Here is a 56,229-nt window from a genome sequence, read left to right as displayed (position 1 = left end):
ATATTCTTGTTGACTACTCCTGGGTTTCTCTTTCATCCTGAAGCATGACTCTCCCCTCACCTTACCAAGGGGCTTGAAAGGCCGTTGGGAAATACAGAAAGAAAACCCCACTGGGTTCCTGCCTTCTCTCCACAGCGACTTCTCGATCCCCAAGCCCCCTCTCACTTCTCAGACCACGGTGGGTGAATGAAGGGGGCATTCTTGGGTTGAGCTTGGTAGCACACCGTAATGACAGAGGCGAGAGTATCATGAGTTCAAGACCAGCCTAGACTGGGTGACCAGGCCGTCTTTTTTAAAAAAAATTAATAATAATTTTTTTAAAAGTATTTATTGGTTGGTGCTGGAGACTGCGCAGGATTAAAGAGAGGGTCGGAAAGTGGGGGTTGGGTGGCGCGCGGGGCCAGGAGAGGGCGCCAGAGGCCCTGGAGCTGGAGTCTGGCGGTTGGGCGCCTCCAGGCGGGTGCTGGGAACAAGTTGGGGAGCATAGAGCAGTGTGGTCTCTCCAACCCAGGAGGCCATTTCCCAGCAGCGGCTCTCCTCATCTGCCTGGATGAGCTCTGAGCAGCTGATTGTCTCCTGCCGTCCAGGGGGTTCCGTCCGGGCTGAGGTGGAGACTGCAGCCCCACATCTCAGCGCGCCCCACTTCCCAAGCCTCAGTTCCGGTTAGGCTCGCTCCCCACCCCGCCTCCTCGCCTTCCCCTCCTCCGCTGTCCAAGATTGGCCGGGAAACCCACCAATGGAGAGCTCGGGGAGGCGGGCCTAGGACGCGGGCTGGAGGAAGAAAAGCGAATTTCAAGTTGGCCGCTGCGTGGGCCCCGAGTGGGGGTGGGACGGCAGGTAAGGCTTTGACTTGGTGACTCTGACCCGGTTTGGTCCGCTGCTTCCCGAATGGTCTTCCGTGGCCGACAACAAGATAGACAACGCTTTCTGTCAGCCTGTCGGGCCATCCCCCTTCTGGATCCCTGCCCTTTCTCCCGGGCTCCCATTGCTGTGTTGACTGTACGTCAGGGAGAGGCAGGGCTTGCTGTCGTGTCTGGGACAGATATTAAAGCAGAAGGCGAGGAAGGCTCATTCTTGTAGTTCAGACTCTGTTATGGTACCAGCGTCTCCCGCATCTGTTACCATTAGCCCCCTGTCAAGAGCCTGACAGACTCCTGTTAGCTATCAAGTCAGCCTAAAACGCTACCTACCCACCGCCTTCCTGGACTGCCTTTCTTAAGAAGAATTAATTGATCCCCAGCCTGACACTACCTTATTAGCACTATTGGAATCTCTTTGATTTTAATTACAACATTATTTGTTTGTAGACGTGCGCGCACGGAGGTCAGAGGACAATGTGAGCGAGTCAGTTTTCCTGGCCATTTGGCAGCAAGAGCATTTAACCATTTCGGTGCGGCTCACGCTCTCCCTCCATCCCTCCCATCCTTTTTATTGGCAGACTCCTGCTATGTGCTAGGATTACAGGTTCTCTTTTGAAGTTTCTATTCTTTTGAACGGAAGGTTTGGTGGGACAGATTGTGGTACTTAATACGTTGTGCTCAATAAGCGTTAATTGAATGGAATTGATTTGTGGGAACCAGTGCTCTTGTCAAGGAGGACGAATTTAAACTCCTAATATAATTAGGGAACAATAGAAGACAACGTAGTATATAATTAAGGGCCTTTAAATTGGTGGTTTCTCGCATTAATGTTTTATAATTACTCTCAGACCAGAGAAGGCAAACAGCGAAGGGAACGAGAAGGCTTTCTGACTCACAAGGTCTCAAGTGTGGAAGGTCTGTAGACTCGTAAAGTCATTTGTTGAAACAACAGCTACTTCCGGCGCACCTACAGCATGCCAGACATAATGCTAGACAATGAGGATCATGGTGACCCCTCGGCTAAAATCTGTTCAATAAATGGTTATTTAGTGACTGTGAAAAAAATTTCTTTGATAATACTCTAAAATGTTTTTTATAACTATTTTATTTTATTCTTAGATTTATTTATTATGTATACAGTGTTCTGCCCATATCCCTGCAGGCCAGAAGAAGGCACCAGATCTCATTAGGGATGGTTGTAAGCCACCGTGTGGTTGCTGGGAATTGAACTCAGGACCACTAGAAGAGCAGCCAGTGCTCTTAACCGCTGAGCCATCTCTCCAGCCCCTCTAAAATGTTTTTTTTAAAATCATCTATTATTAGATCACTTATGTCATTGCAAACTTTGTTGTTTTAAACAAGGTCTTACTGTCTAGCCCAGGCTGGCTTGGAACTCCCTATATACCTTAGGCTGACCATTTCCTGCCTTAGCCTCTTGTGTGTAGGACTGTAGGTATGTGCACCACCCCCAGTTTATGTCAGAACTGTTACTGCCATAAATGGTTCTTTAACAAGCATCCTGTTACTTTTGTTGCAGACTATGTGATTATTAGGGCAGATTTTATATAGACTTTTCTGTCCCTCCAGCCAGTTCCCAAATAACCACACAGAGCTTTATTATTATAAATGCTTGGCTAATAGCTCAGGCTTGTTACCAGCTAACTATTACATTTTAAATTGACCCATATTTCTTATCTATGCTCTTCCACGTGGCTCAGTACTTTTTCTCAGTACAACAAGTTCATCTCCTCTCCACATCTCCTTGAGATCCTGAGACCCTCCTCTTGTTCTTCGTGCTCTCTGTTTGTCTGCACATCCCTGCCTAACTTCTACCTGTCCAGCTACTGGCCAGTCAGCTTCTTTATAACCTGACCACAGTGGCAGAGATTCACACAGTGTAAAAGAATATTCCACCATTTTAACAGTAGGATTTCTAGATTAAGAATAAAGACATTCAGAACCTTGAGAGATTGTTTAGTCTTTCCATGGACGTTGCTTTTTACTGCTGTGCTAAAACATTATGACCGGAAGCCACTTAGGGAGGAAAGGGTTTATTTGGTTTACGTTTCCCAGTCACAGTCTATCATGAAGGAAGCAAAGGCAGAAACGTAGAGGCAGGAACTGAAGCAGAGGCCATGGAGGGGCGCTGCTGCCTGACTTGCTCTCGATGGCTTGCTCAGCTTCTTTTCTGTACAACCCAAGGCCACCTGCCCAGTGGTGGCACCGCTCGCAATGCCCTGGGCCCTCCCACATTAGTTAAGAAAATGTCCTCACAAACCTGTCCACAGGCCCATCTGATGGAATCATTTTCTCAATTAAGATTCTTTCTTCCCAGATGGTCCTAGCTTGTGGCAATTTGACAAAAAACTAACCAGCATAGCCAAAGTCCATCTGAGGGGAATCTCACCACAGCCTGACTATTATCATTTAAGTTTTTGTTAGTCCCTTTGTTAGGTAGGCAATGGTTTTATTGGGCCAAGGAGATGGCTCAATCCATAAGAACTACTTTCTTTTCTTTCTTTTTTTTTTTTTAAAGATTTATTTATTTTTATTATGTATACAACATTCCTTCCATGTGTGCCTGCAGGCCAGAAGAGGGCACCAGATCTCATTATAGATGGCTGTGAGCCACCATGTGGTTGCTGGGAATTGAACTCAGGATCTCTGGAAGAACAGTCAGTGCTCTTAACCGCTGAGCCATCTCTCCAGCCCCCATAAGAACTACTTTCATCTCAAGCTGGAAACCTAGGTTCATGTCCCTGAACCCATGTAAAAGCAGGACTGCTGTGGTGGCCTGCGGTGCAATACCAGCTCTCCTGTGGTGAGATGGGAGGTAAAGATCAGCAAGTCCTACAGGAGCTCACTGGCCAGCTATGCCAACAAGAAAGATCTTGCCTCTAATGCAAAACAGAGGGTGAAGACCACACCCAAAGTTGACCTCTGACCTCCACACACATCACAGCCCACAGGCACCTTCACACACAGACACATGCACATGCATACATTATTCACACACATGCATACATTGTACACACACACACACAAATATATTTCTTTTAAATCGGGCTAGAGAAACAGCTGAGTGGTTAAGCAGGTATACTGCTCTCACAGAGGACCTAAGTTTATTTCCCAGCACCCATCTGCAATTCCAGCTACCAGGGAATCTGACCCCTTTGGCCTCCATGGGCACAGCACTCACGTGCACATAATTTAAACTAAATATAAATCTTGAAAGAAGGAGACCAGGCATGGTTTTAATTCCAGAACTTGGGAGGCAGAGGCAGGCAGATCTCTGTGGGTGTGGGGCCAGCCTGGCCTACATAGTTCTAGAACAATCATAGAGAAAGCCTGTGTGTAGAGTGAACCTGTCTCAGATTATATCTAGATCTAGATAGATAGATAGATAGATAGATAGATAGATAGATAGATAGATAGATGGATGTAGGTAATTTTAAAGTGGTTTTATTGAGCATTCTATTGTCAATTTTCTGTTCATATTCTTTGCCCAATTTTTTTGTGTTGTTGTTGTTTATTTGTTTTGAGGCAGGGTCTTATTATATAGACCTGGCTGTCCTGGAACTTTTGTAGAACATGCTGGCCTTGAACTCACAGAGATCTACCTGTCTCTGCCTCAAGTGCTAGAATTAAAGGTACTTGACACCCTGTCCAACCCTTCTCTGTTTTTTTTTAATTTGTTTTTGTTTGTTGTTTTTTGAGACAATATCTTATTGTGTAGCCTAGGCTTGCATAGTGTTTGCAATCCCCCTGTCTCAGCTTCTCTTGTGCCGGGATTACAGATAATATGCAACATGCCCATCTTACTTGCGATTTTTCCTCTCTCATACCAGGAGCTTGATTCCGGGCCTTCTGAGCGAGGGCTGTGTCATGGAGGGGCTTGATCCCGGGCCTTCTGAGCGAGGGCTATGTCACGGAGATGCTTGATCCCGGGGCTTCTGAGCGAGGGCTATGTCACGTAGGTGCTTGATCCCGGGGCTTCTGAGCGAGGGCTGTGTCACGGAGGTGCATCTCAAGCTATCATTTCTTTTGGGGGGAATGATTTTTTCCATGTAGATCTCTAAGAGTTCTAACATAGTATTACTTCTTACCGTGTCTACTACAAATACAGAATTAGAGTGCCCCGGGACTGGTCTCTATGTCATCTGCTTTTGGGACCTTGCCTACTCTTGTGGCTTAAACTGTTATCTGTAAGCTGGTGACTCCGCCAGAATATGAACTCCATGTAGGAAGCACCGGGTGCCAGGAGTTTTGTTATTGTTTAGTTTGTTAGTTTGCCCATCTTACTCACTGCCTTATCAGCAGTATCCAGCAACTCAGTGGCACATAGTAGGTGCTGTGGTTTGAGGGTTTGAGTGAGCATGGCCCCCAGACGCTCATAAGTTTTTATGCTGGGTCCCCAGTTAATGGATCTATCTGGGAAGGATTGGGGGGTATGTCACTGGGGATGGGCTTTGAGGTTTCAAAAGGCCCCATTGTTCCTAGTTAGCTTTCTCTGCCTCTGCCTTGTGTTTATGGATGAGATGTAAGCTCTCAGCTACTACTCCTGTGCCATGCCTGCCTGCTGCTGCCATGCCTGCATGCCTGCCGCCATCCCTGTCATGATGGTCACGGGTCACCCTCTGAAAGGGTAAGCTCCCAATAAAGCCTCTTCTATAAGATGCTCGGTCATGGTGTCTCTTCATAGCAACTTAGCAGTAATTAAGACAGTGGGTTTATTTTATTATTATTCTCATTTTGCAAAGAAAAAACAAAGTTTCTGTAGTTAGGAAATGAGAGAACTGGGACTTTTATTTTTTTGGCTTGTTTAGTTGGTTTTGGTATTTTGAGACAGGAACTCATGTTGCCCAAGATGGCCTGGCACTAACTATGTAGCCTAGGATGGCCTTGAACTCCAGGCATCCTGGTTTTACATCTCAGGTACTGGATCCCAGGCATGTGCTCCCACACCCAGCTCTGCCTTCCTTAGACTCCATGTATTTGTTGGTGGTTTGTTGTGTGATGTTCTACTCTTTGGCTTTTTGAGGGGCCCACCACCCAGCTTCCAAATAAATTACACATGGAGGCTTATTCTTAGTTAGGAATGCCTAGCCTTAGCTTGGTTTGCTTCTGGCCAGCTTTTCTTAACTAATCACCCTGTCTACCTTTGCCTTGGGCTTTTACCTTTCTCCTACTTCTGTGTATCTTACTCTCACTCCTGCTCTGCTGCTGCCTGACGGGGTGGGTGGCCCCTGAAGTCCTCCTCTCATTGTTGTCCTGCTCCTCTTTGTCCTCAGTTCTCCTGTTTATCCTCTCTGCCCGCCAGCCCTGCCTCACTATGGCTGTTGGGCTCTTTGTTAGGACCATCAGGTGTTTTAGACAGGCAAAGAATCACAGCTTCAGAGTTAAACTAATGCAGCATTAAAAAAAAAAAAGCAACAGACCTTAAAATAATATTCCCCACCAGTGGTTCTTTTGTATGTTGAACTTTTACCGCAGTCCAGAGGTGTGTGTAACCTGGCCTGAGTGTGGGGTGTGAGAGCTGGCATGCGGGAAAGCACGGTACCCTAATGGGCACGGGGGGGGGGGCGATGTTAATAGGAGCAGATCTGAGCCACGTTGTCCCCAAGAATCCCTTCTTAATGTTTTATTAGTGCATGTTAATTATATAACAATAGGTTCCATTATGACATTTTCATAGATGTAACTCATCTATGTAGAGTGTATTTTGATCGTATCCTCTCTCTCTCTCTCTCTCTCTCTCTCTCTCTCTCTCTCTCACACACACACACACACACACACACACATGCACACACACACACACACACTCAGCTACCCGTTTCTGTCCCTCTGCCATTCCTGCTAACCCCCTTCTTCCCAATTAGGGCCCCTTGTGCTTTTGTGTCTTTTCAATGTGCTGTAGTCAGTTTCATTAGGATTGTTTATGGAGCATAGTAAATTATTTCCTTTCTTTCTTCTTTCTTTATTTCTTTTTTTTTTTCTGAGACAGATCTCACTATGTAGCCTTGGCTGGTTTGAAGATCCCTGCGTAGACCAGGTTGGCCTAAGATCACAGATATTTGCCTGCCTTTGCCTCTCAAGTGCCAGGATTAAAGGCATGCGCCGCCAGACCTGGCTCAGGGAGAGTTTCTTTATAGGAGCTTGAGAACCTTACCAGTGGCTGCACCACCGAAGAAAATGCCTCTCTCTCTCGCATCAGTTACTAAGGTCTTGCAAATTCTCAGGGAGGAGTAGAACCCTTCCTTAAGTGACAGGATGTGAGCAGGCCCAGTCTCGTGTTGATCACTGCTGCTCTAGTGCAAGGGTTCAACAGCCGTGCCCAGAAATCAGTGTTCCACACACTCCAGTCTTCCCTCCCTTCCATAGGGTTCTCTAAGCCTTAGAATGGCTGATACTCGTGTCTTATGTCTTGACAACAGACAGTCCTGTATTCTCTGTTCTTTGACCAGTCTGTAGTATCACCGCTGACCGTAACAAAAGGAAACTCCTCTGAGCAAAACCGGACCCCAGCACTAATCCCTAAGTGGAAAACATAGTAAATTAGGTGTTTAGCAGAGCAGCAGCATAGCGTCCCCACTGGGACCCTGGATCTCCAAGCTGGAAGCTCCTGAGTGGGTATACAGCCCTATTTGCTACATACGTGGATTCATTAGACTCCCAAGCTGAAAGGGGGAGACCTGCTGTCTGGTTTCTGACCACCAGCTTGATGTCTGCATTAAACAGCATTTGCAGTTTTTCCTCTGTATCTTTGGCAATCACTTAATGTGTAAAGTGTGGAAGTGGGGTTAGAATGGTCTAGCCTCCACGTTCATGGCCTTTTCTTAGCTTCCCCTGTCTTGCCGTCAGAACCACTCTCTTCTCCACGGCTGGAGCTGGAACTGTCAAAGGGAAAGAGACCTCAGCCAGCTTGCTCCGTCCTCTTTCTTGAGAGGAGCTAAAGACAGGATGGCTCTCTTGAGTCGGTGGGAAACAGCAATCTTTCCCTTCTATGTTTTCATAGTGGTTAGACGCTCCTAACTTCTCAGATATCCATCTTCTTCCTGCTATAGATTAGTCTTATATATGGTTCTGTAAATAAGATACATAGTTACATTAATTCAATTTTTAAACTTTTACTTCAGTGTGTGTTTGTGTGTGTGCATGTGTGTCTGTGAGAGACAGAGAGAGAATCCCCAAAGTTCTCTGACCTCATCTGTGCTCCCCCCACCTTGTTGAAGCAAGGGTCTCTAACCACTGAGCAGTGTAGTTCAGGCTAACCAGCCTATAAATGTTCACCAATTCTCCTGTCTCTGTTTCCCATCGGTTCTGTGGATCAAACTCAGGGTGTCAGCTTGCATGCCAAGGGCCTTTACCCACTGAGACTCTCCTTGGACCTGTGGTTACAATTTTAAATCAATAATTTTATTTATTGGCTGGTCATGTTGGCACATACCTGTAATCTCAGAACTTGGGAGGGAAAGGCAAGAAGGATCAAGAGTTTAGAAATATCTGTATAGCCCAAGGCAGCCCCAGACTATTCAGCTGCCCTCTTTCCTCAGCCCCCCAAATGCTGGGATTACAGGCTCAGGCCACAGAGCCTACCTAATAATTTTCTCTTATTATTAAAGAAGTATTCATACATGATCGGAAAATGAATACACAAACAGAGAAGAAAAGGAGGAGCAATCCTGAAAGCCGTCAGCTGAACGAAAACAATATTTACAGGGCTAGGGATGGAGTTTAGTGACTGAGTGCTCCCTTGGAATGTGGAGAACCATGCATTCAACTTCCAGAACTTCAACAAAATAAGACAAGGGCTGGAGAGATGGCTCAGTGGTTAAGAGCATTGCCTGCTCTTCCAAAGGTCCTGAGTTCAATTCCCGGCAACCACATGATGGCTCACAACCATCTGTAATGAAGTCTGGTGCCCTCTTCTGGCCTGCAGACATACACACAGACAGAATATTGTATACATAATAAATAAATATTAAAAAAAAAAAACCAAAATAAGACAAAACAAAAAAACAGATTTACAGAGAAACTGGGCAGATAACCCCAGAGTTCCCATATATCCCTGGCACACAGTTTTCCTATTATTAATGTTGTGTATTACTATACTGCATTTGTTACAATTGATGAACTACTATTGGTACATTTCCCTCCCTCTTTCTTTCTTTCTTTCTTTCTTTCTTTCTTTCTTTCTTTCTTTCTTTCTTTCTTTCTTTCTTTCCTGAGACAGACAGGGTTTCTCTGTGTAGCCCCGACTGTCCTGGAACTTTATCTGGGGATCAGGCTGGCCTCAAACTCATAGAGATCTACTTGCTTCTGCCTCTCACATTCTGGGATTAAAGATATGAGCCCCACCTTCCTAGACCTGTATCAAGGAGGGAAGACCTTGGACTTCCCACAGGGCAGGGAATCCTGACTGCTCTTAGGACTGGAGAGGGAGGGGGAGGGAGGAGGAGGGAAATGGGAGGAGGTGGAAATTTTTAATAAGAAAAAAAAAGATATGAGCTCCACCACTGTTGGAGGAGAGAGGGCCTGCTTTTGGTTCCAGCCGCCCAGCTAACTTACACCCAAAATAACCACACAGAAATTGTATTAATTAAAATCACTGCCTGGCCCATTAGCTCCAGCCTCTTATTGGCTAACTCTCACATATTGATTTAACCTATTTCTAATAATCTGTATATCACCATGATGTTGTGGCTTACCGGGAAAGATTCAGCATGTCTGACCTGGCATCTTCATGGTGGCTCTCTGACTCTGTTTTCTTCCTCCCAGAATTCAGTTCTGTCTTTTCTGCCTACCTAAGTTCTGCTCTATCAGGCCAAGCAGTTTCTTTATTAATTAACCAATGAAAGCAGCACACAAACAGAAGGACCTCCCACACCACACCACCTGGCATATTAGATTTCTTCAGATTTTATATAATGGTCTTTTCATGTGTCATGATCCCATCCAGAATACCCTGATACATTTTGTCTCATCCCCTTGGGCTCCTCTGAGCTACAACAGTTTCTCAGTTGTTGTTTTTTTTTTATGATCTTTACAGTTTTGAAGAGAACTGGTTGGCGTGCTGTAGGCTAGCCCTCTGTTGGAAGCTGTTGTTTTTCAATGACTAAAATGAACTTAAGAGCTTTGGGAATGAGGACAAGAAGTAAAAGTAACATTTCAAATCTGGCACATGCACAGAGGAAGCTGAGACAGAGTGCTCAAGGATAGCCTGGGCTACACAATGACACCTTGTCAAGGAAGGATGAAAGGGCCGGAGAGAAAGGGAAGGAGACTCATGGTTTGCAGTCCCCGCACTCCAGAGTAGAGGCAGGCAGATCACAGGTCACAGGTCACTATCATCGTCTGCTACATAGTGAGTTTCAGGCCAACCTGGGCTACCAGAGATCAACAAAGCAAGAAAAGAAACAAATGTCCTTAAGTCATGTTAAGAATATCCATGTGAGTTACTGCGATTGATGTTGATCTTGGTCACCTGCTGGCATAATGCCCACTGGGAAGTTACTCCAGGGCTGGAGAGATGGCTCAGTGGTTAAGAGCACTGGCTGCTCTTCCAGAGGTCCTGTGTTCAATTCCCAGCTACCACATGGTGGCTCACAACCACTTATGATGAAAACTGGTGCCCTCTTCTGGCCTACAGGCAGGATACTGTATAAATAAATTTTTTTTTTTTTTTTTTTTTTTTTTTTTTTTTTTTGGTTTTTCGAGACAGGGTTTCTCTGTGGCTTTGGAGCCTGTCCTGGAACTAGCTCTGTAGACCAGGCTGGCCTCGAACTCACAGAGATCCACCTGCCTCTGCCTCCCGAGTGCTGGGATTAAAGGCGTGCGCCACCATCGCCCGGCTTAAATAAATCTTAAAAAAAAAAAAAAAAAAGTTACTCCATACCCTCCAGTTTGCCACAAGCATATGAGACAGAAGTTCCTATACTACTCACGCTTATGAGTCAGGAATTATGCTCCTGTCCTGTGGCCTGGGATAGCTACATGCTTTAGTTATGTTTTAGCTTGAACTATCTACATAGTTTGTTTAGAATTCTGCATGGGACATTTGTCTTTTCCCAGTCATTTATACCACTATGTACTCATGGACATTTACCTTGTACTTTAGGGTTATAATCTAATATTGATTTATCTTATTGGGGGGCTGAAGAGATGACTCTGTGATTAAGAGCTCTGTCCAAGTCCCAGCACCTCTTCAGGCACCAATGACCATCTGTAATTCCAGTCTTGGGAGAAACAGTGCTCTCTTCTGGCCTTTGTGGGCACTGCACACATATGGCACACATGCATGCTTGTAAAACACATAAAATAAAAAATAAAAATCTCAAAAAATAAAAAAGATATATTTTATTATTATGGGTCTGTGTGTGCACATGAATTCAGGTGCCCATGAAGGCCAAAGGCATTGGATCCCCTGGAGCTGGAGTTGCAGGTTTTTCTGCTGCTGGGAATTAAATTCAAGTTATTCACTCTTAGTGCTGAGACAACTCCATAGCCAAAATTTATTAATTTTTAGTGTTTCAAAATCTTTCAACATGTTTCTTTTTACGTATGTATATGTGCCTACTTGACTGTAGGAGCGCCACGTATGTGAGCGCCACGTATGTGAGCGCCACGTATGTGAGCACCACGTATGTGAGATGACTATGGGGGCTGGAAAAGGGCACTGGTCTCCTGGAACTTGGGAACTGCCTAGGTTAGGTGGGACCCAAACCCAGGTCCTCTGCAAGAGCAGCATATACTTTTAGCCATCAAACCAGCTCTCCAATCCCCCTTTTAAAAATATTTTTAAAAAATGTTTTAATGGGGGCTGGAAAGATGACTCAGCAGTTAAGAGCACTGACTGCTCTTCCAGAGGACCCTGGTTCAATTCCCACCACCCACATGGCAGCTCAGAATTAACTGTAAACTCTTCCAGGGTACCCGACACCCTCATACAGATATACAGGCAGGCAAAACACCAATGCACATAAATAAAAAATTTCAGTGTTTTAAAATTGTGTGTGTGTGTGTGTGTGTGTGTGTGAGAGAGAGAGAGAGAGAGAGAGAGAGAGAGAGAGAGAGAGAGAGAGAGAGAGAGTGCAGGCCCCAATGGAGACCCAGCAAGGGTGTTAGAGTTCCTGGAGCTGAGTTTACAAATGGTTGTGAGCAACCAGACACAAGTACTGGGAACTAAACTCCTTCCTCTGCAAAAATCAGTGCATACTCTCAACCACTGAACAATCTCTCCGGATCCCGATTTGTTTATTTTTGAGACATGATCTTGCTATTCAGTCCCAAGTAGCCTGGAACTCTAGACCAGGCTGGTCTCAAGCTTGCAATCCTCCTGCCTTAGCCTTCCAAGTGTGGGGTTAGGATTACAGGTTTGTGGGATCACTTTTAACTTAATGTTTTATTTATTTTTAATTAATCAAATTTATTCTGTTTCTTTTTTTTTAAAGACAGGGTTTCTTTGCATAGTCCTGGCTGTCCCAGAACTTGGTCTATAGATCAGGCTGGCCCCAAACTCAGAGATTTGCCTCCCAAATGCTGGGATTAAAGGTGTGCACTACCACTGTCCAGCTACCATTGATTTTTTTTTAAGTGTCAACAGAGAAAGGGTTTGGAATATAGCTCAGAGGTAGAGTACCTAGCATGAGAGAGGCTCTGGGTTCGAACCTCAGCACTGAGAAAAAAGTCACCTGCCAGAGGCCATCAGATGTCATGTAGCTCCTTATACTTCTTTATCTCTTTGTTTTTGTCTTTATTAGGTTTTTCTCACTGGATCTCGGAGTATCCAGGCCCCCTCCACCATGGCCACCCGGGGTGGGGGCCGGGGTCGTGGCCGAGGCCAGTTGACCTTCAACATGGAGGCTGTGGGCATTGGGAAGGGCGATGCTTTGCCCCCACCCACTCTGCAGCCTTCTCCACTCTTCCCAGTGAGTGTCTTCCTCCCTTTCCCAAGACTCCCATGTGCCCCTCACCGACTACCTGTGACCACGGAATCCTCCTGGCCCATCATAAGCTGCCCTCATTTTGACCCTGTGTCTCCAGAGTCCCAACCCACAGAAGACGGTTCTAGGCAAATACGTGTTTGTTTTTTCTCTTCATGTTCCCTAGTCCCCAGCTTTCAAAAGATGCTGCATTGGCCTCCCAATCCTCTGGCCCTCTGTTTACTGGGCACAATGGATTTGGATTCAGCTTAGGGGAAAGACCCTTTAAGGAGTTCACTGCGGCCTTCCTGTCCTAGGCTAACCATTGTGTCTCCTCAGCCCCTGGAGTTCCACCCGGTGCCTCTGCCCGCGGGAGAGGAAGGGGAGTACGTTCTGGCACTGAAGCAAGAGCTGCGTGGGGCCATGAGGCAGCTCCCATACTTCATCCGGCCAGCTGTCCCCAAAAGAGGTCAGTGGGAAGGCTGGCATCGTGTTTGGAGACTTCCATAGGCAGTGCCCATGCTCAGCACCATTGGGGACCAGGGAGACTCAGGACGTTTACTATTTAATGGAGAACTTTACTATTTACATTAAAATCCCCCTCTGTGTCTGAAATGTACAACCTTACTCAGATTTGAGTTGAACCCTAAATCTTGGGGCTGGTGGGACATTGAAGCATTAGCATCTTACTTCATATGTATAGGTGGGTGGGGGTGGGGTGCGGGTACAAACTTTAACCCAACTCAAAAGGCTCTTAACTAACTGGAAGGACTCTGAGGCTAGGTCTCTGAACACCCTCCCTATGCCAAGCGTTTCCCCTTCCTTAGGAGAGTAGGAGAGTGGAGAAGGCAGTGCTACCGCTGGCTTGGCATAGCAGATATTTACCCGTGGTGAGGAAGGACAGTATTTTAATATGGGCAACTAATGCTTTTATACTGAGACCTTGAGGGTGGTGGGCTCACAGAGATGGGAGACTTAACCAAGCTAACCCCAGTAGTAAGAAGAAGAGAGAAGACTGACCCCTGGATTTTATCCTGGTGTATACTGCCCAATGAAGACAGAAGAGTCTTTGGACTAAGGGCGGAGTAACAAAAAAAGGCAGGTTGGAAGAGGGACAAGGTCTTCACCAAAGCTGGCACCAATGGGCTCTGGGCTTGGAGTGAGGTGATCAATAATTCCCTAGAACTAAGAGGGGCTGACCCTTAGGGGGAAAAAATTATTCTGTGGATAAAACTCTGACTCATGACCTCTGACCCCTCAGATGTGGAACGCTACTCAGACAAGTATCAGATGTCTGGGCCGATTGACAATGCCATCGATTGGAACCCTGGTAGGTGACTGGCCCTCACTGGATGTCCTCCTTCAGAGGTGCCTCGAACCACCACCTCCCTTTCCTGTGCAGCGTCTAGAAACTAGAATCTTAGGTGTGCTCTCAACACTCTTTGGTTCTACTTGGAAAACCGCTTCACAGTGCCACCTCCCAGAAAAGCTTCAAACCAGCCCCTCCTTCCTGTCCTTGAGAACCCCGCCCTTTAGTACCAATCACCATTCATGGACCCAGGCAGGGTCCTGCTGACTTTCACACTCTCACTGTTCCCAGACTGGCGGCGGCTGCCCCGAGAGCTCAAGATTCGAGTTAGGAAACTACAGAAGGAACGTAAGTGAACCTGGAGAGGATGAGGGTTCATCAGCGGATGCCACAGTAGCCACGCGGGGGCAGCAGAGCCGCATGTTTGCTGCCGGAGGGCGCCCTGGAAAGACGGGTGGAGGAGAGAGGGCTCCGCTGATAATGCCACCTGCCACCAGTCGCTAGAACCCACATGGGGGGAAGAAGAGCCTACTCTAACTTCCGCATGTTGCACACACACATGCACGCACACACAAATAATATAACAAAACATTTTGTAAAAAATAAAAAGCAAAAGCACCAGGGAAATGGCTCAGTCCTTAAAGCATGTACTGCTTCCACTCACACTAGGGGCTCACAGTTGCCTCTAACTCCAGCTGTGGAGGTCCAGTGCCCTCCTCAGGGCTCCATGGGCACACATGTTATACACACTACACACACACACACAAATGTAAAAACTGGAAAGAAAGCTAGTTAGGAGATGTGCTTCCTAAGGGTTCACTTCTTGCTCCTCCAACAGGGACCACCATTGTCCTCCCCAAGAGGCCCCCCAAGAGCACAGAGGAGAAGGAGGAGACAATACAGAAGCTAGAGGTGAGGGGAAGTGTGCTAGGCGGCTGGGCTCCAGGTCCCTCAGTGCCCCGGTCTCCCTGGGTGAGCTGACTGTGAGCTTCTCTTCCTGTTCATTCTCACATGAGACTCTGGAGAAGAAGGAGGAAGAAGTGACTTCAGAGGAAGACGAAGAGAAAGAAGAAGAAGAAGAGAAGGAAGAGGGGGAGGAGGAGGAGTATGACGAGGAAGAGCATGAAGAGGTGAGGGACTTCTGCTCCTCCCTTTCCCCTCACACCCCCTCCTCTCCCCTCCCAAACTCTGGGCTCTCAACTCTTTCTCTCTCTCTCTTTTAAAAGATCTATTTTGTTGTTCGTTTGTTTGTTTTTTATGGTCAAGAAAATTAGGGAGGGCTGGTGAGATGGCCCAGTGGTTAAGAGCACTGACTGCTCCTCCAGAGGACCCGGGTTCAATTCCCAGCACCCACATGGCAGCTAGCAGCTGTCTGTAACTCCAGTTCCAGAGAATCTGACATCGGTATACCAATGCGCATGAAATAAAGTTAAAAAAAAAAAAAAAGAAAATTAGGGAACACTATATGAATTTGCGTGTCATCCTTGAGCAGGGGCCATGCTCATCTTCCCTGTGTCATCCTAATTTTAGTGCATGTGCTGCTGAAACAAGCACATTTGTTTGGGTTTTGTTTGTGAGACAGGGTCTCACTGTGTAAACTAGGCTGGCCTGGAACTCCCCAGAAACCCTTCTGCTTCTGCTTCCCAGTGTTGGGAGTACAGGAGTACACCACCAGACTTATCACGCAAGAGAGTTTTTGATTATTATTTGTGTGTGTGTGTTGTCAAATGTGGGGAGGTCAGAAGACAACTTGTGGGAGCTGGTTCCCTCTTTCTACCGTGTGGGTTCTGGTTATTGAACTGAGGTCCTCCAGCTTGGCAGAAAAGTTCCTTTCCTACGGAGCCATCCCACTGACCCTGGACTCTCACTCTTACACAGGAGATGTTCTCAGGGAGTTGCAGAGCCTATGGCTCCATTTTATCTGCCTCTGGCCTGTTCTCAAAGCACATAACATGGTGGGTGAGAGGGCTCAGAGGGCAAAGGTGCTTGCTGCCAAGCCTGATGACCTGAGTTCAATCCCCGGAATCCACTATGTGAAGGACAGATCTGATTCCTACAAGAGTCCTCTGACCTCCACACGTGTACCAGGGTACACACAGACACATGCACACGCACACACACAAACACACCCATATACACATAGTCACGAACACAAATAAATAAATATAATGTAAAATGTGTGGTATGGGGTTGAAGTGATGGCTCAGTGGTTAAGGGCATTTGCTTCCTTTCCAGAAGACTCAAGCTCCATTCCCGGTACCCACATGGTAGCTCACATCCACCTGTAACTCAAATTCCAGAGCATTTGATGCCATGTTCTGGCATCTGAGGGCTCCAGGCCTGCAAACAGCATACAGACATAGGTGCCAACAAAATACCTATACACTTAAAAAGTAAAATAAACTTTTAACAGCTGGTAGGGTTGTCCCAGACCTGGAAAGGTGTGTCTGGGAGGAAAATAACCCAGAAAAAGATGGGGAAGAAAAACTCCGGTGTCACTGCTGATCTTTGCTTCTCTTTACCTTTCAGGAGACTGATTACATCATGTCCTATTTTGACAATGGAGAGGACTTTGGAGGTGACAGTGATGACAACATGGATGAGGCTATCTACTGAAAACCTGGGCCCGTATATCTTTCTTGGTTTGAGAGAGAGGGTCTAAAATTATTTAGGGTTTTCCCTGTTTTTGCTATTATTGTTTTTGAGACAGGATCTCACATAGCTCAGGCTGGTCTGGAACTCAGTATGTAGCTGAGATTGGCCTTGAACTCTTGATCCTTCTACCTCCACCTCCCAAGTCTTGAGAGTACCGGGGTACACCACCACAGCAGACTTCCTATTATTTACTTTTGGGGGGAGTCACTCAGTCAGAATCCGGGTGACATGTGTGCTCCCTGGGGGTTGTGTGAGCAGCAGTGACAAGGAGCTGGCTTCCTTCCTCCTCACGTCTCTGTGTGGCCCTCACACCTGTGGAAAGGATTGCTATCTGAGTATGAAAGACGGGTTGAAGTGTAACTGGGTTGTTAGAGGGACAGCTGTGTACACACTGCTACTCCATATTTATAAGCCTTAGGGACAAACTTGGGGTAGAAACAGTCAAGAGGAGTAAGGCCTGTTTTGTATTTTTAAATAAAATGTTTGCGTCTGTCTCTTTACCCAGAGTGATGTCTGCCGGGAAAGGGCAGGAGGGAATGCTGAGGGGGATGTCCAGTCAAGCCACCCTCACACACCCCCACTTTCCACCCCACCCCAACTACTGAGGATTGAGTTTACAGCCTTACAAATGTTAAGCAAGTGTTCTCTTTACTAAGCCGTATCCCCAACTCTTATTGTATATTTTTTCTTAAATTTTGAGACAGTGTTTTGATAAGTTGTCTAAGTTAGCCTTGAACTAAATCTCTAGTCCAAACAGCCTCCTGAGCTGCTGGGATCCCAGACTTGTGCCGCTGGTGTCAACCCTGTGTCCCGTGTGACACTAGGACCTTGTCCTACGTCCTTTACCTCTTACCCCTACGGTAGGGCACAATCAGGAATTCATCCGCGTTGTTGGGGGAAGGCACAGGGTCTCCCAGACCAGCTGCCTACCCCAGCCTTTGGCCTCCCCACAGGGACGTGACCCGTATAATTTCAGGCGTGATCACAAGGCTACAGCCCTCTCTTTCTCACACCTGACCTTGATCGTGTCCTTATTTACAAATGATTACAGCTATTTTTGTGCTCAGTCAAGAAAGGCCAGAGAGGAGCGGCGCTGTTTTCAGCTTCGAAGTTCTCTTCCAGGACCTGGAGAGCCCACTTTGAAAGGCATATTTAGGGAACCCTAAATATCCTGTTCTCACTCCCAGAGCCAGTCTGTGGCTTGCAATTTCTCTTTTGGTTCTCGCCTTTGTGGGATTTAGTTAGCCTTCCTCACTCTACTTTGGGGAGAGGTAGGTGGTGTTATCCTCCAGGAAGTAAGGAGGGTGGGGAGGAAGGGATTTAGGCACACTCAGCTCTAAGAGACCTTTCCTCGCCCACACAGCGCTCCCTTGGGTGAGGTCACTTCCCTAGGTTCTGATTGGCTTCCGAGGAAACCTTCCTCGAGCTGATTGGCTGCATGCACTTGCCATGCCGTGGCCACGAGTAAGATGTGTGTCCAGTGTAGAAACTGAGCAGGACCTGCGTAGATATCTGGGGTGCTACCACGGGAGACTCCACTGAGCATTTAAAGTCACAAGATGGAATGGGAGAGAAGTGGCAATGATGTCTCAATTGCTCTTAGGCAGGCCTACTGAACTTCCTACAGCAGCGTGAGCTACAGACCCGAAACCCAAAGTCAAGCATTTCTGACCCCATTGTACATGGAGAAGGGGGAGGGAGGTGCTTAGACTCCGTGGCGGGAAAACACCTTTAAAAGTCTCGTTTAAATGTGGTAGTAAGTGTTAAGATAGAAGCCCGGCCAAGAAAACAGAGAAGGGAACAGGAATAGAAACGAACATTCCAGAGTTATTGAGCAATTTGTGATGATTGATGTTTCCTTTTCTAGCTCTCCGCGTGAAGGGTGGAGCCAGGGGACTTGTCGCTGGGGTTTCCCACAGTTTCCCAGCCGGCGACTGTAGCTAGGGAGGGAACAGCCAAAAACAAGAGAAAGATCCTGGCAGCTTTTCTGTTGTCTTTCCTCAGTATGTCCCTTGCTCCCCCAGTGCCCCACACACGCAGGAGGGAGACACTATCCTTACCTGTCACTTAAACTCAGAGCTATGTTGGGAGGCACTGCCACCTGCTAGCCCGCTGGATGCTCCTCTGGAAACTCCCTTTTTATTATATTTTATTTATTTGAGGGCGCCGGGGGCGGGGGTGGTACAGAAGACAGAGGACAACGTGCAGGAATCAGTTACTCTCCTTTTGCCAGATGGGTCTGGGGCTCAAATTCAAGTTGCTAAGCTTGGAGGCAGACACCCTTGAGCTATCTCAAGGTCCCTGGAAATTTCTTTTTTTTTTGTTTTTTGTTTTTTTTTCAAGGCAGGGTTTCTCTGTAGCTTTGGTGCCTGTCCCAGAACTAGCTCTTGTAGACCAGGCTGGCCTCGAACTCACAGAGATCCGCCTGCCTCTGCCTCCTGAGTGCTGGGATTAAAGGCGTGTGTCACTACCGCCCGGCCCCTGGAAACTTCTTAAAGCAATGGGAGCAAAGATCCCGAAGGAGTGGTGAGAGAAAAGGGCAGGAAATGTGTCCCCACCTAGCTCTCCCCACGTCCCTTTTCCCAGGATACAGGAGAAAGGAGGACAAAGGTTGGAATGACCACTTGGGATCCGTTGTACCGCCTCAAAGACAAAGTGTCATAAAGATCAGGCCATTCTTGGACTCTGCCCTGCCTGGACGCCTGCCTTTCCTGGCATATGACCTTGTTGGACAAAGCCGACGACACGAGACCCAGCACCTTCCCCAGATTCCGTAGTGGTTCCAGGCGTGAGTTGAACTATTTCCACTGACCTTTCCCCAACTTCCCATAGTACTACCTACCAGACAGGCAGCGGAGTCTAGGTCCAGGAGCCGGGGTCAAACCTGGTCTCCTGGAGAGGTACCTTAACAGTTGAGGCCCTGCTCACAAACATTTACATCAGGCCCAGACAGTGCTTGCCACCCGTGTACATCATAAATAATAAGACAGTTTTTATTGTCTAAACGGTTCTGTGCCCACTGCCTGGGCTACAGAGTAGCTTCTACGACAGGAAACCTGCTCTCCCTGACCCTCCCAGGCCTCCCCTACTCGGGCAGGTGTGAAATGCGAGTCTGCGAACAGGTGTAGGGACTCTAGTATTTGAGGAAAGCCCAAACGGAGATCTGAATGCAACATGCAGTTTAGATCGATCGTGGAGTCTCAAGAAAACTGGAAAATCGGAAGGTAGATCAGTAGAGTGATCAGGCACCTACATTGGTAAGGAAAAGATAGTTGGTTTCTGCAACTCATTTTATGGTTGTTTGAACTTTGAAAGTAAAGAAGGGTGTAGGCTGGTCAAGAACGAAGCAGGGTGTGGGGAGCTGGGGGTATAGCTCCGTAGGTAGAGCCCTTGCTGAGTGTGCTCCAAGTCCTCGTCTCTGTCCCCAACACCATAGAAACCGAGCACAGTGGCATATGCCTACAACCCTTGACTACATGGAAAATTTGAAGCCAAGCTGGGGTATAGGAGGCACTGTCTCAAAAGACTTAAAAAAAAAAAAACAAGGCCAGGTGGTAGTGACACACGCCTTAATCCCAGCACTTGGGAGGCAGAGGCAGGTGGATGTCTGAGTTTGAGGCCAGCCTGGTCTACAGAACGAGTTGCAGGACAGGGTCCAAAGCTGCACAGAGAGCTCCTATCTGGAAAAACAAAAAACAAAAAGCAAAACAAAACCAAAAACAAACAAGCAAAAAAGCTAAGTCGGGGCAATGGTTATCCTCTCAGACAGAAGCATCTCAGACAGAAGAAGCATCATCTCTTTGCCTTAGTCTCCTTACTCCACAGTCTTGTGCCCTCCACGAAGTCAAGACGCGCCTCAGTTTCTTTTTGTCTGACACATGAATTTGGACTAGATGTCTCCAGAGAACCCTACCCCTCAGTAGAGTAGCTGTGGATTCTCATGCAAAGGTACAGATGGAGCCGAGTCTCATGCCATCCGTTTCATCCGACGAGGTTACCTGCCAAGAGAAGCAAGACTCCAGGTAGGGTGGAGTTCAAATATGACCTGATTTTTTTTTTAAAGGTTTATTTATTTTTATTATGTGTACAACATTCCTTCCATGTGTGTCTGCAGGCCAGAAGAGGGCACCAGATCTCATTATAGATGTCTGTGAGCCACCATGTGGTTGCTGGGAATTGAACTCAGGACCTCTGGAAGAACAGTCAATGCTCTTAACCACTGAGCCATCTCTCTAGCCCCCATGACCTGATTTTTAAGGCATTTTGTCTTTGAGGCAGTAGCGGTACAACCAGTCCCAAATGGTCACTCCAACCTTTGTCCTCCAAATGCCAGGGCGCGTGCCTATTTTGCCAAGCTCATTCAATCCCCTTGATCTCCCCGCCTTATTTTCAGCCGGGCAGACTAAAGATACACCAGGCATATCGCCAGTTGTCTCCAAGAACTTTTCTAGCCGGAGTAGCTGGGCATCAACAATTCCAAGAAATCAGAAGTCCCTGCAGAGAGGTCAAGGCCACAACCTGCAAGTCAGGACACAGAGCAAGGACAAAGACCAAAGAAGGGGCCGCTGATATCGGCCCTTACTATCTGTCCGCAAATACCTGGCCAGGAGGCCAAGGAGATAAATGAGCGTGACAGGAATAGTTCAGTTAGGTAATCTGGCCAGGCTAGCGGTGACCTTTTCTCCACTGACTCTTCCCCTACAGAGACCCACGTTTCCCCCAAGGAAATCACGACTGTGGGAATTTGAAATCCCCATGCGGAATTCTAGTTTCTAGTATTATCCCTGAGAACGCGTTGCCTAATTCAATGGGATTTAATGTGTCTCTTTTGCCAGCCAGCTCACCCAGAGGGAGTTAGTAGGCACACACTGATCTAACCCTACATACAAGACCAGCAAGGTTAAGGCTTCCATGATTACAGGGTCTATGACTACTTTCTGTCCTCAAACCTCCTTTAATCCCAGGATCATCAGCTATGGACTATGCTCCCTACAGCTCAGACTCCTTCCCTTCCCTGAGTAGCCACAATCCTATGAGTCTGCTTCTCTGGGTTTATAGTAAAGAAGTGAAAAAAAAAAATAGCCAAATGCTGCCTGACCCAGTACCCTGCTGCTCACCCAGTGCTTGGACCCCAGCCCTCTGCCTCCATCTTCCGCATGCTGAGATCATAGGCACACACCACTACTTCTGGCTTTTTCTGTTTTTGTTTTCTTTGACACAGAGAGGCCTGGGGCTCCTCATTTAGTACAGGCTCATCTCAGACATGGACATGGAATAGTTCTTCTGCCCCAGCTTTCAACGTGCTGGGATTGCCAGGTGTAGTGATTCACACTTTTAATCCCAGCACTTGGAAGGCAGAGGCAGGCGGATCTCTGTTGAGTTCGAGGCCAGCCTGATCTACAGAGTGAATTGCAGGAGAGCTAGAGCTACATAGTGAGATCCTTTGTTAGAAAAACAAACAAACAAACCCAAAAACAAACAAACAAACAAACAAACAAAAAACAGACAAAACAGGCATGGTGGCTCATGACCTTAATCCCAACACTTGGGAGGCAAATGTAGGCAGATCTCTGAGTTCGAGTCCAGTCTGGTCGATGGTCTACAAAGTGAGTTCCAGGACAGCTTGGGTGGTTACAGTGAGAAACCCTGTCTTGGAAAAAGAAAGAAAGAAAGAAAGAAAGAAAGAAAGAAAGAAAGAAAGAAAGAAAGAAAGAAAGAAAGCCCAAACAACAGCAGAAGTGTTGGGTGGGCTTATAGGTTTAGGTTTGTGCCACCATACTTGGTGTGTTCCTATCTTGGTGTGGTGAGGGGTGAGGTTTTGTTTGCGTGCATGTTCATATATGTGCACATGCATGTGCTCATGCGTGTCTATATATGAAGGGTAGCAGTCAGCCTAGCGTGCTGTGACTTCTCACACATGACCTACCTTGTATTTTGGGACAGGGTCTCTCACTGGCTTTGAGTTTCTGAAGTAGGGCTAAGATGGCTGGACACTGACCTCAGCCACCCACCTGTGTCCATGTGCCCAGCCCCAGGATTGCAGGAAATGGACACCACACTCAGGTCCTCGGACCTGCATGTCAAGCACTTTCCTGACTAAGCCACCTCCCCAGCCTTCTTGGTAATTTTTTTTTTTTTTGAGACAGGATCTCCAGTTGGTCTCAAATTTGATAGCCTGGCTCCTGGGTGCTGGGGTTAGGGTTACAAGCAAGTGGCACCACAGCCAGCAAGTGAAACCTCTCTAACAAAGACCAGGGGATTGCGGGGTAAAGGCAGGGCAAAGGACAACCAGGAGTTCAGGATCATCTTTGGCTTTATAGTGAGTCTGAGTCTGAGGTCAGCCTGGGTTATAAGAGACCCTGTCTCAAAAAACAAAACAAAACAAAACAAAAACAGAAAAGAAAAGAAACCAGAAAGAAAGATACCCTGCCTAGATTGGAGGTCTTTCTTTTTTCTCATGGTGGTGACTCCTGCAGTCCCCTTTGGATGGGGGAGGGGAGAGCCTTGATGTTTGTTTTCTTTTTGCTTTGCTGTGGCCAGGGAAGCAACCAGTTTGAGAGGAAGTTTCTTCCCTGAGTGAATGCTTTCGCCAGTCGGGGTGGTAAAAGGAAGTAAGCAAAGATGGGCCCTGTGTGGGAGAGAGCGCCAGTCCCTCTCCGAGGAGACAAGTAATGCTTCACAAAACCTATTTTCTTCCCCCAGGCCTCTCTCCTGGCACCCAGATGCCTTTTCCTGTCTGACCATACTTGGATCTGGTGGCTGTCAGCCCCTCACCTCTCCCTTACTTGGCCTGGATCCTGTTTGAGTCTTGTTTTCCAGTCCAAACCACCACCCTCACACCTGTCGAGGGGTGTCAGCAATGTCTACAGAGCTCTCAGGAGATGGATGGGAGGGGGGTCTGGCCCGGAGAGGTGGCTGTGAACAAGGAGATCTTTTCACTTAGGCTTATCCTTGTAGTCCTTGGGGTACTTCAAATAATTTTCCTCTTGTTTTATCTGTGTATTTATTTTTGTGACAGGTAATGTCTTATGCAACCCAGGTTGACTTGAAATTTGTTATGCAGCTTAGAATAGTCTTAAACTCCCGACCCTCCCGTCTCAGCTTTCTTATTACTGAGATTTCCCCTTCTCAAATTTTGGGGTGTGTGTGTGTGTGTGTGTGTGTGTGTTGCACGGAAGTGAAGTGCATGTGCACTTTTGCTACAGTGCACATGGAGCTCAGGCCACACCTTTGGAGTCTCAGCCCTCTCCTTCCATCTTTACATGGGTTCGGGGATTGAACTCAGTAGCAGGTGCCATTACTTCTGAGCCATTTTTTCTGCGCCCTTTCTCTCTCTCTCTCTCTCTCTCTCTCTCTCTCTCTCTCTCTCTCAACAGCATCTGAGAGCAGCTTGTTGTGTTGCCAGTTGTGGCCTGTCTCATGCTTCCAAATGCTGGGACTCCAGGAATGCAATGCCACACCAGGCCCCTGAAATGTGGAAATATGGTTTCCCAATGTTTTCAACCAATTCAAACCTTTCAGAAGGAACTTTACAGGCTTCTAAACATCGGCAAGCTGTTTTGGCTAGGGTTTTGGCCAGTGTTCTGCCTCTGGCTTAGCGTTTCCTCTGTTTGTGCTCCATTTAGTCAACTTCAGCTAAAATCAAGATACAGAAAGAGAAACACAAATCACAGTGTGTTTATGCTGAGATTCTATCACAGGCAGAAATTCCATCTCCCTGCAGACTTCCCAGAAACCTGGGAGCATCTGTGTCAAGGATTCCTTCCTTTACCACAAAACAGGGTAGAGCGGATGGGAAGAGATGCTGAGGCACAGGAAGGATCAAAAGGAGAAGACGATACTCATGTACAGTTTAAAAAAGAAGGGCAGGAGAAAATGAAGATCACATTGAGAAGTTCCATAATCTTTCTCTTCCCCACTCATCTCCATGTCCAGTTTCCAGGACCCCCTGCCCACAGTCAACAGGATCTCTTAGGCTTGCCCTTGGCTCACTGCCCCAGCCCTTCCAACTCTATGGGAGCCGGTTTTCTGGGCGGCAGTATCAACACGTCATCATTTTCAATCTCTCTGACCTCCACGGGCATCTTTTCTACTTTCCGCGTATGAAGCCCAAACTTGGGTTTTCAATCTTGAATTCTGTTCCTAAGAATAGGGACAGTAGGGTCCCTGAGGTTTCAGGAGAGTTTGGAGCCCTCCTGCAGGCCTGGCAGAAAGGTAGAACTTAGATGCCACCCAGCTGGGCTACCTCTTTCTCCATGGAGAGAAAAGGAGTCATGGCTTCCGGCCCAACCCCACTTTCGCTGATTAACGGAGTCTTGGAGGGGAAAAGAATCTGAGTGTGGAACAGGAAGCAAAGTTTCTGCAGCTGGAAAATGAGGCAAGGATGAAAGACAATGGAGAGAAAGGGACAGGGTAGGATGCAAAGATCATGAATTCGGGTGGGGGGATGTTAGGTGGAGGAGTCTTCATCCGTAGAGATATATAAAAGAAGCCCCTCAATTTAACTCCTCTCTGAGCAACTGAAACCCTTCCCCTCTCCATCTGCCCAGGAGGTTAAAAATAGCCCTCGTGAGCACTTCCAACCTGCTTGCTGACACTTAGTTGACTTGAAGATGTCTGTCTAGTCAGCAGTTCCATCACCCAAAAAAAGACAGAGAATGGACCTCACTTGACATCCCAAGACTCAGGTCGTGTGGAATTCACAATCCGGTCCCCATGTTCTGTCTTTCTCGCTCCATCGCTCTGTTGCCTGGAGGCGAGCGAGCAAGCGGTACACAGAGAAATCCCAGTACTGAGTTTGTTCATTCTTTTCTCTCTACATAACGGGCTAAAGAAAAAATAGAAAGGGCCAAACCCAGTGAAAGGTCAGGACAGGACAAGAACAATCTGGATCAACTAAACTGGGCCTCATGGGTAGTCTCGATACCTCTGACCTTTGTACTACCCAGCTAGTCTATCTCTGGGAAAAGATCAAAGGTCTTAGAAAACGGAATTCAAAGGCTGGAGAAAGGGCCTGGAGATTAAGAGCACCTATGTTTCTTTCAGAGGGCCAGGTTCCGTTCTCACACACATATAGCCATCTGTAACTCCAGTTCTAGGCCCTGTTTGACCTCTGCAGGCACCAGGCATACATGAACATACATACATGCAGATAAAAACTCATACAGCTAAAAAATTAAAAAGAGCTAGGTGGTGGTGATGCACGCCTTTAATCCCAGCCCTCAGGAGGCAGAGGCAGGTGAGTTTGAGCCCAGCCTGGTCTACAGAGTAAATTCTAGTGTAACCAGGTTACACAGAAAAATCCTGTCTCAAAAACAAAATTGTTTTTATTTATATAAATAAAGATTAAAATAATAATAAAGATAAATGTAAAAAAAGAAGAAAAAGAAAGGAATTCAAGACCTCACTAGTCTTACATTGTCTACATTCTCTGTTCTTCAGTTTACCACACTATTTGATACATTTTCCCTAAATGTATAAACTGGAGAGGTTAGAAGATTCAGTTACAGTGTAGTAGTGAAGGTCAGAGAACAGTTTGCGGGAGTAGGCTGTCTTCTAAGTATGTGTGTATATGTGTATGTATAAGTATGTGTGTATATGTGTGTATGTGTGTGACTATGTGTGTATGTGTGTATATGTATGTATGTGTATGTATAAGTATGTGTGTGTATGTGTGTGAGTATATGTATGCACGCTCACGCACACGCACGCATATCTGCAGGCATCGTGGCACACCTGTGGAAGTCAGAGGACAACTTTTGAGGAGCTGGTTCTTTCCTTCCATGTGAGTAGTGGGGATGACTCCAGCATTTATCCACTTATCTCGATGCATTATCTCATTAGCCCCACTCCCGTGTTAGAAATCTTCACGACCCCTTTGAGATCAGCTGCTCTTCTGGCTTTCATTTTACAGATGAACAGTCTGAGCTAGGCATGGTAACATATGTCTACAATTCCAGCATTTGGGAGGCAAGAGGATTATGAGATTGAGGTGAGTGTGGACTATCTAGCAAGACTCTCCAAAATAACACAGGCATGCGCACGTGTGTGCACGCACATGCGCTGGAAATGTGGTTCACATCTGTAACCCCAGTAATCAGGAACATGAGGCAGGAGGATTGAGGCAAGTGTGAGGCCAGTCCGGTTTACATAGTGGCATTCTGTCTTAAAAATATAAAAACAAGCCAGGCAGTAGTGGCACACATCTTTAACCCCAGCACTTGGGAGGCAGAGGCAGGCAGATCTCTGTGAGTTCGAGGCCAGCCTGATCTACAAGAGCTAGTTTCAGTTTTAGGACAGGCTCCAAAGCTAAAGAGAAACCCTGGTTCAAAAAAATCAAAAACAAACAAACAAAAAGAACAAGCCGGGTGGTGGTGGTGCATGCCTTTAATCTCAGCACTCAGGAGGCAGAAACAGGTGGCTCTCCATGAATTCGAGGCCAATCTGGTCTACAGAATGAGTTCCAGGAGCCAAAAAGCTACAGATAAACCCTGTCTCAAAAAACAAAACAAAACAAACTAAATATATATATCATATAGTATATAATATATATCATATACTATATATATACACATATATCACATACATACACACACACACACACACACACACACACACATATATATATTCCACAAAGTAAATGACAATAAGTAAATTAGGGGTGGGGAAAATACTTGCTGTACAAGCTCGGGGGCCTGAGTTCGAATCCCTAGCACCACATAAAAGTCAGGTGTGCTGGTACCTCACTATAGTTCCAGTGCTGGGGAGCTGATAGGAGGATCCATCCCCAAGGCTTGCTGGCCAGCCAGACTAGCCAGTCTGTGAGCTGTTGTGCGAGAGAGCCTGCTTTTGGTCCCGGCTGCTCGGCTAGCTTACATCCGAAATAACCACACAGAAACAGCCTTCATTTAAACACTGCCTGGCCCATTATCTCCAGCCCCTTATTGGCTAACTCTCACATATTAGTTTAACCCATCCCCATTAATGTGTATCGCCACTTGACTGTGGCTTACCAGCATGAGTCTAACCAGCATCCATCTTGAGCAGGAGAACCATGGCGTCTGCCACACTGCCCTTCTTCCCAGCATTCAGTTCTACCTATCTAAGTTCTGCCCTATCAAAAGGCCAAGGCAGTTTCTTTATTAAACCAATGAAAGCAACACATAGACAGAAGGACCTCCTACACCAGTGAGCTCCAGATTCAGTGGAAGACTTTGCCCCCTATAATAAGATGGAGATTGTAGGAGGAAGACGCCTGACCTTGTCCCCTGGCCACCACAGGTGTACACACATTCATGCTGAATTTTTGTGTTTGAGTGCATGTGTGGTATATTCGCATGTGTGGTATATTCATACCTTATCATGAGCACGTGTGTGTGTGTGTGTGTGCATGGAGAGGTCAAAGGTCAATATTGGGGAATCTTTCTTAATTGATCTCCACCTTACTAAAAAAAGAAAAAGAAAAAGACAAATGTTGGGGCAGCAGTTGCGAGCACTAACATGGCCTGGATTCTCAGCACCCAGTGGCAACTCCCAACCATCTACAACCCCTGCTCCTGGAGCTCTGAGGCTCCCTTCTAGCTTCCAAGGGCACCGGGAAGACACATAGAGCATAGACATACAGGCCACACACAAAGAAAAAAAAGAAATAAAACTTTAAGCAAAGCAATAGCAAATGTACTGCCTATGGCATGGAGTTTAAACAAGCTGCCCTAAGTCCCATGGCCGCAGGAGACACAGGAGGTGTAGAATTCGGTTTGGCTCCAGGCTCTGCATTCTCAATAACCATTTCTTCTCAGTACTTGTGCTGGATAGTTTTTTTTTTTTCAACTTGACCCTAACTAAGGTCATCTGGGAGGAGGGAACCTTAATTGGAGAGATGCCTCCATCAAATTGGCCTGTAGGCAGGTCTGTGGGGGCATTTTGATTAATGATTGATGTGGGAGGACCCAGCCCAGTGTGGGCGGTGCCATCTCTGGGCGTGTGGTAATGAGAGATTATAAGAAAGCAAGCAGAATAAGCTGCAGGGAACAAGCCAATGAGCAGGGTTCCTCCACAGCTTCTGCTTCTGCCTCCAGATGCCTGCCCTGACCTCCCTCAAAGAGGGCTGCGCTCTGGACGCGTAAGCCAAATAAAACCTTTTTCTCTCCCAGTTGCTTTTGGTCATGGTGTTTATCCCAGCAACAGAGGCTAAACTAAGACAGGACCATATCCGAAGGCTCACCACTGAACTTTTTCCAGGTCTTAGACTCATCACTTCCTGGGCCAAGGCCTGCAACCCTAGATCTGTAGCCATCTCTGGAAGGAGGTTCCAACCCCAGAAATGCTGTGTTCAGAAGGTCAACATGGAGGAGGGTAAGATTTTCTTCCTGTCAGGCGGTTAGAATAGAAGAGCCAGTTAAATGTCTTCTTTAATTCCCTTCTGTATTCTGTCACCTAGAGGTGATTCAAGAAAAAACCTCTAGCAGGACTCTGTGGATTGCTCAAAGATGGGCTGGAGAGGCGGCTCGGTCAGGAACGTGCTGAGTGAATTCCTACTGCAATGCTAGCCACACGAGTATGAGGATCTGCATTAGGTCCCCCAAAACCTTCTTAAAACGCAGGACGAGGCTAATGTTTATAATCCAGGGGTGGGGAAGTGGAGACAAGGGGACCCCTGGGGATCCCTAGCCAGCTAGAGTAGCCTACTTAGTGAATGTCATACTGTGATCTGAGACATCCTAGCTTTAAAAAATTAATTGTGAACAAAGCAACAACACCCAAGTTGTGCTCATCAGGGGCACCACACACACACACACACACACACACACGAGTTAGTCAGCGTCACTAGCTGTGTGTATGTGATTGTTTCTTGTTGACCGTATGGGTTATTCACATCCTTTCTCCAGAACTTCCTCTCTCAACGCCCCGACTCTAGTTGGATCCTTGCATTTTCCTTATGTCAAAGAAGGCCCTTGGTTCTTTTTTTTTTTTTTTTCCCCTTGGTTCTTTTGAAGGAACTACTTGCAGCTGTTGTTCTGTAGCCCAGGCTGGCCTCAACTCACCACGATGTTGCTGAGGATGGCCTGGATATACTGGTTCTTCTGTCTGCCTTTTAAAGGGAGGATCTCCTGTATCCCAGGCTGGCCTCAAACTCACTACAGAGCTGAGCATGACTTGAACATCTGGGATCTTCCTGCCTCTGCCTGCCAACTTCTGGGATGACTGGTGTGAGCCACCAGGCCTTTTGTAAACTGTTCTGAGGATCCAACTCAAGGTTTTTACTTTGTCCATTTTAGGCCAAGAATTTACCAACTGAGCTTCATCTCTAGTCTAAAAAAAAAAAAAAAAAAAAAAAAAAAAAAAAAAAAAAAAAAAAAAAAAACCCTTGCTGCGTAGCCCAAGCTATCTTGAACTTTTAGTCCATTTTCCTCAGTCTACCAAGGGGTAGGACTACAGTCCTGAGCCACCAGGCCCTGCTACTGGTTTTATTTTCCTTGAGGGTATTTTTTTCCCCATCTCTTTTTAATTTTCTTTTTGGCTTTTCTCAGATCTTCCAGTACTAGATTGGGCCTAACAGAGGAATAACACTCAGAACTCTGCCCCTGGCTGTACAGGTTGGTTGTAGCTCTTTAAAGATCGGAAGGCAGATGCGTGGGAAAAGAAGCCCCAGCTTTAAGTGGGGAAACAGCTGCACTGGTCCTGGGGAAGTGGCGCTGAGTGTGCCTGCAGACAGAAAATGGCCCCGGCTGAGGCAGAAATTGTGTGGAGACAGCAAAAGGAAGTGGAGTGGAGCCTGCTGTGCTCTCAGGAGGGATGGGTTTCCTCTTGGGGAGTAGTTCTGGCAACTTCCTTCCTCAGAGTTAGCTGTGTTACACGATATGGCGGTAGCCAGTGACACCATGCTATTTAAGCCTAAATTAATTACACAGAATTAAAAATTCCATTTTCCAGTCACAGTCCGACAGCTCCACACGGCTCATGGCTGCTGTACTCGACACAGCAACCCCATCACCAGAGAGCACTCCTTTGGCCAGGTGTGGGGACTCACACCTAGAAGCCCGGTGCTCGGAGGTTGAGGCAATAGCATCGCCAGGCCGTGCAATAATGAGACGCAGGCTCGTTTGGGTGACAGAGTGAGACCAACCTCAGAAAGAAAAATGAAATCCTGTAGACAGTGGCAGATGGGGGTGAGCATGGGGGTTAGGGTATCAGGAGAGGGTGCATCTGTTCTGCCTCTTACAAGCTCGAATCTCTTAAGTGGCCTGGGGTGTAGTTATCCTCTCCTGGCCACTTATATCAAATCTGAGTAATTAGACTGTGTACACAAATACCCAGGCACAGGCCTCCCCAGCTCTCCATCCCCTAGTCTGGCCCTCTCTCTTGCTCTTGTATCTGCTCCACCCCTCAAGTCCCTGGAAACTATGCTGCAGAAAAAAAACTTTTCTGTCAACTTTGACCTAGTTTCCTGATCATAAATTTAAAGGGGAGGAGCGACTAAATGTTTGAACAGGTGAGAAAATAGGGGAGGACTTCAGGTGCAAGTATTGACAGCAACAGAAGGAGCTAGATACCAGTGCATTGTAAATAGACAGAAAGGAGCCCAAACAGGCTAGGAGGGGACCAGCTGGCATTTGCCTAACATGGATGAAGCCTGTGTTTAGTTCCGAGTGGTATGTAAGCCGGGCATGGTAACACAGGCAATGCCTACAATCCCAATACTAGGAAGGTGGAAGCAAGACAATCAGAAAGTCAAGGTCACCCTCCTGACACAGCCTAGGCTAAATAAAACCCTATATCAAAAGGATAGGAAAATGTCAACAGCCTTGGGGGAAAAGGCCCTCGCTGTGTGAGCTTGGTGGTCTGTTTGACGGATCGAAGGACATCCCATCATCCCTGGCATCATATGAAGGTGGGAGGAGGGAACCAACTCCAGTCAACTCCTGACCTTCATATGCACTGTGGCATGCACATGCCCATATCTGCACACAAACAGTAACTTGTTCATATACACCGTGGCATGCACGTGCCCATATCTGCACACAAATAATAACTTGTTCATATGCACTGTGGCATGCACGTGCCCATATCTGCACACAAACAATAACTTGTTTTAAGTGGGGCAGGGAAGTAAGGAAACGTGTTACAGAGAATGAATGATAAAGATCGATTCCTAGAGTAGAAAAGAATTTCTGTTTTCAATGTCACTTTCTGTTCCATTCAGGCTTCTTGCGGTTTTGGTTTGTTTGGGGGAACACAAGAACTTCTTGTGTAGCTGAGCAGACCTGGTGGTACTTGTGGCCAAGGCCCTTGAGTTCTTGGCAGTCAGTCTCTGCCTCTCCGATGCTGCGTTTTAGGTGTGCAGCACCGCAGGAAGCTTTACCTTGGTGTCTGATACAGCGCTTCAAGGACTGTACTGGTCTACACGGAGCTAAGGGAAAACCCATTTTGAAAAGCAAGCTGATGAGTCAAAAACTGGGAAGAACTGTGTGGTATCCTCTGCCATTCTCAGCCTCTCAGTGTGTGGCTTCTTCTGGAACAAGATAGTTTCAGCTCGCAGTGAAATGGTCTATCAGTCATCAGTTCTCTGTGAGAAATAGAAATGCCAAAACAAAACAGGCGCCAAGGAATAAGGGTGCAGCTGGATAGTCAACCACTGAGTTCTAACTAAACGTGAAGAACAATAAAGTCAGAAAACTAGCTGCCTCTAAAACATCCAATACCTGCAACTAAACTAAGTCCCAAATAGTTTTTTTTTCAGCATATAAACCAGACTGATATGGGGGGAAATCTCTACAGTAAAAACCAAATTATGAAAGTGAATGTCAGTCAGGCATGGTGGTAAACAATTCTAACCCCAGTGTCTGGGAGGCCGAGGTTAGCCTGAGCTACAGAGAACTTGTCTCAACAAAACAAACCAAACATCCATCCCCACCAACCATCCTTGGGACTGCTGGACCAAGGCTTCTACTTGTCACTCTTGGATTTGCAGTCTCCTGAACATTAGGGACCACCAGGGGACCACAGGATTCCAGTATTGATTCCCTGCTCACCGGGAAACGAGTAGCATTCCCTCTCGCATTAGTCTCCCAGTCCCTTCTCCCCAGGACCTCCCCGCCTTTGTTTTAATAAAAGCTGCTCATATGGATTAAGAAACAAATATAAAAAGGAAACTCACTCACTCTTTCAAACCCCCCACAAAGCTATTTCTTAAAACTGAGCGTGACTCAGCAGGTAAAGACACTTTCTTCAAAGCCTAAGGACCAGGTCTGGGTCCCATTTTGAGGGCTAAAGTTCAAGGTCAGCCTTAGCTACGGAGGAGCTAGTCTGAAGGAATTTGGTGATAGCTGTAGGCGTGGCTAACTAGCTTCCATCACCAGATCCCACCAACTTAGTCTGAATGGAGCCCGAATCAGCTGATGGATCACTGTTTGTCTTCAACTCTGATGTCACTCAGGGTCTACAGGGACCGCTCTCTCAACAGGGTTTCCAGCATTGTGAAGCAGGGGAAGGTCATTGTGCACATCTACTTTCTAGTAATTTCTCCAATGTCATTTCACAGACAAGAAAAAAAGAACTTTTTTTTTTTTTTGCTATTAAAAAACTTTATTTATTTATTTTTTTTTACAAATGATATCCCCCATCTTGGGGTGAAAATATATTTGGATAAGTACAAAATATAGTTTTTGTCATACAAAAAAGATACACAAAATACAAAAACATAAACGAAACCACCATCAGCTCACATGCTTTCTGGCCGTGCAGTTCAGAAAAGGGTGGAGCTTCAGTGCTGACACAGACATTGAACAAAGTGCTATGGCTGAGAGAGACTGGTCAGGCACTAGTGGGCATAGTGAGAGCAGTTAGGAGTCCTTTCTCCTAACACCGGGCAGGACATGGGTCTGGGGGGCTTTTGTGAACTTCTCATCGCAATGCCTGGAGTCCCTGATCAGTGCGGGGCATCTCGATGCAGAGGCTCACAGGGCACACCCTTCATAGTCAAATCAGAATTACACAATTCTGCATACTGGGACAAAGTCTCCAAAGTAATAACCAAGCTGGGCCTTTAATCTCAGCACTCAGGAGGCAGAGGCAGGGGGATCTGAGGCTAGCCTGGTCTATGTGTAGAGTTCCAGGCTAGCAAAGGATAGACAAGACCCTGTCTCAAAAAAACAAACAAAAAAGAACAACATCAAAACCCCCAGACAAATCCCTTTGCCTGTCATTGGGCTTAACCCTTAAGACACAGACAGTGGAGTTGACATTTGCAGTCGAGACTAGAGCTAAAGTGCCAAGAGTCACAGAGATAACAGATCCTCCGTCTGGTTAGTTTATAAGAGAACGCAGTGCAACTGGCTGTGAAATGACTTTTATGGCCATGGGTGGAAGCAGTCAGAACTGCTCCGAGCCCAGGATCGAGTCCCCTGGAGCAGCTGCCCTGTGATACAAAGGGTGCACTCCATCTCCCAGGCCCAAACCGCTTCAGCCTTGCAAGATTTTCTTTGTAAGGATATAAAAAGGGAACACTGATTAAAAAAACAAGAACAAAACCACCTCTTCCAAAATTTTGGCCATGATTTTCCTTTTTTTTTTCTAGTATGTGAAACTGATTCTGTCTTCCATGGCACAGAGAAGTTCACGGTTTGCTGTTAATCTAGAACTCCCTTCAAAAAAAAAACCTTGGAAAGACCATGCCAGAAGGTCATTTATACAATGACTCAAAAAACTACAGACAATGTCTTCATTTCCAAGGCCTGAGAGAAAGTGGACTGGGTCTGAACCACCCAGCAAACACTCCTAATACCACACACAGTGCGGGCGCTGGCTGGGTCCGCACCACTTGAAGGCGGAGAATCCGCCTGCTGATCACCACCCCTGTAATGCAGTCAGAGGCTGGGGTCGAGCCGTTCTCCACTCTGAGACTGGGTCTCTAAAACACTGGAGTCCAAGCAGAGAGGCAGAAAGAAGAGAGTGAGTACAGACGCATCTTGTCTCCCACACGCTCACTGCGCTCACTGCACGTTGTTGTTGTTGTTGTTAAGGGTGCAGGGATCCACCTGGGGAGGAAGCGTGAAGAGACTATTTTAGTTTTCTTAGGTAGAAAAACCATGTGCTTAATAATCCTTCCTTCCTTCAGAAGGCCTGGGATAAAACGTCAACAATAAAATATAGCAATTCTCACCTCAGTGTAAGTGGGTGGGGGCATGAACTGGAACTCAGGGGCATACATGAAGATAGGGCTGTCTTGAGCACCGTCCACGTCGTCGAGCAGGGGAGTGGTGGGGCTCTCTAAGCGGTGGTCTTCAGGGATGATGTCCATGTAGCAAGGAGGGGCTACAAAGGGAAAACAGGAATGAGAAATCCAGCTAAGAACCGCCAGACTACCAACTGCACAAGCCCGGTCAGGCCAAAGAAAGCTATCAGCCGTTCGTAGCTTACCTTCTGGGGTATCTGGGATGTTTAGATCTATCCAACTCATTTCAGAGCTTGTCCGGCTGGCCATGCTGGAGGTCCGGCTGCTCAGACCTGACCTGCTGCCAATCACCAGGGGTAGGTCAAGGATGACTTTCTTGGAGCCGGGGACACTCACATAGATCTAGAAAGGAAGGTGGCAGTGTGTCAGATGGTTGGGTAGAGAAGGCGCTGAATGTGTACCTGAAGAATTGTTTCCCCTCTAGAACCAAGCCCCTACTTCACTCACCAGCAAGGAATACTCCACGCGCAGGATGTTGCAGCCCAGGATGGACGGTCTGATCTTCTGCACGCGGAGGCTCTTGCCACGCCAGGACGCACAGGTCCCTGAGATGATGTGATTGCCTCTGACTGAGGACAGCTTCTGAGTCAACACCTTGGTCTGGCCATTGGCAAGGTAAGTGTGTCGGGCCACAATAGCTGCTTTGGGGACCACAATGCGGGAACATGTGTTCTCGAAGTCGGCGTGGATGGAAATGTCATCACCTGGGATAAGAGATGAAAAGACATGAATATCCGTGAGGTTAACGGCGCTTCCTCTCCTCGACTCCAAGCTCCCCTCCCCCTCCAAGCCCCCGGTTCTGACTACCCCCCGCCTGTGTTTTAAGCAAGAGGTTTTTTTACCTTCACAGAACCCTTTTCTCTCGATTCGAGCAGAGACGGACACGCGCCCATCAGGAATGAACATGCAGGAAACTTTCTTCTCCTTTTTAGCTGATACCGGTGCCTGTGTAGAAGGACACGATGTTTTGAGATATTTCAATGCTCCAAGCATCTAGTTTATTATCCCTGACCAAGGAGACTAGAACCTTAAAGTAACCCTCACCATTAAATCAGGGGTATTGACATCCACTAAGTCCATCACTTCGAAGTTTTTCTTCGCCTCCTGGGTCGGCTGGCTGGGACGATCAAGAAAAGCCTTCACCCAGTAGTCGACACAACCATATTTGCCTTTGAAGGATGTTCCCAGGGGCCTGTGTCAAAACGATGGGAAAAAAAAAAATTAATGCTCTCCAAGAACAGTAAGAGATCAGAGGGGGGAAGGGGAGGTTATAGAAATGGAGTCCAAGGTGCATTCAGCCAATGCCTACCCTTGAGGAAGTTCGAAGCCAAACTTGTACTCGTATTTGCTTCCTGGTCTCATGATCACCATCTCGTTCTCACCTGCAGGGAAACAAAGGCAAGGGCCCATTAGGTTTCTCGTTACATTTCAAAAGCCTCTGTGTAGACGGTTTGGGCAGCAGACAAGATTATTTTACTTCCATTATCATCTTCTTACAGTGGAATAAAAGATTCCGGTGCACTTTCTTGGACAGAAAGCTGCAAAGCCCACAATTACTAAGAGGTTCATCCAGCACAGTTGCCCCAGGAATCGGGAACAGACTGTGAATACATTAATCTTTAAGTAGCTAAGGCAACACCTTCTGGAAACAGCACCTCAGAAACTGTATAAAATCACCCTCGGGGGAAGGGCGTGTAGCAAAATGCTTGCAAATTAAAACTTAAAAATATCGGGACCAACATAATTCAAACCCTTCGAGCGAACAACTCCAAACGCTTGGTGGAGGCGCCAGTGCCTCCTTTTAAAGCCCTCCCCCGCACCAGCCACCTCTCGCCCTGCAAAGAACAGCTGGCTCCGTACCTGTTGGCTGGTCTTCTAGGAGCAGCGTGTCTTCGTAGCGCAGGTAGTCCAAGGTCTGTTTGCACTGCTGAGACCCCTGCATCCACAGGACCTTGGCCACTCCGCAAGCCAGGATCCTGACGGCTTTGATGCGAGTAACTTCACAGACTTCCACTATCACCCGGCCGGCCACCTTCTCCCCACTGCCGTACACCTTCTCCGGGTCGTTGAAGACCACCTCAAAAGACTTGATCTTCTTGAACATCACCATGGTTGGGATCAGCGGGTTCAAGATGAACGGAAGCCAAAGAGGAAAAACTCCAGGAGCCCTTCACAGCGAATTAAAGCGCTCACTCTCCGGACCGCAGACCGGGGCTTGAAAAACCCAAATAAAAATTTAAAGAAGCTCTCCAGCAAACCCCAACAACTTCTCGAACCGGTGCCTGAAAGTTGCAACCCGCGGGCTGTGCCAAAGGCTTTCAAGAGGCAGCAACAGCTGTCTTTGCTCCAGCAGCTGGATGAACTCCGGGTAGGCAGGAGACCAGAGGAAGAGAGTGTCTGTCGGGAGCCGGAAACGCCTTTATATAGCAGCCTGGCTAGCAGCACCACGCGAGTGCTGGCTCTGAGGCTCGTGCAGCCCTCGTGCACAGTTCTCCCATTGGCTGCTTGGCTCTTGTTTACCAGGCCTCCGACCAATCAGCGAGGCCGCAGGGGCGCGTGGACACGGTGTGCTCTAGCGGGGAAAATGGTTGTTGTGCGGGTGCGCTGCCTTGCCAGGAGGAGGGGCAAGACTGGGGCCACGGACCGCTCACCCCCACTCCCCCCCCCCGGGAGTTAGGAGGCCCTGGCCCCACGACCCTGAACCCCATCCAGGCACTCGGCCTGGGGTCACAGTTGTTTGGGTGGCTTGGGTTTTGTTTTTTTCTTTTTTTAGGTGAAAGAAAAATGTGCTTAGGAGACGATTTCATGCCTTCTCTTAGCCAGCGCAATTCATTTCGAGGCGACTGTTTATTTCTGGCTCACAAGTTCGCAAGTCTGTGAAAAATAATCCCACTGCCCCAAGGATACTTCAGACTGGGCGGAGGGCGAGGGTGCGGTTGTGTTAGTGAGAAAGGCGTCCTCCTATTGCGCGTCTGCTGAGGAACAAAGCGCATATGTCTGATATTTTAAGCCCCCTTTCTGTCCCCATTGGAAAGCGGGAACATTTGTCTGGTGTGTCCCCTTCCTTCCATGTCCCTGTGGGCTGCCTCCGTTCTCACACATGTACATTCTATTCTGTTCTCTGTCCTCTGGAACGGAAGCAGTAAGGGAGTGTCCACATCCTGTTGCTTATCCCCTCATCTCTTCAGACTACCTGTGAAGTTGGGGAACATTTTGTATATGTTCCCTCATTTACCTCATTGCAACTTTAATGAGGTGTGTACTCTACACTGATCTACTGATCTCTCCCTCCGTCCCTGTTTCTCCAGGAAAAAAAGGAGTGGGTACAAAAAAAAAAAAAAGGGGGGGGGTAGAAAAAGATCCATCACTTCTGACTCCGTTCCCTTGTTCCTGTCACTCTTTATGTCTTCCTCCTCTCTCTTAAGCTCGCTAAATGAAATGCATATCCGTAAGCCTGTTCCACACTCACCAGAGCTCAGGTTCTGTTGGCGTTACTTGGCTGGCTGTTGACTAAGCTGACAGAGATGCCTCCAGGAGCTGACTCAAGAAATAAGTCTTAAGTGTGCTAAGAAAACCGCCTGTGCAGAAGGATTCCGCCCCCTCCCCTTGTCACTGAGTCCTAGACTCCTTCCATATTTGGGCAGAATTATCAGGAGATTGTCGCCCTGTTCCTTGTGCTGGGACATGAAGACAATGGTCCTGAGGTTAAGATGGAGAAGTTAAAAGCTTTTGCGTGTCTAAAATCCTGCCTTCTGCACAGTTAGGAACCTGTTTGCTGCTGTCCATCAAAGCGCCTTGCCATGCTCACACGCCTTAACTGGGTTGACACCCTAAGGCTAACAAGTTACAACTCAACCTTAATATTAAGCAAGCTCAGCGTTGGATATCACACGGTTGAAAACCATAAACACAATACCAGAGTTTAGGAACATGTTGATCCTTAGGGTGTGTGTGCGTGTTTGTTCCAGAAAGGTAACTAGGCTTGAGGTGTCTTCCGATGATAAACAGTATTGATTAAGAACAAAGGAGGCAGGACTCTCATTTTAGTTCTAAACTCTGCAGGCATCTGGGGGCGGGGGGATTAGCTTGATATCATAAAACATCAAAATGCTTACCAAAAGCATACATATCAACATTGTTAAATAGTGTGATATGTACCAACATAAAACTTAAGAATTTTTGTGTGCATGCATGGGTGCTTTGGCACATGCATGCCTGCTGCAGGCAGAGTCCAGAAGACGATGCCAGATGCCCTGGAAACTGCAGTTACAGAGTTGGAAACTGCCATTCTGGTGCTGGGAATTGAATCCGGGCCCTCTGGTATTACTAGCCACCAAGCCACTTCTTCAGACCCAGCTACATAAGATTTGAGGAGAACCAGGGAGATGGCGCGAGGTCCGACAACTGGAGTTCAGTCCCCAGAACCCCTACAGTAGGAGAGACCAACCCTGGCCTTTCCTGCCGTACTACTCACGCCCACAGACACAGAAAATAAATTAAATGTAAACAATTACTATTTTTGTTTTTTAAGATTTGAGGAGATCAGAAGGAAGGAGTAGAGGTGGCTGCAAATGGGTCCCAGAGTGTTGACTTGGGACATCTTAGAGAAAAGGCAACACTGGTATTTAGTTGAGGTTGTCTATGGAGTACTGATTTTTTTTTTTTTTTAATTTGACAGTTCAGTGTCTTGTTCCCTGCGTGACTGTCCTTTCTTCTGTTTACAGCACTCCCTGCAGACCACTTGTTTGTTCTGTGTTAGGCCAAAACTCTGTTTAACTTTGGCAGCGGCAGCTTGCTTCCCGGGCCTATGGCCAAGGCTTGTTCTGAATTGGCTGCCTCCTAGATAGGCTGTTAATGACCTTTCACCTGGTATTCTGATAACAATCTGCCCCTCTTCTCTCTCTCTCTCTCTCTCTCTCTCTCTCTCTCTCTCTCTCTCTCTCTCTCTCACACACACACACACACACACACACACACACACACACACCTTCTCAGTTCTTAGGTGGAAGAAAGTGAAAAGTCTTCCAAACTCTTGCCCTACAGTACAAACACTTGTGGGTACAAAGACAAGGACAGATGTACCCAGAGGAGCAAGGCAGGGCTTGGCTCGGGAGTTTTGCAAGTGAGGTCATCTCTTACCTGCTCCTTTCCCACCCTCTTCTTCCTGGTGCCAGTAGGAAACCCGTGGTGTTTGTCCTTTGTTTTACTCTCGATGACCTGATAGCCAATGCTGGCAGCCTGCAAGCCCAGTGGACAGGAGGAGGCAAGGCCGTGACTCTCTTTTTTTTTTGCCTCTGGCTTTGCAGACATTTAGGACTGGAAAGGCTCAGCTGAGAAGGCGAACAGCATGTTTTCCTAACCTCTGGCCAGGGCCTCTACTTTGTAAACTTGTCTTGTCCTTCATCCACCGCCCTTTTTCCTTGTTTTTCCCTAAGGAATGTTAGTTTAGAGCTGGACAAGATGTTAAATGAAACTGTGGATTTGAGACAGCCCAGTTGTTTACATGACTTCAAGTCACAGATAAATAAGACTACCTAAATAATTATATGATAGCCTAAGAATTCAAACTTTTTTTTTTTTTTTTTTTAAGACAAGGTTGCTTGGGGGCTGGAAAGATGGCTCAGAGGTTAAGAGCACCGGCTGCTCCTCCAGAGGTCCTGAGTTCAATTCCCAGCAACCACATGGTGGCTCACAACCATCCGTAATGACATCTGGTGCCCTCTTCTGGCGTGTGGGCATACATGGAGGCAGAATGTTGTATACATAATAAATATATAAATAAATCTTTAAAAAAAAAAAAGACAAGGTTGCGTGTATCCCAGACTGGCCTCAAACTTGCGTTTTTAGACAGGGTATCACTATGAATCTTGAGCTAGCCTCCATCTCACAGAGACCCGCCTGCTTCTGCCTTCCTAACACTGGAACTAAACTTTGAGATTGACCCAAGCCAAGGACCAGTTCTCAACATACTTATGTCAAGGCTTCTTTATTTGTGAAGCCATCTGTCATCTTAGTCTAAACAGAATTGAAAGTTGGGTTGTTTCTTTTACTTCTCCAGATAACCCTGTGACTGGGAGTTAATTAAACCAGGCCCAGAAAGGCTAGGGATTTGCCCAAGGGCACAGGTTTTGTAAGTACTTCCAGAGCTTAAACCTAGGTCTATTTGTTCCGTGCCAAGCAGGTGACTCACTCTTACAACCCCGGCCCGGGGGTGTAAGGCAGGAGGATTACCGACACTTCATGACTAGTCTGGGCTGTATAGTGACTTGATTTCAATTGCTGTGAGACTTGATTTCCCTGTGCTTTGACATGTATCCTTTTTTGATCTTTGTAAAGCCATTGAGAAGGATACGGAGCAGGCCTCTAAGAGCTTTAAAGAGGACTCTAAATAGTTCCCTTATTTTGGCCGCGTGGCATCCTCTCAGACAATCAGTAATGTCTGGTTGGAGCTGTTCCTGGCCCGGAAGTTTTGACGCTTTTGTCATGAACACCTGAACTAAAGACTGGCGCGGAAGGGCTCCCACACAGAATACCTCATCTGGAGGCCCACACTTTGGCTGTTGAAGTACTGAGGTTCTTTTCTTTTTAGACACCTAAGACAAGGTCTTGCCTTACTGCCCAGGCTGTTTGGAAGTTCCTGAGCTCAGCTGATCTTCCTGCCTCCGCCTCCTGAGTGCCAGGTCTGCAAGCGACACCACAGCTAGCTTACGACTTGAAAGAGAATCTCTTGTCAGCTTTGTCTGTTTGACTAAACTCCTCCCTTTCTAGTTTGGTTTCTTCTCCTCCCTCTAGAACAGTGTTTCTCAACCTAGGAGTCAGACTCCTTCACAGGGTCACCTAAGACGATTGGAAAACACGGATATTTACATTATGATTCATAACTAGCAAAATTACAGTTATGAAGTAGCAATGAAATAATTTCATGGTTGGGGTCACCGCAACATGAGGAACTGTAATAAAGGGTCCAGCATTAGGAAGGTTGAGAACCACTGCTCTGGGTTTTCTTCAAGGTTTCTGGAAGACACCAAAGTGGGTTTTGTTTTTCTGTCGGTTTTGTTTTGTTTTTTTATTTGACAACTGTACAGTTTAAAAATCACTATTTAAGGAATTAGACATTCACCTTGGCTTTTGGACTTTATTCTGTTATCTTTTGCTAGCAATTCTATTTTGTTTTCTGCCCACTCCTTTAGAACTTTTCCTAAGGATTTTGCTTAGCTTTCTCTTTAATTTTCAGATTTATTTTTATTATTCTATGTGCATGTGTGCTTTGCCTCCATGTACATTCAGCCTCCATGTGGGTGCTGGGAATCCAACCCGGGTTTTTTGCATCAACAAACTCTCAGAACCACCGAACCAGCTCTCTAGCCCAGTGGGCCTCTTCTTTCTTTGCTTTTCATTTCATCCATCTGTACATCATTCTTTTGTAAATATTAAAACTCTAGGTGGCGGAGAGCCTGGAGAGATGGCTCAGTGGTTAAGAGTACATGTTGCTTTTCTAGAGGACCTGGGTTCCACTCTCAGTACCCACAACCCCTGTAACTCCAGCTCCAGATGATCTGACCCCCGTTCTGGCTTCCATCAGCACCTGCATACACACGATACATAGCCATACATGCAGGCAAAACACCCATACACTTGAAATAAGAGTAATAAATCTAAAAAACAAAACCCCAAAACCACAGAATTAGGCCGGGGGATGTAATTCCAGTCCAGCATGCATGAGGCGTTAGATTTGATCAGCAGTCAGGAGGTAAGGGAAGAAGGACCTCTCCAGGCGGTGGTGGTGCAGGCCTTTAACCCCAGCACTCCGGAGGCAGAGGCAGGTGAATTTCTGAGTTCTAGGACAGACTGGTCTACAGACTGAGTTCCAGGACAGCTAGGGCTACACACAAAGAAATCCTATCTTGAAAAACCAGGGAAAAAAACATATCAGAAGGGGGCTAGAGAGATGGCTCAGTGGTTAAGAGCATTGCCTGCTCTTCCAGAGGTCCTGAGTTCAATTCCCGGCAACCACATGGTGGCTCACAACCATCTGTAATGAGATCTGGTGTCCTCTTCTGGCCTGCAGGCATACATGTAAACAGAATATTGTATACATAATAAATAAATATTTACAAAAAAAAAAACATATCAGAAGCTCAAGGTGAGACCATCATGGACGACTTAAGAGCTTAGTCTAACACCAAACAGAAAATTGCTGTACTGTGTTATTAACCTGTCTCCAGCATTCTAGTTCGTAATTCCAGTTCAACTTACTCAGTAATGAATATACATCTGTCTTCCCCAATAATCTAGCACATTTCCTTTTTAAAAAAAAAAATGGGGGAGAGGGAGGGACACGGGGTGGATGGGTAGTGGGTAGAGTTTTCCATGCCCCAGACTGGCCTCTGTCTCCTGATCCTCTCTCCTCCATCTTCCACCTCCACATCCACCCTAGATTTCTTAATAATCTTTGCCTAATCTCCCCACTATAGCCTATGGAGTATAACTCAATTAACCCAACGGAATGTCTTTCCTGCCAGCTCTCGTGATTCTCCAAAACCCTGTGCTTGCTGGGGCTCATTCAAATGCTCTATCCTGGCATCTGAAACCTTCACGTAACGGTCGGCCAAACCTGCCATCTCCTTGTCCACTCCTTCCTGATCTGTACACCCTCCACCTCAGCAAACCTGGGCACTCAGTGTTCGCCTTACATTCTTCCCTTCTGTGTGAAGTCCTTGCTTACGCTTTCTCTGCACCTGGAACACCTGCCTTCCCTCCCCAGCCCTGGGGCTTCTTTCCTCTCAAGTCTTGAGGCCAACTCTTCTCATTTTTTGCCTTACCACTAAATATTATTTTACTATTTTAAATACTCCCTAGCGTGTTCTTTATTTAGCGGGTACATGCACAGGTAGGTTGCCCTTTTTCCTTGGTGATGAGTTTCTAGAGAGCAGGGCTAGGTCCTTTCTGTAGTTTTGCATTCTTCCTAGCACCTGTCAGAGCGATCACATGGTAAGGAGCGATTGAGCTGATGGGTTGGGGCACCCCTCCAGAGGAGAATGTTTGACAACTTGGAACCTGGTGCTGTTCCATGCCAGTGTTGGCTTTTAGTTTCTTTTTCTTTCCCTTTTGGTTGTTGTTATTTAAGGTTTTAAACCTCAATTTCACTTTTCCCTGATTCAAAATCTTTGGATAGATGAATTACGTGTCAGGACAAGGGGTGAAGGCAGGGAGGGAGGACGGTGTGTTTCTCAACTGCACTGTGTTGATGTAAACAGTCCAAGGAGATGGGACACTGTGTCCCTAGCCTTTCCTGAAAACTTGCCCTTTTCTGAGAAATTCTTTCTTCACGAGTTCAGGGATTCAGTTGGCTCATCCCTGCCACCCAGTGGGCAGTTAGAGGCATTAGCAAGATCGTACTCTGCTGTTGTGGTGAGCTGACACTTGATCTAGAACATTCCGCGGAATGGCAGAGGTGGTTCTTGATCATGAGAAAAAGGACTAGACAAGGAAAACAGTGTTCATGACTGAGGAAGAAACTACGTATTAAAGCAGTTTTCCATCTTTTTTTATCCGGGTGACATTTAGCAGCATTTTTTTTTCTTAGCTTGTGTTAAAAATTTAGTTGCAGGGCTGAAGAGAGGGTTCAGTGGTTAAGGCTGCTCTTCCAGAGGTCGTGAGTTCGAATCGCAGCACCCACATGGAGACTCACAACTGTCTATGGGATCTGATGTGCAGATGTACTTCAGACAACTATTAGCATACACAAAATAAATAAATCTTTAGAGAAAAAAAACATAGTTGCAGACTGGGGGCAGGGGCACAGGCCTTTCATTACAACACTCAGGAGGCAGAGACAGGTGGATGTCTGTAAAAATCTAGGCCAGCCTGGTCTATATAATGAGACCCCGTCTTAAAACAAAAATGGCAAGACAGCTTACTCGTATTCAGAGGTGGGTAGATGATACATCTGAGCAAAGGATATTGTGATTGACAGTACATATTCATCCGTGGTGACTCATAGCTCTCCCCCATATCATCTGACGGGTCAGAAACTCCACTAGTGCTGCTCTGATCCTTCAAACAATAAAACATCACCTCCTTTGTCATTTCCTGTGATCTCTCCAAACAGACTAAACCCTAACCTTCTCGGTACCCAGCAACAGGCTAAGCACCTTCAATGGATATATTGATTAGCAGCTTTGTGGGCATTTGTCTGTCTCTTTTAAATGGTGCTCCTCAAAGATACAAACCATGTTCTTAAAGTGTAATCCCTATACTTCGAGCCTGAGGCAGGAGAATTGGTATGAGTTCGAGGTCATCTTGGGACAGAGTGGAACCCTGTCTTAGCACAGAAGTTCTAAAGAAGGGTCACAGACTGGGGTGGTTCAGTTGGTAGAGCAGTGCCTGCCAACGCCAAAGTAGGCCTGTTGGCACATGCCTGTAATCCTAGCATTCGGGCAGATGGAAGGCAACTGAACGGAAGTTCAAGGTCATCCTCTGAGTTCTAGGACAGCCTGGACTTAACCCCAGTTTTCGGGAGGCAGAGGTAGGCGGATCTCTGAGTTCTGAGTTCAAGGACAGCAAGGTCTACAGAGTGAATTCCAGGACAGCCAGAGCTATATAGAAAACCTTTCTTGAAACAACAAACACAAATAAATAAATAAAACACAAAAAAATCCATGAAATATTTTAGCTTCTAGATTCTAGCCTGATCAGCCAATGCAGCTCAGGTTGGCTTCAAACAAGAGATGATCCCCCTGCCTCCACCTCCCAACTACTGCAATTACAGGTATAAGTCACTTTTTTTTTGTTTGTTTGCTTCTTTGTTTGCTTGTTTTTATTTTAGCCCAATCTGGACCCTTCTGATTGCCTGTAGACGTGGCTGTGACAGAAACAAGACAATGGATTTCCTCACAAAAGGAAAATAAAACCATGTTGTGGACTGCTTTCTGTTTCATATTATTTAATTTTAGCAAAAAGCCTTTCAGATCTTGCCTGCATTGGGGGAGAAGTGGAAGGGGGATGGAGAGACTGTTTAAACCTAATTTTTTTAAAATGTAAAGATTTGTTTTTATTTTGTGTGTATGAGAGTTTTGACTGAGTGTATATTTATGTGTATCGTGCACATGGCTGGTGCCTAAAGAAACCTATTGCTTGTACGCTACTAAAAATAATAAACAAGTTAAAAAAAATTAATTGGCTGGGTATGTGGGAATTGGCTCCCCCTGGAATTAGAGTTAAAAACAGTCATGAACTTCCATGTGTGGATACTGGAAGCTGGAAGCTAAATCCAGGTTCTGTGAAAGAGTAGCAAGTACTCTTAACTGCTGAACCATCTCTCCAGCACTCAACCTAATTTAAAAATATAAATATTTAACCCAGGTGGTGGTGGTGCAGGCCTTTAATCTGAGCACTCAGGAGACAGAGGCAGGTGAATCTCTGTGAGCTTGAGGCCAGCCTGGTCTACAGAACGAGTTCCAGGACAGTCGGAGTTTTTACACAGAAAAACCTTATCACAAAAAATGTGTGTGTGTGTGTGTGTATTTGATAAGACACTTGAAGGCTTATAGATGTAATCACAGTAGTCAGGAGGCAGAGGCAGGGGGATCACCTCTTGTTCACAGCCAACCTAAACTAAGCCACAGAGTGAGTTCCAGGCTAGTCTGGGCTACAGTGTAACACCTTGTTTCAAAAACAAACAAACAAACAAAAACAAAACAAAAGAAATCAAATACATACATATGACTTAAGTAATTGGTTGAAGATAGAAGATATCCTATAGTAAAGATAGGTACATGAAACCCTTGGTATTAAAGCACTGGTTCTGTCAACTAAGAGGAGAGAATGTTTTGAAGACAGCCTTGTGCCAGGCGGTGGTGGCGCACGCCTTTAATCCCAGCACTCGGGAGGCAGAGGCAGAGGCAGGCAGATCTCTGTGAGTTCGAGGCCAACCTGGTCTACAAGAGCTAGTTCCAGGATATGCTTCAAAGCCACACACCCTGTCTTGAAAAACCAAAACAAACAAAAAGACAGCCTTGTATATGTGTGAGCAACAACGCTACAATGAGGCCAGTTGTATTAATATCACAATGAAGTTGGCTTTAATCACCCTTCCTCGGTTCTCTTTTGTTTTCCCAATGCTTACCATCCATTTACACGAGTGTGTTTGTGACTTGTTTGTTTTTGCTTCTTTATTAAAAAAAAAAAAAGTCTCTTGCTACACAGGCTCACCTTAGCTGGCCACATTGTAGAGTCTGGTCTGAAACTCCTGAGCTTTCTGTCTTCCAAGTATCGGGAGCATAAGTGTATTCCACTATACCCAGCAAGTTATTCATCCCTTTGGTTTTTTGTTATTTTTAGTGGCATACAAAAATAGATTTCATGATGATCGTGATGATGCACGCGCGTGCACGCGCGCACACACACACAGACTGTACATATAAGAGGGTGTACACGAACTTTATGTCAGGAAACATGTAATTTCACTATTTTAGTGATGATGGTGAACACTGTGTCCTGAAAAGGGGCAGGAACTGAGCAAAGTCTTGGTTTCGAACACTCTCCCTTCTCTCCCTTCCCTGTTGCTGCTCCAGCTTCCTGGCTCTGATTTTGAGAACTATAACTACCTGGCTTCAGATGTTATCTTTTCCCCTTGAGACGGGGGAAGACACTTGACACGATGAATGTTGACAGAGGTTTCTGTCTCGCTTGGTCCTGCAGTCCCAAAGAAACACACAGAGGCCTACATTAATCATAAACTGATTGGCCTAATAGCTCAGGCTTTTATTGATTCTTATAACTTATATTAGCCCATAATTTTTGTCCGTTAGCCATGTGGCTTGGTACCTTTGATCATGGAGGCAGTCTCATCTTGCTTCCTCTGCATCTGGATGATGCCTGCAGACACTGCCTTTCCTCTTCCCAGAATTCTCCTATTCTGGTCGTTCTGTCTATACTTCCTGCCTGGCTACCGGCCAATCAACATTTTATTAAACCAGGACAACTGGCAAATCTTTACAGGGTTCAAGATTATTGTCCCACTCAGATGTGTGTATGGTGGGGAGGGAGGGAGATGTTGCAGGTTGATTTGTAAAGTGATTGAAGTCACAAGTTTAAAAAGTAAGGGTCGGGTGTGGTGGCACACATGTTTAACCCTGCCACTCAGGAGACAGAGGCAGGTAAATCTCTATGAGCTCTAGACCATCCTGTTCCAGGACAGTCAGGGCTACACAGAGTCCCTGTCTCAAAACAAAAACAAACCAAGCAAACAGGAAAGAAAGGGGAGTCAGGAGTAGAAGCAGAATAATTTAAGGCTAGCCTAGTCTATGTCGTGAGTTCCAGGCCAGCCTTGGCGACACTGGGGACGGTGGGGGGGGGGCGGGGGGGGCGGGTAGGGTGTCTGGGGAAGCCTGGGAAAGTATTCATCCCAGCACTACCCGGGACAGGGATCATGCGGGAACGTTCAAGGCAAGGTAGAAAGAAATGTTTCACTCTCAAATGAAAGGTAATGTAGTTAAGAAGTGGCGTACGGTTGGAGAAAATAGTTTTAAATTCTTCCAAAAAAAAATCAAGATAAATATAAAAATGTTAAAAATAAAAATATTTTTTAAAATCTCTTTATATTAAATTTGTTCAGGAAGCAGCTGGCAGCCAGGCAGTGGTGGTGCGCTGGGGAGGCAGAGAGAATCTGAGTTCGAGGCCAGCTTGGTCTATAGAACGAGTTGTAGGACAGCTAGAGCTACACAGAGAAACCCTGCCTCAGAAACAAAAGAGAGAGAGGGAGGGAGGGAGGGAGGGAGGGAGGGAGGGAGGGAGGGAGGGAGGGAGGGAGGGAGAGCAAAGAGAAAGCAGCTGTCCCTGACCTCCCCTCCGGGGTAGCTCTCAGTCCTCTGAGCCTTCATCTTGTGTCCTAGTGTGCTTCCAGTTGCTGTGAGAAACGCTTGACCAAAAGCAAAGTGAGAAGAAAGGGTTTATTTCAGCTTACACTTACAGTGCATCACTGATGGAGGTCGGGGCAGGAACCCGGAGGGAGAAATCCAAGCCATGGAGGAACATTGCTGGACTGGCTTGCTCACATGGCTTGCTGAGCCTGCTTCTTTATACCACCACACCTGCCCAGGAGCTGCACCGCCCACAGTGGGCTGAGTCCTTCTGCATAAAGTGTCAATCAAGAAAATTCCCCGATGACTCGATTACAGGCCCATCTGAAGAAGGCGTGTTCTCATCGGAGGGTCTTCCCTCCAGTTTGACAATGGCTTGTGTCAAGTCAACACAACCTAACACCACTATATCTGTTTTGTTTGTTTGTTTGCCTTTTGTTTTTCTTCTTTGTGATACTGGGGATGGGACCTAAAGCTTCATGGTAGGAATGTACTGAAAGGTATTTCTGTTCCTTAACATTTCTAATTTAATATGTCTTGTTTGTTTTAGACAGGGCTTCACTATGCAGCCCTGGGCTAGCCTGGAATTCACAGAGAGCCTTCTGCCTTCTTCATGCTGGGATTAAAGGCATGTGCCAACACACCTGGCTTTATAAAATAAAACAATAGCATTTTTTATTTTATGTATATCTATATATCCATGTTCTCTTCTTCCAGAAGACAGAATTTGACAATAAATCAGATGATCCTTTCTGTTTTGCATTTATTTTGTGCTGAATTATTCCCAGACAGCAAGTTTTTGTTGCTTCAGTTTCTGCTAGGACAGTGGTTCTCAACCTGTGGGTCACGACCCCCTTGGGGGGGTCCGATATCGGACACTTACATCACGACTCATAACAGTAGCAAAATTACACTTATGAAGTAGCAGCAAAATAATTTTATGGTTGTGGTCACCACAATATGGGGAACTGTATTAAAGGGTCTCCGCATTAGGAAGGCTGAGAAGCACTGTGTCAAAGACGTCTTTTTCTTCTGTGCAGCCTCTTTTTCAGGGTTAGGAACAATTTGTTTCTTTTCAACAAGGGTCACCTCATGTGTAGGGGAGCTCACATATTGGCTAATATAATCATGAGTTCTAATAGTGGGTTCTCTGTTCATCCGGATACATTTAAAGACCGGGGAATCCACAGCCAAGCCCTTAGCTTGAGCTTTACCCTCTGCACTGATAAAGCAGGTGCGGCAAAAACTCAGCAGTGTGCCCGCGACCCTGTGTGCAGCCCCTGTGCAGCGCCACTGTGTGCCTGAGTACGTCTGTCCACTCCACCCTTACACTGCCTGAAGGCACACATTGCTGCCTTAAAGACATCTTTCAGACACTTGTTGGCTTTTGGATACGCACACCTTTGAGGGCCTGGGAGTTTTATAGGTGTCCTTAAAGTGAGGATTTGAATCTCTTGGTTTACATAGTTTTGTAGCGTTTTTTTTTTTTTTTTTTTTTTTTTTGGTTGAAGAAAGTAGTGAACCATTTTCACAGGTCAGCTCAGGCCACTTGTAAAAAGAGCCGGAGCCACATAATCTCCCCCTCCCCCCCCCACACAAGTTTTCTCTGTGAGCTCTGACTGTCCTGGAACTCACTCTGTAGACCAGGCTGGCCCCAAACTCACAGAGATCCACCTGCCTCTGCCTCCTGAGTGCTGGGGTTGAAGGTGTGCACCACCACCATCTGGCCAGATAATCTCTTTTAAAACTTTACTCTTTGAGAATATCGTGCACATTCAATGTATTTAGAGCACATCCATCCCTACACTTCTCCCTCCAACTCCTCAACGCCTCCCCAGCTTTATCCCTGTTTTTTTCTCAGTAACCCATTGAGTCAGTTAGTGCTGTCTATACCCACACGGGCCCGTGCCATCCACTGGAACATGGCAATCTGCGAGTGGATATGAGCATAGCTATTCAGAAACAGTTTGTCAACATGAGCAGTTGACAGTCACAGGGTCCCTCTAGGGCTCCTGCCCTCCCAGCCATGGGCTTCCCACCAGGTTTACAGCTGGGCTACACAGAGACATCTTGTCTCAGAAAAAAAGAGAGAAACAGGATGAAGGAAAATACTTTTCTTTTGTTTTTATAAAGCCAAAAGATTCAAACTGATGTATAGTTTGAGACAGGAAATCAATGGACGCTTGAAAGGGATAAGAAGAAATTTTTTTATTAGATCACTTTTTAAAACGTACAGCTTCATTTCAGAACACTTGATGTATAAGGAATAGCACATATTTACAGAATATAACTTCATGAGAAAAAAAATGTATCTCCATGAAATGACTGCCACATCTGGCTTGAGTTCCTCCTGAAGAGCAGCCTCAGATCCAAGCAGAAAGCAGTTGGTTACCCCCAAATAGCCATGCCACTATTGGATCAGTGTTGTGGGTGCAGGGTCCAGCACGGACTTGTCTTTCGGTCCATGGTGGCCTGCCTAGCACCTTCCTGCACCATCAACGCTAGAAGTTTCCTTCCTGGTCAGTTCCAGATTGTGGCGCGGGCCATAGCACACGGGACAGCTTGGGTCCTGAGGCGGAGGACGCTGCTGGACAAAGTTCCAGTGAAACTGGCGTGCTGGCCTTTGCTTGCACTTTTAGGAGCAGTTGTTGGCATAAGGGGAGTTTGCTGCTTATGCAGTCCCCAGGGAGATATATTCATGTTCTGGAGGGAAACTTTGAAGACGGGAGCACAACCTGAAAAGACAATCACAGAAGAAAGAGTCCTCCTTGTACACCAAGGATTATGACACCAATAGGGTAGATTCGGAGAAATTTCTCGATAATCTCTGGATACAAGATGTCCATTGCCCTCTACTGGCGCCTGTATAAAGGAAATGGGAATAGTGTGGGTTGATGGGAAAAGAACTAGATACCAGAATCTTCCTTTCTGGGTGTGCATGCAAACAAGCCTCTACTATAAAACGGAGGGGTGGAAAATGTGATAAGCAGTGAGTGAAACGCTTATTGTGAGTTCTTTTGTAAAGCTTGCATTTTAGAAAACATCAAATGATTCCACACTTAACTTGGTTAAGGTAAAAATAATTTCGGACTGTCTAATATATTGTAATCCACGAGCAGCCAGCCAGGACACAGACTGTAAAAGTAGAAGACCCTGGAAATTTTGGAAATTTTGTTTTTTCTTTTTAATTTTTATTTATATGCATTGGTGTTTTGCCTCCATGTATATCTATCTGTATGAGGGTGTCAAGTATCCTGGGACTGTAATTACAGACCATTGTAAGCCGTCATGTGGACAGTGGGAGCTGAACCTGGGTCCTCTGGAAGGACAGTCAGTGCTCTGAACTGCTGAGCCATCTCTCCAGCCCCAACCCTGGAAAATTTGTAACGTCCCGATTTGACAGACACTGTTGGAAAATGTCATTTCAGGTAAGACCGTCTGTTTTGTACTTTTTCACCCTGGGCATTTAACCGGGAAGTAAAAAAGAGATGGGGGGGTGGGCTCTAATGCTTGCCAAATGACTTACGTAGTCAGTATTTTTTTTTTTTTTTTTTTTTTTGGTTTTTCGAGACAGGGTTTCTCTGTGGTTTTGGAGCCTGTCCTGGAACTAGCTCTTGTAGACCAGGCTGGTCTCGAACTCACAGAGATCCGCCTGCCTCTGACTCCCAAGTGCTGGGATTAAAGGCGTGCGCCACCACCGCCCGGCTCGTAGTCAGTATTCTATATATAAAAAAGAGTCTTCCTGGTTGAGAGTGAGCTGCTAAACTCTCAGATGTGAATCCATCCCTTTTTTCCATGCCTCCTCTTCGGGTCCCAAACTCTGTTAAAGCTGTACTTGGCAAGGCTATTTTCTCCACGCTCTGCAACCGAAATGTGTGATGGCTTTGGTAGTAGGGTCTCGACACCGAGTTATGTTGGCACCAAGAGCAATGACAGTAGCCTGTATTGTTGGAGTAGGGTGAAGGTTCAGACGCTCCTTAGAAATTGATTTTCCTCATTGGAAGGTGGTGGCGTGCGCCCTTAATCCCAGCACTCAGGAGGCAGAGGTGGGTGGATCTCTGTGGGTTTGAAGTCAGCCTGGTCTACAGAGCAAGTTCCAGGACAACCAGGACTATCTAGAGAAAGCCTGTCTCGAAAAACAAAAAAGAAAGAAATTGATTTTCCTATCTCTGGAGAATTGCTGGCGTCTTTGAGTAACTTTTTAGCCATTAGCGCCACCTGCTGACAATTTGCGAAGTGGACCGTCGGAACTACTCACAGGGTTAAATATATGTAAGTCTCATTATCTCATTGACCAGGCCAAGAAGAAAATGCGGACCACCTTTTTGTTTATTTGGCTTTGGTTTGTTTTTAGAGATTTAGTTTCTCTGTGTAGCGCTGGATGTCCTGAAATTCCTTAGAATTTCACCTGCCTCTGCCTCCTGAGTACTAGGGTTAAAGGTGTGTGCCACCATGCTGGGCTCCCCCACACCTTTTAAATTGCAACTTTACTTAGGTGTGCTTGATTTATGATATGATGCTCACACTGGCAGGATATAACTTTATGGGTTTTAATATATATGTTCATCAACCAGGCATGATCTCCTAGTTCATGGTCAGCCTGGTTTACAGAATGAGTTCCAGAACGACCGGAGCAGTTGTAAGCCGAGACTATGTCTTGAAAAACAGCAACAACAAAAAAGTACATATGTGCATATATATATATATATATATATATATGCCCATGAAATGATGCTACATCAATGTTTTCTCGCCTCTTTTCCTCTCTTTGGTCATCTCCAAGCGTCCACTGATATCTCTAAATATATGTCAGTTTGCATCTTTTTTTTTTTTTTTTCGAGACAGGGTTTCTCTGTAGCTTTGGTGCCTGTCCCGGAACTAGCTCTTGTAGACCAGGCTGGCCTCAAACTCCCAGAGATTCACCTGCCTCTGCCTCCCGAGTGCTGGGATTAAAGGCGTGCGCCACCACCGCCCGGCATGCATCTTTTGTTTTTATATAAATGGAAGAAAATTTAGTGTCCTCCCACCCTGATGTGTCTGGGTGGCCCAGCTGTCAGTGCATACATGATCTTCCCAAGTGCTGCGAGCATTGACTCGTGCTTACCGGCCAGGTCCCATTTAATTAATTTATCTACTGAGTCTAAGTTGCCCGGGTTGACTTTGGACTTGAGATCCTCCTGCTCCAGCCTGCAGAACAGCTGGCCCAGCTCTCTGCCCAGGTTTTGATGTATTTGTTCCTTGAGTGTTCTTTTTAATCAGTTCCTAGAATTAGACTGTCTAGATTAATAGTAAATACACACTGTTATTGTCTTTCCATTTAGAAAATGTTTAATTTCATGTGTATGAGTGTTTTATCTGCATGTATATGTGTACTGCATGTATGCAAGGTGCCCACAGAGGCCAGAAGAAGGTGCTGGATCTCATGAAACTGGCATTACCGACAGCTGTTTGCTGTCATGTGGGTGCTGGGAACCAAACCAGGTCCTCTGGACAAGCAACCAGTTCTTAGGTAGCCATTTCTCCAGCTCTCTCTTTCCTTTTGTAGCAAGGCTGACCTTATCACTGTGTATGTAGCTGAGGATGACTTTGAACTTCTGATCCCTCTGCCTCTAGATCTTTTCTTTCTTTCATTTTTTTGGGGGGTGGATGGGGTTCAAGCTAGGTTTCAAGACAAGGTTTTTCTATGTAACCCTGGCTGTCCTGGAACTCACGCTGTAGGCCAGGCTGACCTCGAACTCACAGAGATCTGCTTGCCTCTGCCTCCTGAGTGCTGGAATTAGAGGATTGCATCACCAAGTTATTTTAAGCAGTGCTAGGGATAAATCTCAGGATTTCATGCTCACTGATAGGCATTCCACCAACTGAACTACATCCCCAAATCATCCTATCATCTTCTTCTCTTCTTCTTCTTCTTCTTCTTCTTCTTCTTCTTCTTCTTCTTCTTCTTCTTCTTCTTCTTCTTCTTCTTCTTCTTCTTCTTCTTCTTCTTCTTCCTCTTCCTCTTCCTCTTCCTCTTCCTCTTCCTCTTCCTCTTCTTCTTCTTCTTCTTCTTCTTCTTCCTCCTCCTCCTCCTTCTTCTCTCCTTCTCCCTTTTCCCCTTTTCATCTTTCTCCCTTACCCTCTTCCTTCCTTCCTTCCTTCCTTCCTTCCTTCCTTCCTTCCTTCCCTCCCTCCCTCCCTCCCTCCCTCCCTCCCTCCCTCTCCATTTCCCCTTTTCCCCCTTCTCCCTTATCCTCTTCCTTACTCCCCCTCCCACCCCATCATACTGTATAGCCCTGGCTGATCTAGAATCCCTGTTTACCTATGTGCATAGACTAACTAGTCTATCCTGGAGCTGGTAGTGAGCCTCGTGCCTCTGCTGCCTGCATGCTAGGATTGTAGTCAGATTCCATGATGCCAAGAGAGTATACTCACCTTTAAAAACACCCACCAAGAGCTGGAGAGAGCACAGTTGATAAAGTGGTTGTTTGTCATGCAAGCATGAGCTCCTGAATTTTAATTCTCGGAAATCCTCATTTAAAAGGCTGGGCATGGAGTTGGAGAGATGGATCAGTAGTTAAGAGCACTTGCCGTTCTTTCTGTTCTTACCGAGGAGCCAGGCTTGATTTCTAGCATCCACGAGGCACCACACAAACATTTCTAACTTCAGCTCCAGGGGATCCGATGTCCTCTTCTGACCTCTGAGGGCACCAGGCATGCACGCAGTGCACAGATTAAACTACATAAACTAAAAATAAATAAATAAAAACAAATAAATACAAAAACCAAAAGGCTGGGTAGGGAGCACATTCAGACCTCCCGGAGGACAGTGCCATCCCTAAGTCCACATCAGGAGACTCACCATTGCCTGTAACTCCGGTCCAGGGAGAGCCAACCAACCCTGCCCTCCCATGCACATACGAGACACACATGCGCACAGTTACAAGTGATGGAAATGAATCTTTTCAAACACTGACGAGGCTCAGCGAGGTTTCTGCTGCTGTTACACACCGTGACCAAAAACAACTTAGGAAGGAAAGGGTCTGTTTCAGTTCACAGCCCCAGGTCCCCCTCAGGTCTCACTCTGCCACGGAAGGGAGTCGGAGCAGAATCTCAGGGAGGGGCCTGGAAGCCGGAGCTGATGCCTTGAGTAGTTTGTTCAGCCTGATTTCTTATACAACTCAGGAGCAGAGCCCAAGGGTGGCATCCCCACATTAATCACTAACCAAGACAACGTCCTACAGGCTTGGGTACAGGCTATCTGTTGGAGGCATTCTCTCAACTGAAGATCCTTTTCCTAGATAACTCTAGCTTGTGCTAGGTTGACAAAACAAACAAACAAACAAACAAAAATAAAACAGGACACTAGGCAGACACTGGGCATGTATGGGTTGAATCCCAGTACTCAGAC

At 46.4% G+C, this 56,229-nt stretch overlaps 2 protein-coding genes and 1 non-coding gene across 4 annotated transcripts; 1 reads left to right on the top strand and 2 right to left on the bottom strand.

Moving 5' to 3' along the window:
• Nucleotides 1-647: 647 nt before the first annotated feature.
• On the top strand, nt 648-17,245 carry Polr3gl (RNA polymerase III subunit GL). Of its 2 annotated transcripts, XM_057793730.1 has the most exons (8): nt 737-837; nt 12,620-12,787; nt 13,121-13,250; nt 14,043-14,111; nt 14,382-14,438; nt 14,929-15,002; nt 15,107-15,220; nt 16,620-17,245. In XM_057793730.1, exons 2-8 carry the CDS (start codon nt 12,662-12,664, stop codon nt 16,704-16,706), a joined length of 657 nt encoding a protein of 218 aa, XP_057649713.1. In that variant the 5' UTR covers nt 737-837; nt 12,620-12,661; the 3' UTR covers nt 16,707-17,245. The 2 variants fall into 2 exon arrangements, with proteins under 2 accessions (XP_057649714.1, XP_057649713.1); XM_057793731.1 differs by lacking the exon at nt 12,620-12,787 and having other exon boundaries at nt 648-837.
• On the bottom strand, nt 15,538-15,644 carry LOC130890295 (U6 spliceosomal RNA). The gene has a single exon (XR_009058731.1). It is a non-coding gene; the product is annotated as a U6 spliceosomal RNA (small nuclear RNA).
• Nucleotides 17,246-33,315: 16,070 nt separating the features above from the next.
• Nucleotides 33,316-37,378, bottom strand: Txnip (thioredoxin interacting protein). Its single transcript, XM_057794056.1, has 8 exons — nt 36,838-37,378; nt 36,287-36,359; nt 36,022-36,169; nt 35,820-35,922; nt 35,425-35,681; nt 35,163-35,319; nt 34,906-35,057; nt 33,316-34,780 (listed from the first exon to the last, which is right to left on the bottom strand). The coding sequence occupies exons 1-8, from the start codon at nt 37,085-37,087 to the stop codon at nt 34,736-34,738; spliced, it is 1,185 nt and encodes a 394-aa protein (XP_057650039.1). The 5' UTR covers nt 37,088-37,378; the 3' UTR covers nt 33,316-34,735.
• Between the last annotated feature and the right edge of the window lie 18,851 nt (nt 37,379-56,229).

Source organism: Chionomys nivalis, chromosome 18 (genome assembly GCF_950005125.1).
Source record: "Chionomys nivalis chromosome 18, mChiNiv1.1, whole genome shotgun sequence".
NCBI classification, from domain to species: Eukaryota; Metazoa; Chordata; class Mammalia; order Rodentia; family Cricetidae; genus Chionomys; species Chionomys nivalis.
Note: the sequence above shows the minus strand (reverse complement) of the source record. Positions and strands in the feature narration are given on the sequence as shown.

What these genes read in the sequence shown, in the direction of transcription:
- Polr3gl (XM_057793730.1), top strand. Translation starts at nt 12,662, where the DNA reads ATGGCCACCCGGGGTGGGGGCCGGGGTCGTGGCCGAGGCCAGTTGACC. An exon ending in AGCCTTCTCCACTCTTCCCA is followed by an intron (nt 12,788 to 13,120) that starts GTGAGTGTCTTC and finishes GTGTCTCCTCAG; the next exon opens with CCCCTGGAGTTCCACCCGGT. An exon ending in GCCAGCTGTCCCCAAAAGAG is followed by an intron (nt 13,251 to 14,042) that starts GTCAGTGGGAAG and finishes CTGACCCCTCAG; the next exon opens with ATGTGGAACGCTACTCAGAC.
- Txnip (XM_057794056.1), bottom strand. Translation starts at nt 37,087, where the DNA reads ATGGTGATGTTCAAGAAGATCAAGTCTTTTGAGGTGGTCTTCAACGAC. An exon ending in GAGAAAAGGGTTCTGTGAAG is followed by an intron (nt 35,682 to 35,819) that starts GTAAAAAAACCT and finishes CTCTTATCCCAG; the next exon opens with GTGATGACATTTCCATCCAC. An exon ending in CCCCACCCACTTACACTGAG is followed by an intron (nt 34,781 to 34,905) that starts GTGAGAATTGCT and finishes CTTCCTCCCCAG; the next exon opens with GTGGATCCCTGCACCCTTAA.